This window comes from Silene latifolia, chromosome X (genome assembly GCF_048544455.1).
Source record: "Silene latifolia isolate original U9 population chromosome X, ASM4854445v1, whole genome shotgun sequence".
Lineage (NCBI taxonomy): Eukaryota > Viridiplantae > Streptophyta > Magnoliopsida > Caryophyllales > Caryophyllaceae > Silene > Silene latifolia.
Window position 1 is genome coordinate 137501308 of NC_133537.1, and position 72089 is coordinate 137573396.

General features: G+C 39.6%; 2 protein-coding genes, 1 non-coding gene and 1 pseudogene across 3 annotated transcripts in view; 1 reads left to right on the top strand and 3 right to left on the bottom strand.

Annotated features, from left to right (window-relative positions):
* The window catches only part of LOC141623641 (ATP-dependent DNA helicase Q-like 5), an 8368-nt gene extending 1209 nt beyond the window's left edge, over positions 1-7159 (bottom strand). The window contains exons 1-18 of the mRNA XM_074439760.1: positions 5818-7159; positions 5679-5732; positions 5264-5376; positions 4960-5175; positions 4791-4869; positions 4461-4514; positions 4290-4364; positions 4139-4192; positions 3534-3578; positions 3352-3446; positions 3136-3265; positions 2451-2549; positions 1953-2008; positions 1746-1848; positions 1278-1406; positions 908-1077; positions 282-306; positions 83-198 (exon numbers count right to left, since the gene is read on the bottom strand). Of these exons, the coding sequence (XP_074295861.1) occupies positions 83-198; positions 282-306; positions 908-1077; positions 1278-1406; positions 1746-1848; positions 1953-2008; positions 2451-2549; positions 3136-3265; positions 3352-3446; positions 3534-3578; positions 4139-4192; positions 4290-4364; positions 4461-4514; positions 4791-4869; positions 4960-5175; positions 5264-5376; positions 5679-5732; positions 5818-6945 (2741 nt within the window). The 5' untranslated portion in view covers positions 6946-7159. The remainder of the gene's footprint in view (positions 1-82; positions 199-281; positions 307-907; positions 1078-1277; positions 1407-1745; positions 1849-1952; positions 2009-2450; positions 2550-3135; positions 3266-3351; positions 3447-3533; positions 3579-4138; positions 4193-4289; positions 4365-4460; positions 4515-4790; positions 4870-4959; positions 5176-5263; positions 5377-5678; positions 5733-5817) is intronic.
* Positions 7160-17558: 10399 nt separating this feature from the next.
* On the bottom strand, positions 17559-37872 carry LOC141618442 (uncharacterized). Its single transcript, XM_074435552.1, has 7 exons — positions 37800-37872; positions 20693-20748; positions 20533-20585; positions 20341-20410; positions 20081-20196; positions 19559-19625; positions 17559-19469 (listed from the first exon to the last, which is right to left on the bottom strand). The coding sequence occupies exons 1-7, from the start codon at positions 37870-37872 to the stop codon at positions 17559-17561; spliced, it is 2346 nt and encodes a 781-aa protein (XP_074291653.1).
* LOC141625515 (small nucleolar RNA R71) lies at positions 28359-28458 on the bottom strand (annotated as a pseudogene).
* Positions 37873-65155: 27283 nt separating the features above from the next.
* LOC141625455 (small nucleolar RNA R71) lies at positions 65156-65262 on the top strand. Its single transcript, XR_012535235.1, has one exon. It is a non-coding gene; the product is annotated as a small nucleolar RNA R71 (small nucleolar RNA).
* The last annotated feature ends 6827 nt before the right edge of the window (positions 65263-72089 follow it).

Here is a 72089-nt window from a genome sequence, read left to right on the forward strand (position 1 = left end):
CAACATTCATCATATTTCAAAGCCAAAGAAAAGTGAATCTATGTCTGTTTGAGTAAGATGTTGACGCAGAGCTGCAACTAACCAGAAATGAGTCTTAGACCAGGTTGCAGAAGGATAGGCAGGACTTGGAATCCCATGCATTATTCTCACCACTGCGCGAGGGGTTAATTTGGCGCTTGAGTTCCTCTGCAGAAAGACCTACAGGAGCAGATGGTACTCAGTTACAGACATCAGTTAGCAATCTCGAAAATGAAGTCAGAAAGTATCTCGTTTTCTCTTACCTTTATATCTGCTTGCAGAAATCGGCTGCACAAATATATCAAAAAATTATCAATGTGACAAGAAAAGAAGTTTAAAACAATTTCCATGGTAATAACCTTAGGTGAGAGCGACATTGAGGTTACGATGGGAAGCTATGTTACTCCAATTCGCTGCAAGTGTCCTAACACATGTCAACGACTCAACGTGTCACATCGCATATGGCTATTTTGTGAAAAATATTCATGTTTTGGTATGGTGTCGAATTGTCGTGTAGCGTCGAATTTTGGAAACGGCGATATGTAGCAAAACTGCAGTGTCAACATAACAAAAGATGAAAGTGCCCAACAGAACCAAACTAAGAGGTCGATATTTTTTATGTTGAAAGCAATCTCTAAGCATGGAGCTTTTTGTGGTCAGAGAAGGCTGAAAATGATTAGTCTAGTACGATAAATGAACAATCATTGATGAAAAATGCCTTACACAATAGACTCCTAACCTAGTTCTTTGCTATACTATTCATACTCTCATCATGATTGTTTAATTTCTGCGTCTCGTTGAGACAATTCATATAATCTTGCATTAATAAGGTTCATCTTTCATAAACAATGATGATTGTTATAAATTTACTACACTGAGATGTAGAAACCTGTTTTGGTTCATCATTGTAGAAAGATCAGTATGATCTTCTTCACTGAAATAATTTTGAATCCTTCTCTGCAAACAAGGTGTGTGTTGTGCCCCATCACATCCATCCGTCCTTCCACATTGTTTCACAGCAAAGGTAGCAGCTTTGAACATAACGTCTAATTTCTGAACCTGTTTCAAAAGGATATACAATGATGTAAAACTTGGCCAATTTGAAGATTTTTTTATGTTTCTAAGTGCAGCCAAATTTATGGCATCAGTCTAGAAAATAGATTTTAAAAGGCAAATTTATCATCAAAATACAAGATCAGAATATCTGGCAACGTCAAAAAAAGTGAGAATATGATGGATTGTGGATGAGCTCCAAAAACCTTGCAACATTCAATCTCTGACAACCATTTTGTCATATGGGTTGCTAGAGAGCATAAATCTGAAGGGGCTTTCACAACGGTGTAACAGTAGGCTGGATCCTTCAGTTCAAATCGTATTTCATCACTAAACTGCAATGACAAGAAGACCATGTAGACAATGTCAGAGATACCAAAATATTTTTCTTGGTTTATGCTTTAATATTGTAGGCAAGAACCAACCAACACAATGCATAAGGTAATAAAAATTGGGTAATCGAGAAGATCGCCAGCATCATTGGGAGTTTATTAGTCAGGTCATTTGGTCATAACCACCAACCAAAGCCAAATAGCCAAATAGCCAAATAGGCAAGCATATATCTAATATTGGAGAAATTAATGATATGCGTTCACCACCGAAGCCAAATAGGCAGAATACAAACACGATGGGAATTGGGAAAGTAGTATATACCAAACTAAAAAAAGATAGACCTTTAGGTTCAGCAGATGATTAAGAAGCTCTGTTGTCGTCAGACCAATGGCATTTGCCACAGAGGGGATGTCAAAAACATGTAGCCCATGCTTATTTTCAGACCTAAAATGTGCCATTAATAAGGAATTCAGAACTCCAAGAATGACGTATCACAAGCAATCTACCTCTTCTGGAAGGGGTTAGAAATCATAAATGGAATAACATACTTGTTCAAAATTCCTGCGACCACAGCATTCCCAGCAGCTAGTTCCATTGACGGAGTCTGCACAAACATAGGCATTATTATATAAGTGAATTATTTATAACCACTCCATATGTAACTATTATTTTCTCTTGTATGAATCCCTCGTTACTGTATGGATTGGAATTGGGTAAAAAAGCATAATGCGCTATATTTTTTTGGGAAAATTCTCTACAAATCATTTGGGGAAATATGTTGTTGTTGTTGTTGTTGTTGTATGTAAGCCTTATACTAATATGATCACCAATTCATCAAATATCATAACAAAGCACAGTTTTATACTAGCTGGAGCTGGACAATAAGTTACAGGGCCATAAAAAAAGAAAATCGGATGCTAAGCATAGTCCCTTTGCATAAGACAAATGTCCTTTCTCACCATGGTTTTCCGGAAATAGTTCTGAGCCCTAACTCGTAATAGGATAAGCACCTAAAATCACTTGTGCGAGCAAAGCTCAAAACTTACCTTGTGAAAGTTCAGGCTGCAAGTAACATTAAGTTGTGGAAGAAGTTGCAAATATTGCACTTCGCCTAGCTCCAACTGCGTCAATATAGTTAAAATTACCTGACCAAACCAGCAAAATAACATCAGCCAACTTCTTAGGTGTAAAGGATGAATTTTGATTGTAAACTCCTCCAACAATGACGTCAATGCAAGAAAGTTGTGATATTAAGTTTTAGGTTTTGATGACCTAACAATCAAAAACCATAATTCTTACAAGGACACCAAATGCAGCTAAGCTATGCTAGCATGTTACCGTTACTTGGCTGCAAGTGTCAGATGCATCAACGTCAAAACAGCTATTTTGTGAAAAAGTTTAATGTTTCGAGCTTAAATGAAGTGTCTAAGTGATGTGTTGGGACAGCGACACACAACCAAAGTGAAAATTTGAAGCAAGATAGCAGGCAAGAATACTATTCCAGTTTTTATTAAAGCCTCGTTTGCTTTTTGTTTTGCAGTAAACTAATTGCCCCCTTGCAAAAATTAGAAAGTTATTATAGGTATTTGTCCAGAATACCTCAGCTTAAAATTTGTCAGCAAAACCACCGTCCCAAACTACTCCACATCAGCATTATCTTCAAGTCAAAGGGTATCATGGTTTAAAACACCCAACATATTTTCATACGAAAATAGACGCAATATAAATTACCTCTTCTTTCATGTCAAACTTGCGAGATGCAGATTCAATTATCAATGAATGAGTTTCATCCTTCAATCTCATTTCACTGCTAAAAATTTGGCAAAGAAGTTTGTTCACCATATATTCATCTACGCCGTCACTGCAAAATGAAGGAAAAATCAGCATGCTCTATCTTAGCTTTGGCAAAGCCAATTATTTTGACAACCATTTGCATCAAGAGATCACCTGTACATCAGGCTGCGTAACTTAAAATAAACAATGTCATCAAATAGGAGATGGCAATACGAAACCGTCCCATCTCGTCCAGCTCGTCCGATCTCCTAAACAAGTAACACAAAGGGAAATTCCAACTTTCATGATTGTGACTCCATAGAACACATCAAACTGCTGGAGGAAAGTTGACAAACCTGAACATACTCTTCCAAGCTTTCTGGCAAGCTGAAATGAATAACCTGAAAGAGACGGGTAACATTAGAAAATCCACCTTTCAGAAGTTCAAGACAGTGCTCACGTGTCTATATAGCTCAAAGGCATGACTAAAAGAAGGGATAATCCTTTCTTTCTAAGCTTTCCTGCACTCCAAAAATGCCTCTGGAGATATCCCTTTATACATTTCACAATTGCGTAAAATACACAAGTCTTACCACTTGTTTGGATGGAGAGACATGGAGGGAAAGGGAGCGCAAGGGAGGGAGGGATGCTATTTCCCTTGATTCCATATTAAATTGGGTTGGAGAGAAAAGGCAAATGACAAACTTTCCAGGATTAGGAAAGAAATAGGGAGAAAATCCCTTTCTCCATTCCCCTCCCTTCTCCAGTTCTCCTTCCCTCGAAATATCCTATCCAAATAATGCTTAGTCTAATCTCTGGATTGTGCATGATGAAATGATGGGTCAATTTGTTAAATATACAGACTTGGATGACTATTGAGCTCTTTCATTCTTAGAGACACCAGGGCTAAAGCAGAGAAATACATTATAAAGTAAAGTAAAAAGTGAAGTTGTCTTCTTACAGCTCCAACGTCGCTTTTATCCAGCCCCATTCCAAATGCAACAGTTGCAACAACCTAGCATCCAATGAGATATGGATGACTTAAACACCACATGAACAGAAACTAAGAAACTACGATAAGTTAAAATAACTGTAATCAAGATTATGCCTACCACTTTGATTTTATTGGAACAAAATAAAGCTTGGACACGACTACGATCCTTTGCCAGCATCCCACTGTTGTAACTCTTGAGTACACCAAATAAACAGTGATTTATTGTCAAATAACGCTCATCATACAAAAACTGTTTGGGTTACAAGATTAGACATTTTGTTCGACTCACCATTGCAGAAATATTGTTGTCACATAAATATTTTCCAATCTTATCAGTCTCATACTGCAGAATGAAAGGAATAAGTAAATAAAAAAAGTTAAGAAGAAGAAATGGTTGTATATCTTTAATAGAAGAGGTACACATGTTTCTTCACCCATCAAAAAGTAATATCAATGTAACTATATCTGCAGCAAAACTTAATTATTAAAGTGAAGAAATCAGTATGTGAAACAGAATCACTGTTAGCTGTAGTTGAGTAACTAAATTGTTAGTTTTAATGTGTTTGATAAGTTACCACAAGCTGAGAAATACAGAACAAATTTCCAAAAACAGATGTACCTTAAACTTGCAATAAATAATGATGCTCTTAAGTTCAGAATATGGAGGTGATTTGATAAGCCCAATCAATTCTTTCATCCTGTTGTATTAATAGGATTATTCATGAGTTTGTAACCGCTTGCATAACTATAAAGTAGATCAAATAAATACAATGATAGGAAAACTGTACTTGTTATCTCCACTCAGAGACACCGACATCTGCAAATTGTTTCTTAACTGAGCAGTCTTTACCAGGTTAGTAGATGGAATATCCAAAGCATGCATAACAGCATCCAAAGTTTTCCTAGTTGCAGTTGCCGTCATTGCAAGTATGCACTCAGCATTTAGTTTATCACGAAGTACAGACGCCCTCAGACGCATGTATGAAGGCCGGAAATTGTGTGACCTGAACCATTATGATTTATTTTCGCGTGCCATAAATTCTTAGAAACTCCCAACAGATTTAAATGAATTAAAAGCTAACGGCAACCAACCATTCAGATACACAATGTGCTTCATCAATCACAACAAGCGATATTAATGAACAAGATGAAATGATTGACATGAACTCTTCATTAAGAAACCTCTCTGGTGAAACAAAAAGCACCTGAATCATGCACAGATGCAGTATCAGCTGACAGAATAGACGCACAACTTTCAAACATTTACCCATTAAACATCTGCCGATTGATAAAAACAGTTAAAGGGGAACATGAAAAATATATGAGACGGTCTCACATCTAAGACTAACCCTAGTAACTACATGAGGAATACATAAGTACTTGGGTCGGCCTCACTTGTGATACCATCTCATACAAGTCTCATTATTAAATTAGTTGCATTTCAATCAAAGACTGCACCAAATGAAGATCATTTCTAAACCTAATATGTCCACATTGACAAACCGACCTTAATACTTCCTTCTTTTAGTAAGCTCAAAGTCTCGGACATCTCGTCAAAGGGCTGAAAGGTGCAACATAAACCAATTAGCAACGAAACAAATGCTCTACAGTAGAACACAAAACAGGAGGAAAAAAACATATTATACCTGACTACTACTCAATAGAGCACCATTAACAACAGAAGGCAGCTGTTTCAACTGATCAATCATCAATGCCACCAAGGGACTTATAACAAGTGTAATCCCAGGAAAAACAATAGCAGGCAACTGATAACACAATGACTTTCCAGCACCAGTTGGCAAAACCAACATAGTCGATTTTTGAGCAAGTACCATTTTAACAGCCTCTAACTGCCCTTCCCTAAAAGAATCATACCCATGTGTAAGCTTCAACAACTTGACCAAATTTACATCAGATGCCTCATTTCTTACATCTAAAACAGCATTTTTAACAAGCTCATAATCGGTTCTCGGCTTTTTACCCTCCCTAGCAGCTAAATTGATCCCCTCCTCATCACCAAGATCATTACTTTGACCACCATTATTACCCTTCCAGCTTCTCTTATTCCTTCTATAGGAATTTCTCTTTGACGATGAACTATTACAATTGCTATTTCTATTCTTAAATGTGAACCTTCTACCATGCCCATTAATATTAAGTTTGACAAAGTTACCTTCACTACCACCTAATTTTGCTCTTTTTGCAGGCAATAAACTAGTACCCGACCCGTTTCCCCCTGAGCCACTTGCAATCAAATTCGACGGTTTTTTAACTACTTTTTTGTCAAAACCGGCAGCTCGACCGTCGCAATGGACCTCTGATTCGGGTTTTGAAACCGACCCAGATAGCAAAATTGGATCTTTTTCAGTGCAAGCAAAGTTCAAGTCATTTTTTGTAAATCTAGAAAAAGAAGTTGACTTGGAGAATGAACAGGAGCCAGCTCTAATGGAATTAAAGTTGGGAAGTTCCGGGTTCGGACAATTGGGTCGTCTAATTGGGATAGAAAAGGATGAATTAGAAGAAATAAAAGTGGGTGTTGAAAATGGGTGGTGTTGGAGATTGTGTTTAGAAGGGCTTTGTGGGGAATTAGAGGGTTTAGAAGTGGAATTAGGTTGGATTTTTGAGGGTTTTTCTTGGGATTTTTGAGGAGGATTAAAGGGTTTATGGGTGATTGTTTGGGTGAGTTTATTGGGAAGTTTTGGAGGTGAAGGAAAAGGGTTTCTTGGAGGAGTTGCAGAGATGTGAGAACCGTCGGAGTCAGTATCTGACTCCATTGTTGAAAGTACAAGAAATGTCTGAGAGAGATGGAGAAATACAAGGGAGAAGTGAGTAGCAAATGCAGTGTTTCTGCAGATCTTGGCTTGGCTTGGTTTCTCAGGAACGTGGCTTCTTCCCGCCAATTTCACAACACTCCAATGGCTCGGCTGAAAACCTCGTCTTTACCAGATAAAAAGGATTGTATATGAGAAGTATTATCTCACACTTAATGAGTTTCTGTATTTTTTTTTTTTTAGTTTTATAGGGTTTGTAAATTATATTTTTATTTTAGGATGTCAAAAATCAAATTTTTCTGAACTTACAGCCTTATATGTAATTTTTTTTTGAGTTATAATGTAACTTTTTGACATTAATGTTTAAGTAAATGAACTCGAAAATTTTCGGAATTACTTTTTCACATACGGACTTTACTTTTTCACATACACTTTTTCATTAACTAGTTGTTGCGTCGCGCCCTCCCGGGCACGGAGCCCCAATCTGTGTTACTGTTCTTTCGAAGTTTTTAGGAATATCGCTAACGTTTGCGGTTGTTTGGTGCGAAGTATGATGGGCCAAAGTAGATAACGTATAGGAAGGAAACAACATAGTGTGTCCATAAAAGTTAGTTATTTTTACACATTAGTAAATCCGCATCTAGAAGGCATTAATTTTTAAATAACCGCAACTGCCAGCAGCTAATTATTTATAAGATTGTGCATATTATAAAGTACAACCCTAACATTAGACGACCGTTGTTAAGTCGTAAAGCAGCGGTTACACAAGTGCACCAAAATTTGCCAAGGCAGCTTGTAAACGTCTTGCTTTTTTAGTTTAGAGAAACTTGCTTTAGAACCCACTCTAGTTGCTGTGTTCTGGAAAGAGTTGTTGTAGGGACGACCTGTACATACAGTTTGGTTCTCTGAATTTTGGATTCGATGTACTCGAGGTAGTTTTCCCGTTCCTGCAGACCACAAAACGTGTACATATATTGTAAGTTTATAAGGTTTGGTTTTTTAATAGAGGTATGAGCGTTTCTTATAATGTAAAAAGCTTATTATGGGCCGTTAGTTTTACTTGGCAGTCAGCAAATATACAAGGTACCACGTATAGTAATGTTATTACCTGCACAGGCATTTCATACAAAATGGATGCCTCCATTTCTACAAGCTTTTATGAATTGTTAGTGGATGCTGTTAGAGTGTATTCCTCGGACGCATCTGCTGCTTCAAATGTTATTATCATTCTGTATATGTAAACCAGAGTGTAGATAAGAACCCATAATGGTGTTGTTTGTAGTGTTGTTGGTTATTTGGTGGTGTGGGGGGATTTGCATTGTTGAATTATTACCGTGGAATTGAGGTGACGTTTGCTATAAAACATGAAGCACATATATATATATATATATATATATATATATATATATATATATATATATATATATATATATATATATATATATATATATATATATATATATATATATATATATATATATATATATATATATATATATATATATATACTGAGCCTTTAGGTTGATTCTTTGCTTGTGCGCAAAGCTACAACCAAGGTACAGGTGTATGTCGTATTTGCTAAAGTTGTTCAGCTTAACGTGCAGCCAGTGGGATTCCTCTTGTAAAGTGTTGGTAGCCTGAAATTTGTACCAATTTTTAAACAATGTTTTCTATATACGTACGTTCGTGAGAGAAATGTTCATTATTCTTAAAAAAGAACAGTACTTTCGCAATGCTATTGATATTTTGTGCACACGCATTGGGTTGGTGATGAGTGTTCATGTCATAAGGTATGGTTGTTGCGTTTAATAGTTGTGTTTTGGTGTGATATGTAGGTAACATTTTTATGGAACTTACGTTCTTTTCGAGGAGACTTTCAATGGTTGTTATCCTGCGTGTGAGCGTTGGACGGCGGCACTCGAAGATCTGTTGTCTTTTTGCATTAAGCATGTTTTCGTTTTCCTTAGCCTTGTATTAATGTAAATAGTAGTGTATATATATATATATATATATATATATAGCAAGCAAATATATCATATAGTTATGCAGAACATTCAATGCGTGCTTACCAAGCCTTGAGTGATTATGCCTTTTCTACTTGTGGATTTAAGATTATGAATGATGCATGAGTTGTTATGAGTGAGAAGCCTGCAATATAAGAGTTCATACTTTGTTGTCATTAAGTTTCATTGTTCTTCGTTGCTATATACTTACTTAGCAAGTCTCAGATTGAACCTTTTTGGTATGAGGGCATTAGAGCTGTAAAGCCAACTATTGGAAAGGTTGCTGCAACAGAGTGTAATGTTGCACATTCTTGAATTGCTAAGTCTGTCCAGGCTGTTATCATCATCACCTGCTGATGACTACATTTCGAAAGAGATGTTTTTAAAGTCTGGACTTAGTATAGGTTTTCGCATACATACTTTTGCGGTCAATAATAGAGAGTTTACCTGTGATCAACAATTACAACCTCGCAAGCATATGAGGTCCGACAGTTGTAGCTAGTATCATTGCAGCGCCGGTCCACATATATAACAACTCCTAAGACATCTGAAATTGTAGATATAGTTAAATGGCTAACAAATGTATGTACTTATTATTTGTTTTTTTTTTCACTTGCCATTGTATGTGTATTATTAGTTGAAACTGGAATGTACATTTTATTGCACTGCAACTTACCGTAGCGAATATCAAGTGATACTATTCTAGGGATAGTTCCAATTAACACGTAATTAGGCATCTCAGGAACTTCTAGTTCAGAAACAGGTTGGATAATCGTGTTGATGTTGAAATCAATTTCATAAATTTGATTTCCTGAACTTCCTGAAGATTCAGCACGTATTGGTTCGACCCTGGATTAGCAATGTCACATTCCTTGCCTTCTTGCATAACATCCTCAAATGCTTCTAGGGATTCATTGAAGAGGTAGGTCTTCATTATAGTACCCTGCACGGTTAGGATCATGTCCTGTTACTGTGGTTTGTCGCGGTTAAGTTAAAGTACATATGAGTATGCGTAACATAATAGCTCCGATATTAGGACCTTTGATTCTGTTTAGGTAAATCCGGGGACAATTGGTCATGCACAGGAAAAATGTAACGTACCAACAATTATATACAAAACGGCTCAGTTTACGGCAAGACAGTATAAGCTCTAAGAGGGTGAAGTTCAACAAAACAAAAAAAAAATATAATTCAGGCAATATTGTAATTCGATTTTGCGACTTCTAGCAAACAATGGCATTTCTCTAGACACCGCAAGTAAGCAGGTGTCTGGTATATAATACCGTGATAGTTTAGGAATTAAATAAAGTTTTGTTAATCAGGAAATAGTATACAATTATCTGAAAGGTACCTCGTCATCTTGGAAGGTGATTTCTTGGTACTCTAAGGGGCTTCCAGGTGTTGCTGAACGCACATTTGTTATATCGATGACCCGTGCTTTAATAGTATATGAACCAGTTGTGCTAGAGAATTCCCTAATGTGTTTCCTTAAAGGTCTCATACTGATCTGCATTTTAACAGAAATGCAAGCAATAAAACAGGTATGAATCCTTTGATGTATAGATACAATATATAGCACGAATAATGTAGCTACTATTCAGCTATGTATGGTGAAAAGCTTGAAAAGTTTAGATGGATTTTAAATTCAGTATCTTTGTGGTAAACTACGTCAAAGTTTGTTTGTGACTGAATGCTAGCCTTTTAGATTTGGTTTGCAGAATAACAGGGAAAACATGTGTGTACCTTCGATAAGCTGGAGCAAGATGTCTAAGTTTGTCTCTACAATATGTGCTTAGATCTCTGAATTTTATGATAGTGCTTTGATATATCTCTCTACTTCTCCTTGTATCTTTGTTCTCCTTTATCTATATATATATATATATATATATATATATATATATATATATATATATATATATATATATATATATATATATATATATATATATATATATATATATATATATATATATATATATATATATATATATATATATTGTTTCATTTTTTTTTTGTGTGTGTGTGTGGGGGGGGGTGTGTAGTATGTGGTGAGCCGATTACAATATTTGAGTTGTTGTGTTTAGTAAACGATATCACAATCTATATATTTTTTTTTTTGTTGTTGTATAACACTGTAATATCGCTCTATGTAATATGTTTAATCTTATCCTAATACTGTTCTATGGATTATCTATGTTGTATTTATGCATGTTCTATAAGGTCTAATCATGCACTCTTTAGATCTTGTGGAGACTGTTATCTTTTGAGTGGTACATTTCTTTTGCTTAATTTAGGGGATTGTGTTTTGAAGGCAAAATATGTAGTTAGTTTATAACCGACTGGTTAGATGTAGGTGCAACTGGAAATGCAACCGTATGGTTTGTGCAGTGACAATGTTGCTATTTTTTTTGTTGCCATTGCCACTGTTTTTTTGTTTTTTTTAACCCTGCTAAAATGCTAACTTTCTACTGTTTGTTCCTAAAGTGTATGAATGTATACTAGTGCAATGGCAGGCCAATTTAGAGAGGGACTGTCAAATATTTTCATTGGCAGACGTTTAGGGAGTAAATTACAAGTTGTTAAGTGGAACCATTACCTTCATAGGGCTAATTTCCGAAAGTTAAACTTGTAATTATTAGGCATAGATGATTGTTTAAGTGGAATAAGAAACATGATTAATTCATAAAACAAACTCAACCTGGATCGTTAATTAGTTACTTAAACACAATAGTTCAGTTTTTTTTTTTTTTTTTTTTTTTTGTGGTAGCATAGATCCAAAATAATACATTTAACCCCAAAAGCAAAAGACAGAATGCTTTTGGTCAGAACACGATGCTATGTATGCAAAAGTGTTCCCAAAATGCCAGGGGCGCCCTATAGCCTCTATACAACCATTCCGTTTTCCAGAAATGGATAGGAGGTGCACCTTCAAGGCTTTATAAGTAGTGGAGGCAGTCATAGTTACTATTTACATACATGCTTCAGCCGTACAGCTTGGAAGTTGTCGAATCTGGGACTATTGGGTTGCAGCTGGGCTGCTTGTGGTTTTCTTTTTTTTGGTAGGCGATCCAGAACCCTGCTTGGTAGTATGACGCTTTGGAGTGTTCTGTGCTGGGGTTTCTGGGGTGCATGAAGCAGTTTTTTCAACTTTGGGTGCTTTCAGCAATGGGGTCGTGGGCATGGTAATCGTCTTAGACGTATTAGAAGAGGCAGCAGGTGCATGAGTAACTTCAGTTTCAGCAGTCTGAGTAGGAGCTACAGGCTGCAATTGTATGTTTTCAGGGACTGAAATGACTGACGCAGGAAGCTTTCGTAACGATGGATAGTCGGAAGTCGCTGCAACATCAACCAGGGTCAGTTTGGTAGAGGGTTGTTCTGTTTCTTCAAATTGTAATTGCCTAGCTACCGGGGCAGGCTGTTTTAAACTGACTATGACCGGCACAGCCTCTGAACCGTGAGATTCGTGCTGTTCGTGCGTGTTAGGTTCTGGTTGTTCTGAGGCATCTTTGTGTTGCGATGGAACTGCAACAATTTTGCGAAGAGCCCATTGCAAAATATTGTTCCTTGATAGCGCAATTTTTGGTGAAACTTCAATTACTAAGGGCCCGTTCTTTAAAGGTTCACAAGACTTCCTGAATGTTATACTGTCGTCCTTAAAGAGAGAACAATAGCTTGTGAGTTTGGTTGCCATCGAAGTTTTAAAAGTCTATTTTAAGGGATAGTCAAACTTAGAGATTACAAATAGGACATTTATTTGAATTGAATCTGTAATGTTTTTTTAGCCAGCATTTATATTTTTAAGACGCTTTGATGTAAAATCATTATTCTGGCTGAACCAGCGTATATGTTTATCTGATTTAGTTGGTCTACCACAATGTCATATGTTTATTTTTGACATTCTGAATGTTTGTTAGAGGTTTGTTTGAGAAGACATAGTTAAGGTTTTAATAATTGGGCCCTAAATGGTGGTGGTGTTAATTTGTTTGCTATTCACGTATGGAAGGTCATTTGGTATGACCGCCGGAGAGTGCTCTAGAGTGTTATAAGTGCAAACGCTATTTAAATGTGATAACGTACCGTATGTCTCATATGGAATATATCTGCTGCCGACATCTAGAACATTGCTACCGTGTCTGCTGTGAATGCTGTTATTTCCATCTGTCCAGTGCCGTCAGAGACTTCACAATTAAAAGTAATCCTGCGTTTAAATTTTATAAATTATTAATATAGACGTGTTTTATCATTAGGCAGTTCGATTGTGTCATTTACACGAAATGTGAGTGTAGACTACCTTGGCTCTGACACAACTCTATCTTTAGTGCATGTTTCACACTTGAACGTTTCCCCGGATGCATAGTCAGTACACTTACCACAGTTTGAACACCCTAAGTACGCATTAACTTTCTGCAGGTCTGCTTTTGGCACTGTGACTTTCAGCTTGTACCGCTCATCCTGAAGTGTCTTGTTTGCCTGTTGCGAATTACACATGAGACACCGAAGGTAAAACAGTGGACGTAAGGGCAATTTAATATTAAGTATGAACAGTTGTTAGCAAAATTTGTGCAGTATGCACGTGGTTGTGTATACACTCGCAAGTTCAAGGTAGCGTGGAGGAGGTCTAACATAGTGTTTTCATAAGATGATCACTTGCAGGCTATTTGCTTATACCTTTTTTTTAGTGAGGTCACTCAACGTAATCAGAGGGGTAGGCGTGTCAGGGTCCCTGACCTGGTAAATTCTTGACTGTAAATCTTTCAGGAAGTCTCTGTTTCGGTCCCCCCTACAGAAGATATCTGTGATTAGTAAGGCTGGTGGTGTTTAACTAAGCATTGAAGATGAAGTTGGCAACTAATGTTGTAGGTTTATAGCTGAAGGGACCATACCATTCTATCTGGGCAGTTATTTTAGGACCTGTTGGGTCCATATTGATTACGGATGACATGGTGCATGTTAATGAGAAGCCTGCATGATACTCAGTTTAAAACAGCAGCAATATTGGAACATGATAAGCCTTATGACACTGTTATAGGTTATATCTCTATAGCTGGAAACCCGCAAAGCTGTGAAGCCAACTACAGGTAATTTATCGACGAAGGAAGCCAGCTTATCACATTCGCCTTCTGAAAGATCATTCCAGGCTGAGACTACAATTGATTGTTCAGTACTGGGCCATAGATGGTAGTGTTAGTTTTTCGGGAGGTCAGTATGTCCAGTATGTCCGTAAAAATGTCACAAGTGTTACCTGTGGTCAGTAATAACTATCTCTCTAACAGTGTTTTTACGGCCTTGTTTGGAGGGAACTTCACGCGCAGCTGGTTCGACATACAACAGTGTTCCAGCAACGTCTGATAGGATCATTTTTTTTGTTAATAAACAGAAACATTATGTAAGCAAAGTCATTCTGCACACTCGATATTTACCAAATATGTCGTAAGGTGTTGCTGTTTTTGGTACTTGAGAAACATTCTGGTATTCCGGCAGTAAGGCCTCAGGTGCAGTTGCAAGCGGGCGGATGAGTGCCTGCTTTCCAAAACCCATTGTGTACGGCACCTCAGCAGGATCTCACCTATATTGGTCCTGCACTGGCTTGATTGGGGCATTTGCAATTTCATATACCCCGTTGCACATGAGCGCTTCTATGTGAACTGCAACCTGATCCCCGAATAGAACCCCCCGCATTTTCTTACCCTGTATAGAGGGCTCTCAAACTCAGAAAGCTAATTGTATTAAAAAAAAAAAAAAGCACGACAGGTTTTTGAAATACGGCAAGTAGTGTTCATAGTAGTCGCCTACAAAACGCAAAAACTGATGGCTATTATTTGGGTTCCTGTAATCACAGCAATAGAAACGCAATGACATCTGCATGAAGGAGCCCACCAAACGTAAAAGTAAGCTGGGCTTAAAGGTTCTACATAACCAACTCAATGCAGTCAAAATCCAACAAAGCTATATAGACGACTTTAGTACACAAATAACAAATTAATAACTGATAATTAATAACACACAGTGGCATTCTTATAGATTTGGCATGCAAGATATACACAATATAATTGACACGTTATTTGCCTTATCATCTTGCAGCACCACCGTCTGATAGAGAACATCCCTAGCAGATTTTTGGGCTTTCCCTTTCTGCAGAACCTTAACCTTGACTCTGTAATTTGTGCCGTTGCTGTTCAGTTCATCCAAATATACCCTGCCTTCAAACATGATAGACGGTGCACTGCATAGAAAGCAACATTGCGAGAATGTAAGCAAGTGATCGGGTAAACTAAATGCATAATATTTGGGTATTTTGCAGTACAGTACTGTTAATTTAATAATCTGATCGCAAATTGCAATACAACAACAATGCTTGAGTTCTAGTCATATGAAGGTGCAATTTTAACTTTAAGTGTGATAGTTTCCAATTTCACGTAAAACTATAGGAACAATATAGTATGGACACTGTAAATGTAATGAATTTGTGGAAAGGAGAATTGACCTTTACTTGCGATAAATTTAGTTTTCAACTGCAATAGGCTTATATTTGGATTTGCCCTATGGTATATTGCTCGACGACCCGTTTACCTGTATCTCACTGCTGTTGGTCTAAAGGAGAACCCTATTAAGCAGTTTAACAATTGTACACTGGCAGCTATTAAACAGAGCAACAAGGGTAACCTGATTTGACCTTTAACACCATTAGAACTTATAAGCACTTTAATTTAAACAAGGCTAAATGTTTGTACAGAAATAGCATGAACGCCATTGATGCAGGACTCTTTATAGCATAACCATAAAATATTAGAAAGCTAATAATTGAAAAGGCGCCATTATAATCGTGCACTTAATCACAAAAGCTGAAAGTGTAAACAGAAAAAATAGTAATACACATAATAGCGAGTAAAAGCAATCTAAAGGAAGTTACCCCTTCACAGTTGGTATTTAGAATGGTCTCCTGTCGAAGGAAGATCGTAATATCACAGACGATTCTTCCAGTTAGTCTTGTTTTGAAAGCTTTATTTTACTTGTTTTTATGAGGGTCAGTATTGAGGAGTGGTGTGGTTTATGCTTTTAGTATATTGTTTTACTGATAGAGGGGCACATTGCTGTACTATGCTACAGTCATTAGCCTTGCACCTATGACCTATGGAGTGTTGGAGTGTATTAAGGAAAGGATTTTGTGAGGGTAGTTGTATATATGTGGTATGTAGAGCTATTGTACCTTTTAAATCAATTGTTTATTGTGGAAAGTTTGGTTCATTGGGTGGAATTGTCAATTAGCAGTAATAATTGTCTGTACTGTAAACGGGTATTTACGTATAAAATTGTATATAGACCAAGTAGTTTATTATTTTTCATATATGACTAACAATTAACAAGGCCTATCGTACTAAAGATTATTGATTGAGTGTTTTTTTTTTGTTTTTTTTGTGTTTTTTATTTTTATTTTTTTGTTTTACCTTGTTTTAATATATATATATATAGACACGTAAGTTATTTTAATTTGTTTTGTCCAGTTATCCCTTATTTTTTGCGTGTAGTTTATCTTTGATTTGATTATTATAAGATAATGCAGTTCTATGTCCTACCGTTGTGAGATGATATTAGTAATTTTACGTTTCTACGGCAAATATATAGGTTATAATGGCATTACTACATTAGATATTGTCAGTATGGCTAGTAAGTAGTTGTACACATATACACGTATGATTACGTACAACTTTGTTGAGATACTATCTATTTAGGATTAAAATACCCTTTGAGGAGGATCCATTATAAATATTTGTTTGGAATTGGATCATTAAAAGCTACTTGCTCAAAAACTATAACCACTAATGTTAGATCTAATATTTGGTTTACATAGAGGAGAAGGACTTTTTCACATAAACATTCTATGGAATTTAACATCCATTTAGCGGGTGTCCTAGTTGTCCAATTCTAAGCACGAAAAACATTTAGTAAAGCACAGTGATCTTCAGTAGGTTCTTAGGCATACAAATTTCCAAAAGCTAGCTCATCTTCCATTGGATTATAGATTATAGCAGCTGGCACATCTGGCAACTGAACATCTGAGCTGGGATTTTATCACAAAATAGCGCTGTTCCAATCAAAGCTGAGGCAATGCATTTTTCACATGACAGCGCCACGCATAGTAAGGCGTAGATAATATACAGGAAGTGTGTAGTTCCAGGTGCACAGCGTTAGTGTTGCTTGTTTATTCAAACCCTATTGTAAAATACAAGTAAAAACCGTTAATATTTGCTGTGATTGAACTATGGACAATAATCCGTCAAGAGATTTAATGCCCAGTAGGAAGTCAGCAGCAGTGGTTTACCTTTAAGTGGTAGAAGGAGATACAATTCCGGCAAGGGTTAGAGCTTCGTATGATACGACGTTCCTGACGAAGGTATCAGGAACTGTTTCTGGGCCTGGTGTTGCGACAACTGTAACTTGTTTTGCTTTTCGCGCTCTGGATAGTGCGACATATAGCTGCCCATGAGAGAAACATGGGCGAGGTAGGTACACAACTACCTGACTTAAAGTTTGGCCTTGACACTTGTTGACTGTCATTGCAAAGCCGAGCTTTATTGGAAACTGGTTCCTCTGGAATTGAAAAGGATAGCTAGTTCAAGGAGCTGGGCGGAGTTTGATTCGTGGTATCAGCACGATGTCTCCCCTGTTTTGCCCAGTCATGATGACACATTCAATTGTGTTTGGTAAAAACCTCTTGCATATCAGTCGTGTGCCATTGCATAAGCCAAATGATGGTTGGAGGTTCCGGATCAGAATAACAGGGCAATTTTCTTTAAGTATAAGTTTGTGAGGACTCATTCCCCCGGGATTTAATTTGTTGATGAACTCAGCAGGATAGTCTGCACAGGTGTCATCTAACATTGAATCGTGACTTGTGTACGTTACAGATTGCCCAGGGAACTGGTCAATTAGAGCGTCATTAATGGCATCAACATCGTCGTTTAAGGGCGTTAAAATAACTCGATCTGTAAATAGGTTGGAGTCAAATGTACCAAGTTCTAATTCTGGAAATGCAAGTGCCGCTAAATCAGCAATTGGATTTGGATTTGACCGGTCCAGAACTCTGACAAGACCATCTGGTAGTTCAATGCTCTCGAATTCTTTTGTCTGCAGCTCGCCATTGCCAAGTACAAGTAAAAACTTTGCAAATTCAGGATCATCTTTAGCACGGAGGTTTTCAGTCAGGCTAAACTTAATAAGCTTTGGCCAGAGGTGTGAGCTGAACAAACTCGCTTCTACTACTTCTCGCTGTGACTTTCGGGGTAGAATGGGAAGTGTTTGCCGGAAGTCACCTCCGAATACAACTACCTTTCCCCCAAAAAGCTGGTTTGGGTCACATAAGTCTCGAAGAAGATGGTCTAGAGACTCAATATTCTGGCGCTTTGACATTGAAGCCTCGTCCCAGATTATCAAGCTTGATGCACGTATCAATGCAGCTAGGCTGCTTTGTTTAGGGACGTCACATGCCAGAGATATGACACATTCCAAGGGTATTTTGAACTGCGAATGTGTTGTTTGCCCGCCGGGTATGTTAGCTGCAGCTATTCCTGAGGATGCGGTAGGCAAGATGATTTCTCCCATCATACGCACCTCAGCGTACAACGCTTTGTATAAGAAAGTTTTACCAGTGCCCCCTGGTCCGTCTATAAAGAATGCACCTGGTTTCGAGGTCTGTATGTGTTCCATAATTGTGGTAAATGCTTCCTTCTGAGTTGGATTTAATAGCGACTTACACAATCTGCAGTCTTCAGGTATTGCTGCATCTAGGGCATCAACTATATCTCTAGTGCGTCGTACGTCATCATCAGTGAAGGTATCTAGGTGGTCGAGCTCAAACTCTGCCATTGTCTTTCCCATAGCTTCCAAATACCTCTCGACTGCACGAGCTGTTAGCTGACTAACTTTCAGTGGGTCGTCAGGAAATTGAAATCGGAAATCATCTGACAACGATTCATAGTGTGTACTCCATAACAAAGATGGGTCCTTTGGTTGGGCGAAAATTAGCAATGTTGAGAAAAGGCGACGAAGTGCAATAGGCATCTGCATTGCGCATGCCTCTCCCATACATAATTCGGCGGCATCCTCTTCTTCAAGCAATCTGTGTCGCAAGGCTGCCTCTTGGAACGTTGCACATACGTAACCGTCCACCGTTTTCAGATACTCAAATGAGGTGGGACCTCGGATGTGTAGTAACAAAAGCCTTAGGAAAAACCTTTCACCTTCGGCTGGTGCTACAAAAACCAGTATGCCAATTGCAATAACTTTGTTTCTCCTTTTTTCCCAAGTTCTGGACCCAGTATCCCAACGGTAGTGTTCTGCGAATTCCCCGTACAACAGTTTGGGACATCCTTCAGTTGCACTTGTCCTGAAAAACTCAGTTAGGGGTGTGCAGCTTTTTTTTTCATCAGCAATGACACCAGCCAAGTTATCTGTTGGCCTTAGGCGTATTGTCTGCATGTTGTCAGGCGTACACCACATGTTTAGCTTTCTGGTTAGAGTAACCACCTGGTATTTTAAGGTCGCCAAATTAACACACCTCAGAATAGTTATTTTCAAAGTAATTAAGTACACAAAAAAGCATTACTTAATTAAACCTTATCTTTCGCCGCCTCTGCCGTTAGCCATTCACCAAATGTCCAGGTTTCAGGGTAATGTAAGCACCTAGTATTGTAAGGCCACCAAAATGCACACATCTCAGAATAAATCATTTAAGACTAACTAATAAAATAATACAGCATCATCTAAATAAACGATCAGGCGCTTAAAGTTAAATTGCTTATAACCGTACACGCTAAAAAACGCTTTCGGGTGGCCAACACATAAATAATGCATATTTCTGTTAAAAGTTTTAAAAAATTGTAAATGCAAGGAATTAAACCGAACTGTAAATTTTAAAACTACTATAAAAAGTCGTCGAACCTAAAAAACAGATGAATAGCTCACCCTTGGCAGGAGCCACTACGCAGGACATTTCCTAAATCTGGAAAAGTTCAAGAAATCTGTAAATCCAAGGAATAACATACAGAAAAGGTTAGGAAATGCTCTTAAAACATATTTTTTTTTTCTAGGAAACCAAAAAGCCGAATCCACAAACAGCACAATCTACAAATGCCTACCAGGCACCGTCATTTCTAGATAGGGGAGCCACCTGGGTGTTCAAGATAAGGTTGTACCCGACTCCTATGAATAGCTCACCCCTGGCAGAAGCAACAACGCAGGACAATTCCGACAACTGGTAAAGATAAAAAAACATGTAAATTCACAGGACAACATAAAGCACAAGTTAAGAAGTTCTCTAAAGCATTCTTTTATTTAAAAAAAAAGGAAGACACCCAAAAGAGGTGGCTTTAGACACAGAGGAAAACAAAAAAGAAACAGCCTTATCTTTTGCCGCCTCTGCCGTTAGCCATACACCAAATGTCCAGGATTCAGGGTAATGTAAGCACCTGATATTGTAAGGCCACCAAAATTTACACATTTCAGAATAAATCATTTAAGTCTAACTAATAAAACAATACAACATCATCTAAATAAACAATCAGGCGCTAAAAGTGAAATTGCTTATAACCGTAGACGCCAGAAAACACTTCCGGGTGGCCAGGACATACATAATACATAACTCTGTTAAAAAAAACAAAATACTGTAAATGCAATGACTCCAATCGAACTGTAAATTTTAAAACTGCTATAAAAAGTCGTCGAACATAAAAAAAAGATGAATAGCTCACCCCTGGCAGGAGCCACCATGCAGGACATTTCCTAAATCTGGAAAAGTTCAAGAAACCTGTAAATACAAGGAATAACATACAACAAAGGTTAGGAAATGCTCTTAAAACATATTTTTTTTTTCTAAAAAACCAAAAAACCGAATCCACAGACAACACAATCTACAGACGCCTACCAGGCACCGCTATTTCTGAATAGGGGAGCCACCTAGGTGTTCAAGACAAGGCTGTACCCGACTCCTTAGCCCTATACGGAAAACAACAAACAATTCAGTAATAATAATAACAACAGAAACAACAATCACAACAGAAACAACAACAAAAACAAGAACACCGTCAGTCACAAGGAGTTTTAAGCCTATTATTCGGTTATAAAAGTGTTTAAACAACAATATAATTAGAAACCACACCTCCAAAGACATAAGTGTACCAAGCTCGTAGATCCTACATACAAACCAATGAACAAATCGTTAATAATAATAACAACAGAAATAACAACCACAATCGCATCACCAACGCTAACAACGACGATAATTAAAAGCAAAACTATGCTAAATCCTAACCCCTAAACAAAGTACAATAAGAGATCTAACACGGACCCGACATTTACATAGTAATAATCTAACAAGAATCACACTTAAATCAATTTACGACCAACATAAGGTAAGTGATCAAGAACTATCACAACACCAACAACAATCAATATCCAATAAAGAAACAATTATAACACCTTATCCAGAATAATAACTAAACTAAACCAAACTCAATTAATGTTCAGGGAAATACCTTGAAGAGGATGCACGATTTCTGGATTTGAGCGAGATCTTGTAGGGTTTGATTTGATGAGAGAGTGGTAGGGTTTGATGAGAGAGCAGCATCACAATAACTGGTTGAGGATGTGTAAATGAGGATGTGGATGTGAGGTAAGGAGAATTAGACGGAGGAGATTAAAAAAGAAGATCCAACGGCTGAAAAGGGAACTTGTGAGAGCACTATTCATCGCTACAGTGCACAAGTATAAAATTTTTAAGGGGTTTAGGATTTTCCATCTATTACCCTTTTTACCAAAAACCTAAAAAAAAAAAAAAATTGGAACACCGCCCCTTAATTAATTAAGAAATCAATCAATTAACAAACCGACCAATCAATCGACGACGCAATTACTTGAGCAGTTGAACCAATACGGACTGAAATTTTTCAATCCCACTTTTGAATGCACTTTCTTCCCAGCCTCTTCATTAAAAAAACGTAATGGCAAAGAGATAGTATTTGGTGCAATTAGTTGGGTGTAATAATGTAATTCTGTAAATGCTTTTATGGTGGCCGATTGATGTTTTGACGATGGTAGTCGCTGTTGTTTGCCGGTTCGGAAGGTGGTGGTGGCCGATTGGTGGTGCTGGTGAGGGAAGGTTGGGTAATTAATTGGTTTTGAGAAAATGATATTGAAAAAATAACAAGGGTAAAATCATAAAAATTGTGTGTGAGAGTAAAATTCGTATGTGAAAAAGCATAACCCAAAATTTTATAATAAAACTCAAAATTTATAATTAAAACTCAAATTTTTTATCTTAATACTCAAAAACTATACCATCTGATGTACTACATCAGATGTATAATCCACTTACTGTCTTTATAAAAACTCCATTCTTATTTCTTCCATAACTTCAATAGTATAATCCTGCGCAATGCATTTTTTGGATTTTTCTACGATGTACTCCTGTATTTTTCCGGATTTTACAATATACCCTCACTTTTTCAAAATCACGTAAGGTACCCCTAAACTTAGTAAATAGTTCTATAAATACCCTAAATGCTATTAAAATTTTACAATTTTAAATATTATATTTGGGCGGTTTTAGTTGATTACTCATCTAGAATACGCAGAGCAATCAATATAACCCTTAAACATAAATGTACAATTTTTACAACAATATGTAACCATTAAAAAACTCGAATTTGGATACTTCGGATATTTTAGGAACTAATCCGGGAGTTTAGGGGTATATTAGATGTTTCCTAAAAATCGAGGGTATATTATGGTAGAATTTGGGAAAACACAGGGGTACACCATAGAAAATCTTTTTTTTTAATGTATTATTAATAACTTTTAAATTTACACCTCATCAATATTTAACTAGTTTTGTGCCCGTGCAATGCACGACGTAGTTTTGATATTCTTGGTGCGAGTTAGTCATTATTGCTCACCAAAACAATATTTATATCTTTACAAACTACTCTTAGTAGAGCTATAAGCAAAGGTCGGATCCCAAGGGACGGGTATCGATTTTGGATTTCAATTGCAAGTAGTTATGTCTTAGGGTGTCACAAATTTGGGTTGAGATGAGATGTGGTCTAAACTAATCAATAAGATGAATGTAAATTAACGAAAACAAAGTAAAGCAATTAAAGGGGTTTGTAAACAATTGATTAAAGGCACTAGGGTGTCTTGGGTTCATAATGGAATCATGGAAATAGATCATACAAACATGTTTTCAAATAGATGCAAGCAACTTATTGTTGTGATGGAATTGAGTTAGTGTATATCTTACAATTCCTAGGAAGATTTAGGTCCCGGAGCCAAGTCGATCAACACTTTACAACACCTACAAGTGGACTTAGTCTCTTCCTATTCAACTCTATGCATGGTCTAACAAGGCTTGATTTGGTTTATATCTTACAAGCCTCATTGAAAAGATAAGAGATGGGTAAAAAATGCAAGGTTTCATAGTCTAGCATTTCATCAAACATAACACGTGCATAGGTTGAAATCACAACAAGAAGCAAGTGATTATAAAAGCATATTAGATTAAGCATAGATCAATTCCCATGATTGTTTCCCCTAATTCCCCATTAACCCTAGCTAAGAGACTACTCACTCATGATCAAGTTTAACATGCTAATAAGGATGTCAATCACATTAACAAAGCAAAACATGATGAATAAGTGAAGTAATTAACAATAATTAAGGAAAGGTAAAGGGATTATACCAACTTGAGATGATCCAAATATAAAGCAAAGAATAATATAAGAAAACTTGATGATTGATGGAGAGTTGTCAATCCTCCAATAAACCCTAAATAATCTTCTAATTACCCAACTAAAACTAAGAATAATTGAGAGATTTAAGAAAAGATTAAGATGTGATTAATATTAAGATGTGTATTATAACTTTGATTAAGACTAAATTAAGAGATTTAGAAGGAGATTAGTACTTGATTCTAAGATTGATTATGATAAGATGCTAATCTAGGTAGTACAATAGGGTATTTATACTAAAATTAAGTACAAGGATTAGGGTTACTAAGGGCTTAAATGACGATTAAGACCCTACGAGAAGCTTGATAATTTGCAACTCCCGAGGGACATGCGCGGCTTGAGTAGCAACTCCCAAGGAAATCCGCGCGTCCTAGCCTGAAGCACGCTTGGTCCTGTAAGATGATCCACTCGGGCTGGCATCGGGACGCCCGGATCCTAGGCTGAGATGCTCGTCCTGAGCTCGGGACGCTCGGATCCTGGGACAGGGTTCTTCTCTTATTGTTTGGTACCTAAGAATCCGTGGGGACTGTCTTAGGGATGCATGGATCTTTTATCATTGCCCAATTCAGTTGATTTATTTGCTTAGGCTTCTAGTGTTGGTCTCCTCTTCGATGCTTGGTCTTTAAAAGCGATCCATTTAGCTCCATTTTGCTCCATAAATGCAAGGCTATCAATCCTCTCCTACCAAGGACACAAAACCTCAAAGAATATGCAGAATGGGGAACTAAAGATAATAAATGACCCTAATATATGCTAGAAAGCATGGGAACAAGGTTAATTCGGGGACAAAATGTGCTTAAATATGAGTCACATCAAACATCCCAAACCGAACCTTTGCTCGTCCCGAGTAAAGAGGTGTCTAAAACTATGACCTTTATTTAAACTATCCTACTAATATAGCCGATATGAGACAATTAGCGGGTCTCACTCCGCCTCTTCAACTCACAACAAGACATTCATGAGGTAAGATGCCTCCTTGCAAGGCAAGGTGGGGCTTGCCAAAATGGCGATACATCCAAGCATTAAGCACACAAAACAAGTAATGGATGCATCTACAAAAAGGAATAGCCACTTTCCTCATCTAAGTGGCGGAAATTATCTAAAAGCAAAGCAATCTAAGGGTACACACTACATTATAGATATAGTTTCTTCAAGTTACTAAGCCTAGGAGGATACCAACAAATCACCTCCAAGTTGTGTCAAGCTAGGGTACCTTTGTCCTCAATTGCTAAATGCTTTTGTCAAGAGTAGACTCCCTATGATGTTAGAAACACTGTAGGATCGCGGAATTCCCCTTATTGCCTAGACAAGAAGAAGGGTCGTCCCCTCTCCACCATGCACAAAAGTGGGATCAATGGAAAAAGGGATCAATATGATTTTGAGTTTCATAATGGGAGTTTGCTTTTGATTTTGGTATTCCCCCCAATTTCTTGTGGCATTTGACATTTTTGAGAACATTTTCTTGCCATTTCTTTGATGTTTGGCATTTTGATACTTGGCAATTTTTTATTTTTGCAATTTTTGAACATTTTCAAAGTCACCCTAATTTGTAACGAGGGTGCTTTTATTTGAGTATAGGAGTTCTCATTTTTGTACTCCTCTTTTCTTTGATGTAATTTGTGCAAACTTCTTGATTTTTATTTTGATGCTTGAACTCAAATTGAGAATTTTTGTGCCCATTCCCTTTTTGTGTGAAAGATATGATAGAAGTGGAAGACGGTTGCATGGTTTCAAGGGTCACCTTGGAATAAACGGTAGCCAAGGAGTTATCACATCACAAGGTACTCTTGACTAGGCCTTAGTCCATGGGTCAAAGGATACTAGCATGACACATCCTAGGGTGTTTTGGAGGTATTCTAATGAGAAAAGTCTCAAGAAGAAAAAATATCTACAAGGGCCTTATATACACTTATCAAGCTTCCCAAATAGATGTTTTCACAAAAAATTTCCTAGAATGCAACTATATGCAATGATGCAACTAACATATATACAACCTAATGCAAATGCTTCTATCAACTAGTATGCCATATAAACTAAATGCAACTCCTAACAACACATTGGTTTGTCCGCATCAACCAAAATAAAGCCACATTGTCATTAACATATAAAAGGAGGAAGGAGATTTGGAAAGATCATACCATGCGGTCTTCTATTTCTTTCATGCCTCGAATGTCGCGTAGTCGGTCCAATGTGATAAGAGTGACAAACAAAGACAAATATATACAATATGTACAATTCTACACTACAAAGGAATGAACATGTTTTTGGATTTTTGAAAATTTTTCAATTTTTATCATTTTTTTTGATCTTGAAAGGTTAGAATTCCCCGTCCCCACACTAGTATGGGCATTGTCCTCAATGGCCAATACGATAGGAAATTATGCAATGCAATCTATATGAAAATGCATGATTTCTAAACTAGATGAAAGCTATATGTGAGATATGTACAAGTGATAAATATATACAAGTGATGCAAACTAATCTATACTACATGATGCATGATACGTGTCTAATATATAGTCTTTTTAGCCTATTTCAGCACGTATTTCTATGCAATTTTATACTGTTTTTATGGTATTTTGCCCCGAATTGGCTACTTTGGTTCGGTTTGTCCATTTTGTAGAAATGAACGCGAAAGTAGTGGAATCGTACTCTTTTTCGTCCTTCTTGCATGCATTTAGAGGAGACGAGATCTGTCCAGAGTGAGATACTGCATTGGGAAGCGTCATGGCACGGATTACGAGGCATTTAGGCGCGGACTTGAGCTGAAAAGAAGATGAAGTACTCGATCGAGTAGTTTTACCACTCGATCGAGTGGTTTTTACGTCCCAGATTGGTCGATCGAGTGGTTTTCCACTCGATCCTTAGCTTGCAGAAAGGCCAGTTACTCGATCGAGTAACTTTCTACTCGATCGAGTAGATTTGCCTGAGGTTTTGCTCGATCGAGTGGTTTTATTCCACTCGATCGAGTGGTTTCGCTATTTATGGGCTTTAAACAGCCCGTGTTATGTTTAATTCCGCAAAAACTCATTTACTTTGCTATTTAAGCACGCTTTACTAGGTCATTAGGATCTATCTTTTCATATTATCAGAACTTTACTACGTTGCTTAACATTATTCACTGTAACTTCATTTTGGGATTGCTTTCGCTCGGATATTGTGTTCTTTACGCCGGATTCGCATCGATTGTAATTCTTTCTCTTCCTTTAATAATAATTAATCCTTTGTTGCTTTAATTTCTTATTTACTCCATTTAATTCTTCTGCTCTAATTTCTCTTTTATGCAATTTATTGTTTATTTCATAATGTTTACTGCTGGAAACTTATCTGCTGTTAGTTTAATTAGTGATATGAGTAGCTAAACCCCTTTCATGTTGGGATTAGGGGATCTGCGGTAGGAAAGGGACGATGTAGTAAATGAATTAGACGAATTGATTACAAGGCTCTGTCACCATAGCAATTTAATTGTATTTATTCGACTTAGTTGAGTGCACACTTCTAAGTTAACCTTTAATTTGGCTAAAATTAATCCTAGATCGAAAGATTGGACTAAATAGGCCTGCTATGAACAGTAGACTACCCTGACGAGAATGAAAGTTAAGTTAGCGGTATTTTAGGATAGAAAGTGGATCGAGAGGACCTTTCAACATCCGTGTTACATTAATTCGTCTGAGTCATTTACATCTGAGTCACTGGACTACCGTAGTGAACCGAAGTCCTGGCATGTCCCTCTTTATCTGATAGTTTAAACTCATTTCCTGCCTTTACTGCTCTTGCCCTTTATTTCTCTTTTCTTTAAAACTCGTAGTTTAGATAACAAATCAAACAAACCCCCCCATTTGTGACCAAATAGACGGACTTCTACAAATATCTTGCCTCCCTGTGGAGATCGACCTGACTTCCCTAGCTATATAGTATGTTGAGTTAGTTTATTTTTGACAGGTATACGACAGACGTGTCAAATTTTGGCGCCGTTGCCGGGGAGGCAATTGCCCTATTTGTTTTCCGTTCCGTTTATTTTTCCGTCTCAGGGAATTTTTATTCCTTGAGGCAGTTCTTATTCATTTCCTTTTAGTGTAGTTTATGCCCAGGTCAGACAGGTGTGAATTAGTTTCAGCTGATTCAGAACCGGAGAGATTATTTAGGCATAGACTCCGTCTGATAAGGAAATCACGAAAGGAAGACTTGAGTACTTTCGAGCCAGAGCTTGATCATTTTCTTTTCACGGAAGACAGTCCGATTTCTACAGTAAAGATGCCTAAACTTTCTAGTCATTCAGTGCCTAAAGCATCCTCTATTCCGAAGGGTTTCAATCTTCAGACTGAGGATGGGAACACATTTGATATCCGCCCTTCTTATATTAATCTGGTGGAGCGAAATATCTATAGAGGTGTGGCAGGTGAAGATCCTAGGAAGCATATGGAGACCTTTACCGATTACTGTTCTACTATCCCCGCCACTAAGGGGGTAACTCAAGACAAGATTAAGGAAGTTCTATTTCCTTTCTCTTTAGTGATTCGGGGAGTGGCCGATCGACTTGGACCGCCTTGCAGTGTGCGGGGTTCTGATTGGGAGTCTCTTGCTCTTGCATTCTACAAGAGATATTTCCCTCCACAACGCACCAATTTCTTTGAGGCCAAGATTACTAGTTTCAGACAGGCTCCCGATCAAAGTTTCTATGAAGCATGGTCGCGATTCAAGAAGTTGGTGAGGTCTATTCCTCACCATGGTTTTGACCCATGGTTCCTAGCCAATCAGTTCTACAATGGGTTGTATGATGACCATAGAGCCATACTTGATGCCGCATCTAGTGGGAGATTCCAGGAGAACACCGATGATGATAAGGGGTGGTCTCTTATTGAAGAAATGGCTAATAACAGTGCTGAATATGGTAACCCGAGGGATGAGATTAGGACAGTTCATGCAGTCGATAAGCAGGTTTTAGCTCAGCTGGAGACCATGAATGCTAGGTTCGACAAGTTGGAATTACAAGCTGCTGGGGAGCCTCAGACGGTCCATATTCTTACTAGGGGAGAGACCGTTTCTTGTGAGAGATGTGGAGGTAATGATGGCCACTCTGCTGTTGGCTGTCTTGTAGAGAAGGAACAAGTCCTTGCCTTTCGGCATATATAGGCAAGGAGGGGTTCCTATTACAATAATCAGGGCGATCCATCCCAACGAGGTGGACTAGTCGAATGTGCTCAATCCTACTCCTCCTCCGCACCAGCAGCAGCCGTATGTCCCTCCACACAAGAATCAACAAGGCTATCAGAAGCCCCCTTCTTTTACTCCTCCTAACCATGGTGCATCATCTTCCGGTGGGGTGAGTGAAATTGGTGAGCTTAAGTCTATGTTGCAAGCCTTCACGAAGCAGTGGCAATTGAGTGATCAACAGAAAGATGCGTCCATAAAGGCACTTGAAACTCAAGTTGCCCAATTAGCCACTAATCAGTCCACAAGAAAGCAGGGTCAATTACCGACTCAAAATGAGAAAAATCCACATGAGACGGTAAATTTCATCAATCTGAGAAGCGGTCGTTCATATGAGGGACCGGAAATGCAGAAATCAGACCTAAGGAGAGCAGAATCGATGGTGAACGATTTCAGCGAAGAAAATGAGCTCACGGCAAAGCAAGTGCTCGATCGGACTGGTTTGGTGGTCGATCGAGCAAATCTAGGGAAAACCAGTCGATCAGTGAAAATATCAGTCGATCGAGTGATCAAGGAATTGGCAATGGTCGATCGAGTAGTTTTTCTACTCGATCGAGTGATGAGCAAAGTGGACTTGATCGATCGAGTGGAAATTTTACTCGATCGACTGACATTGATGAGGAAACTGCTCGATCGAATGGATATATTGGTCGATCGAGTAGTTTTGATGACGGGAAGCTTATTCGAGAGCCTGCTAGTGCTCGTTTAAGCGATAAATCACCGGAAAGACCTCGTTCGAGAGGTAAGAAGCGTCAAAGGATCTGAGAACTTGCTCAGGAAGACACATTGGAAGAGAGAAACAAGGGACTTGAGATACCTATTACAGTTCCCTTCCCGAGACGACTGCAGAATACAAAGGCCAATCAACAATTCGGCAAATTTGTCGAACTTCTGAAAAGCTTGGAAGTCACTGTGCCATTCACCGAGTTGCTAACAAAGGTACCCTATTATCTTAAGTTTATGAAAGAAATTTTGAGTCGTAAGAGGACCATTAGTGATAGTGAGACCGTAGCTTTGACTGAGGTGGGGTCAGCCCTATTTCAAAATAAGTTACCTCCTAAGCAGTCGGACCCGAGTAGTTTTTCAATTCCGTGTCATATCGGTAACTATTTGATTGATAATGTGCTATGCGATTTAGGCGCTAGCGTGAGTGTCTTACCGCTGTCTCTGGCTAAGAGACTTGGTTTGACAAAGCTGAGTTGCACTAACATGATAGTCCAGATGGCCGACCGTAGTATATCACGGCCACTAGGTATAGTAGAAGACGTACCTGTGAGGATCGGGAGGTTCTTTATTCCCGTAGATTTCATTATCTTAGACATCCCCGAAGATGCACACACCTCTATTATTTTAGGGAGATCATTTTTGTCTACTGCCCGTGCAGTTATAGACGTCGGGGGGAAGACTTTGACCTTTCAGGTAGGGGACGAGGAGCTGATTTTTCATCAGTCTAAGTCCCGGAGGGCTCCCATGCAAGCTCAGCCTTGCAATGCTCTCTCTTCTATTGATCCTATTATTGACGCTCCAATTGAAAATTTGGAGTATTGTGCTGCAATTGTTACCCCTCCGCCTCAGACTGAGAGCAAAAAGGAGGAAAGTTCGTCTGTTTTCCTTGCTGCAGATACAGATGAAAGCAATGAAGAAGCTGTCAAAGGGTGTTGTGCAACTGCTATCAATCAAATTGAAAGTAAGGATGCTAAAGATGGTGATAGAGGAGCAAGGACGAGGAAAGTTCGCGCTTATGTGGATGTGAACTACTCCCCTCCTACCGTTTCAAATGATAATTCATGCTCATGGAAGTTGAAGAGGACAGTCAATGTTGCTGAAGTGACGTCCTCCAGTCAGGAGCCCTTCGAGGAGCTATTGAATTGCTTTGGGAATTAAACGGGGAAATGCCCCGTGTAACACTTTGTAATAGATAATTTTTGAATTTCCGTTGAATTTCTTTTATTGCGTTTAATTAGGACACTTAGTTTTTAGACTGCTTTTAGCGTAGATTTAAGACTATAGACTGTTATTATGCGTATTTGGTATTTTGGGATACCTTTGCACGTGTTTTTATGCAGGTTTGGGGAAGTTTTACGCATTCCAAGGAAGAAAAGACGAAATTCAAGAGCTTACGCGAGAAAAGAGCTCGATCGAGTACTCTTTGTACTCGATCGAGTGAAAATTTGGTCGATCGAGCACTTTTTCTGGTCGATCGAGTAAAGCAAAAAAGGGGATTACTCGATCGAGTAGATTTCTACTCGATCGAGCAGCTGAAGCATCCAAGTGTTCGATCGAGTGGTTTAAAACCACTCGATCGAGTAAAATGAACAGGACGCAGGGAGTTTTCTACTTTAAACTCTTTCTTTTTGTTTTCTTATTCATTCATCCCCTATTTTCGTCATCTCAACCCCTTATTGCGATCAAACTCACCCCAAATCCCCATATTTTCTTGCCTAATCTCCAATCCGCCACCTACAATCTCTTGTTTGCTAATTAATCTCTCATAGCCCCTTATTTTCCCCTTGATTGGTGTCCATTTACACGGTTTTCAAAGAGGGTTAGGGTTTGCGGTTTTGAGCTCGAAAAATCGCTACTTTTGCTTGTTTATTGAAGATTAATTGCATCTAGTAGGTCTATTATCATCAAGTAAGTGATTCTTTCATCCTCTTTGCATTTCAATTTCGATTATTTGGAATTTTATGAGGTAAAAATTGAATTTAGGGTTTGAATATCCATTGTTGGTCGATTATTCGACTTTAATTGTCTTTGCTGCCCTTTCTTTGTCTTACTTGATGATTAATCCCCATTCCTCGCTGTTGTTGCATGTTTAATTCGAAATTTTACACGATTTTCGCGATTTGGTTGGGATAGTCGAAATTTTATTGTCATTAGGGTTCTTGTTGATGTAATCTGCACTGGTAACTTTTTCATTTGCTTAATTGCTGTTGACATTACTGTTATGGCCGCCTTATCGCCATTTACATGTTATTAGGGGCTCTTACGATCGAATATCTCGGACGACGATTTGGTCTATCTTTCTTGTCTATTGCTTAGTTAACTTCTTCGTGCTTCCTTGCTGTTGTTGTTGACTGCCATCATACCCCTATCATCTTTTGCATGTTTTTAATTCGAATTTTCTGAGGAATATTGGGACTTATGAGCTGTAAAGTCGAATTTTTCGACTGGTAGGGGGGTTCACATGCTGTCACATGCTGGTTTTACGTGCGGTTTAGCCACGGTTAGCAGCTGTTTTCTTATCATACCCCTTGCCTTGTCACATGATGGAGTCTAGTACCTCGCTACCTTCTACCAGCTCCACCTCTAGTCCGTCTCTGCCTGAGACAGTGGCCCCTCGCGCCCTTGTCTCCACACCTGCCCGGCTTGATGTTTCTAGTTTCATTTGCGGGGACGGTTTTGCTCGGCTAGCTCATTTGCTAGCTCGATTCAGCTGCCACTTCTTCTACGGTCACCACCATTGCTAGCGGGCTTTGTTAGTCCCTCTTGGTGGTGACCACAACAGCCACTACCTACCTGCACCGACTTCTACTTTTACGCTTGTGGCAAGCGGACTCCGCGACGATCGTAATCTGCCTTCAAAGCAGCCCTGGTTCCTCACACCGTTGCTTCACGAGCTTCCGCTTTGAGTTCCAGAGGCCGGGGTCGTAGACAGTCCCGAGCTGCACCAGCTCCAGTACCCTCTACTTCCGCTCCTAGCACTTCTACAAGATGGCTGCTTGCTTCTACTGGGCACGATCACGGTCGAGGGGACACTTCCTCGACCCTCACCCAGACTACCCACAGGTACTTTTCGTTAACGCTTTACATCGCAAGAAATTTTTTCATCTAGTACGCTGTGTGCACGTACCTTCCCGTTTTCTAGAGAAAACGGCACTTGTGAGACTCGGCATTTACGAGTCGGTTTGTGACCTACTGCGGGCCACGGGGATGGTCGGGCTCATCACTATGAGCGGCCGCACTTTTCTGGAGCTGAGCCTCGAGTTTCTCAGCTCCTTTACTTTCTCCTCAGGGGCACATGAGGCTGACCCCGACAGTTCCTCAGTGTCCTTCCGGTTGTTTAACCGGACCTTTCCGATGACACTAGGGGAGTTTGGTAGGTTACTTGACCTTTCCTCTACGGGCTTGACTGCTGCCCCTAGGACGGTCTACCGTCAGCTCTGGAGAGCCCTGGACCACACCACTTTTCAGGAGCGAAAGCTCCAACAGGTCCACCTCCCCGTTGTCCGTTGTTTCCTTAGACTGATGGGGAGCACTATTTTCGGCCGAAAGGAGCCGAACAACATCACAAACACCGAGCTCTCCATCCTGGGCGGTTACTTGAACATCGACTGTGAGGGTCCCTTTACCCTCAACATAGCTTACTTGACCGCCCAATACCTTGTGAGCCAGGGGAAGAAGGAGACGGGAACCATTGCTTGCGGTGGCATAGCCACCATTCTTGCCCGTCGCCTTTTCCCCGTTTGGCCTCGTGACCTGCAGTACCTCGAGGGAGAGAGGCTACTGAGTCTGGATGCCATGCTTTCTCAGCATTGGCTTACCCTAGACTACCAGACATGGAAGATAGACGGCTTCCCTGTCTGTAGACTTACCTTGTGAGACTCTCCCCCGTCTAGAGCCCCTTCCTACTGTTGCTAGGGGCGCCCGCCTGCCACCACTGCCTGACCTTCACCTTCCACGTCGACCACCTCCTGCTGCACCCGCCGCCAAGAAGCGGCGTCTTGAGACTGGAGAGGGGTCCACACCTTCAGGGAGTACCCAGCCTTCCACGGCTACTCCCGATCCGACCCCTACTCCCACCACTACTACCACTCCTACTCCCACTGACCAGACACAGACTGAGCCGGTCCTACCGGCTACTTTCGTACCACCCCCTCCTTTTGTGGCGCCCTCGGTCCTGGACCAATGGGGCGCAGTTTACGGTTTGTTGCTTGAGGTTGCAGCGTGTCAGGCTCGTATGAAGAGGGACTTGGCTCTTGCCTTGCACCCTCTGTACGAGTACCACTTGCGGCGACACAGACCGATCCCAGAGGGTTGGCCACACCCTTCCTTCTTCCGGTTCCCGCCTGAGGGGTACCCGGAGTCTGCTGACGAGGAGGAGGAGGAGGACCCAGAGGTGGCAGTGGAGAGAGCTCGAGCTGAGGAGCAGAGGAGGAGAGAGGAGGAGATAGACCCGGAGTACACGGTGGTGGACGACGACGGTGATGACGACGACGAGTAGCTACTGGTCTACTCACTTCCCCAGTTTTCTGGCTGGTTTGGGGAAGTTCGTATTTTGTATGTATTCTCTACTCTTTTATTTCGTCTCCTTTATATTTACTGTTTTTATTTATTGGTTGTATACTCCCGTTCCCCTGTATATATCTGCTGGTGTATGCTGGAGGACAACGAGGGCGTTGTCCGTTTTGGTTTGGGGAGGGTATTGCATCCTCTTGAGTCTGCATTTGCATTTGTTTTGCATTCACGTTTATTTTTTAGCTTGCATTGTTGTTTGTTTTCATTAAAAATCAAAAAAATCAAAAAAAAAATTAGAAATTTCAAAAAAAAATTCAAAAAAATATTCACGTTTATTTTTGCATATAGGTTGAGTCGGAACGGTAGATTTCCGTGATGATAATGCACTGTAACTTGTCATTTTACTTGAGCCTTGCACTTCTTTTGATAGTTATTAGCTTTGTCATACGCATAGTCTACGAGTTTCTGTTCAAATATAGCCGATTGTTTAGACTTGACTGACGATAAATTGGCAAACTACTTGAAAATTCTGAGTTTTAGAGCCATAACTGGTGACATTCATGACCAGTTCATTAGGAATTGAGAGTAGTACTCCTTGCATAGCATGTTCATCATTTTTGCACATTTATGACATTCAATTTCTCGTCAAATGCACATATTCGGGTTTGTGGTTGGTGTCACATGCAGGGAGGTGCTTGCAAATTTCCCTTTCCTTATATTTTTCACCCATTTAGCTCCACATTAGCCAAAACTTGCCCTTTTGACCCATCAGCTACATCCCAAATTGAGCCTGCCTAGTCAAGCTAGTTAGTATGTTCTTTTGTGATATGATTTTCTGTAGCATTTTGGCCCGTATTTCTTGTTTGGAGTTGGTGTAAGAATTGAGGAAGGAGGAATAAGAAAAAAAAGAATTGAAAAGAAAGAAAAAGAAAAAAAAGGAAGACGTGAAGAAAAGAAAAAAAAAATGAATGAAAAAAAATGAGAAAAAGCTGAATTACGTGAAACAGAAGGAAGAAAAAAGGAAAAGTTTGAAAAAAGTTGATTTGTTTCAGCTAGTTCATTCAGACGGTATTAAAGAAGGGAAGTTTGTGACCGTCTGACTCCTCCGCTTTATCCCATTATTTTTGAGGAGATTGTGTTTTGAGTCTAGTGAGTTTTGTGCCAAATGAAGGACACTTGTACTTAGTTTTTCAGTCAGTTGAGATTCTGATGGTTTCTTTATGGTCCTGTTAAGAACTAGCTTGACGCTTTTACCTCCACATTTCCATAACATGTTTTGCCTTTTCTCACCTGAACCTCACTATTCCCATATTATTTGTAAGCCCTCGGCTGTGACGGACATTATCGGTTGGAGTGTGTGCATTAGTACTTGAATTGTCTTTCATTTTTGTTGCATGCATGCTATGTAGGTTGCAGTTAGGTGAGTGACTGTCTTTTCGTACCTCTTTTACATATATCATTCACCTTTGCTTCATGAGAGAAGAGTGACCACGAGAGAGTCCGATTTTGTTGGTCTTGCAAGGTCGATAGGTTGTCTATATTTCTGAACAGCTTATAATTCGTTTGCGTATTGACTGCTTAGCTATAACTGTTAGTTTTTGTTGCATTAAATTGGTTCAAGTAGACAAGTTAAGCTAGCTCTGAGTTATCATTTCCGTTCCATTAGTTTAGTTTTGAGTTTACTCGAGGGCGAGTAAAGGTTCGGTTTGGGGAGATTTGATACGTGCCTAATATATAGTCTTTTTAGCCTATTTCAGCACGTATTTCTATGCATTTTTATACTGTTTTTATGGTATTTTGCCCCGAATTGGCTACTTTGGTTCGGTTTGTCCATTTTGTAGAAATGAACGCGAAAGTAGTGGAATCGTACTCTTTTTCGTCCTTTTTGCATGCATTTAGAGGAGACGAGATCTGTCCAGAGTGAGATACTGCATTGGTAAGCGTCATGGCACGGATTACGAGGCATTTAGGCGCGGACTTGAGCTGAAAAGAAGACGAAGTACTCGATCGAGTAGTTTTACCACTCGATCGAGTGGTTTTTACGTCCCAGATTGGTCGATCGAGTGGTTTTCCACTCGATCCTTAGCTTGCAGAAAGGCCAGTTACTCGATCGAGTAACTTTCTACTCGATCGAGTAGATTTGCCTGAGGTTTTGCTCGATCGAGTGGTTTTATTCCACTCGATCGAGTGGTTTCGCTATTTATGGGCTTTAAACAACCCGTGTTATGTTTAATTCCGCAAAAACTCATTTACTTTGCTATTTAAGCACCCTTTACTAGGTCATTAGGATCTATCTTTTCATATTATCAGAACTTTACTACGTTGCTTAACATTATTCACTGTAACTTCATTTTGGGATTGCTTTCGCTCGGATATTGTGTTCTTTACGCCGGATTCACATCGATTGTAATTCTTTCTCTTCCTTTAATAATAATTAATCCTTTGTTGCTTTAATTTCTTATTTACTCCATTTAATTCTTCTGCCCTAATTTCTCTTTTATGCAATTTATTGTTTATTTCATAATGTTTACTGCTAGAAACTTATCTGCTGTTAGTTTAATTAGTGATATGAGTAGCTAAACTCCTTTCATGTTGGGATTAGGGGATCTGCGGTAGGAAAGTGACGATGTAGTAAATGAATTAGACGAATTGATTACAAGGCTCTGTCACCATAGCAATTTAATTGTATTTATTCGACTTAGTTGAGTGCACACTTCTAAGTTAACCTTTAATCTGGCTAAAATTAATCCTAGATCGAAAGATTGGACTAAATAGGCCTGCTATGAACAGTAGACTACCCTGACGAGAATGAAAGTTAAGTTAGCGGTATTTTAGGATAGAAAGTGGATCGAGAGGACCTTTCAACATCCGTCTTACATTAATTCGTCTGAGTCATTTACATCTGAGTCACTAGACTACCGTAGTGAACCGAAGTCCTGGCATGTCCCTCTTTATCTGATAGTTTAAACTCATTTCCTGCCTTTACTGCTCTTGCCCTTTATTTCTCTTTTCTTTAAAACTCGTAGTTTAGATAACAAATCAAACAAACCCCCCCCCCCCCCCCCCATTTGTGACCAAATAGACGGACTTCTACAAATATCTTGCCTCCATGTGGAGATCGACCTGACTTCCCTAGCTATATAGTTAGTTGAGTTAGTTTATTTTTGACAGGTATACGACAGACGTGTCAATGCATGCTTTCGATTAATTGAAGAGCCAATTTGAATTGACTCGCACTCCTTGTGAGTGAACTTCACCAAACCGAACAAGACACTATTTCTAGTGTTAAAAGAGGGGAAGTTCATGCACAAGGCAAGTATGCAATGCATGAATTCTAATTTGTCATTTTGGATTTTGCAAATGGGAACAAAATATGAAACACCTCAATGGGACCGAGGTGGGAGTCCTTTGAATGGTGCTAGGACTCAAAATTATCAAGAGCCAAAAATGACTCTACCAATGATTAAGATAAAGATTAAAAACATGATATAAAGACAAAGCTAAATGAGGGGTAGAAGACTCACAATGGAGTAGGTTGAAGCTAAGCAATCAACCCCGCACTTGTGGTATCCTCCATTAAGTCTTGTCAACCTTCAATTGTCCCTCATTGCCACATCATCATCACCAGCCTCATCACCGCCATCATCATCATCGAAACTATCATCATCATCATCAATTTCATCATTATCAACCTCCATTGGACCGGAGGATTCACCAACTTCTTCGTCATCGGAACTCGAACTTTGCTCTTCTTCTTGGCATGAACCAATACCTTACTCGTCTTCAACAACAACAACCTCATTTCCATTAGCCACCCGACTATCCTTTTTGGCATCTTGAGAAGTACTACGAAAGAACACTTCCTTATCCGCCCAACTAGGCAAAGGACATGAAGAATCAAGAAGTCCTTGCTTAGCAAGATGTAGTAATGGCGGATATTGGGCTCGATAAGCATTCACCCGGTCATCATAAGCTTCTCTATGCATTTGTTGCATCAATTGGGTCAAGTAATCATTGTCTACCACAACATTAGAGCCACTTGGTTTAAACTCTTAGTAGGCAAAAGGATAGGGTGGAGTCACAATGGTAGAGGAGGAGGGCTTTGCAATCGGATCCCTTTGTTGCTTGATTATCGATTCGGCTTCTTTGTAGACGGGAATGAGGTAGTTTGGTCTATGGGCGGAGATACGGCAAATCTTGGTGGGCAAGACAATGGACTTGGCTTCCTTGATGAGCCATTCAAATTTATGGTCAAGATTGTCATTTTTGTGAAGGAAATGTAGATTCATATACATACTAACATACTCATATATGTCTTAATTAATTTGTCATAAAATTAAAACGGATTTTATGCATGCAAACAATAATATAAATAGAGGAGAAATCATGTCCTTACATAGTGGATTTCGGCTATTAGGGCACAAGAGAGATCACCTTTCTCTCTTGTTCTTGAGCTTTTCCTTTATGGATGAACAAGATCTAAGTACAAGATCTCTCCCCAAGCTTTATACCCAAGGCTTCTCTTAATTTAATTAATATTACAAATACTAGTATAATATTAATCAAGGTAGAAAATTGAACCAAAAACTTTTATAAAACACTTATATGTTTCGGTTTTTAAGAGAGAAGAAGAGAGGATTTTTCTTCTCACTAGAACTTGTATTTTGGATGAGTGAATTGGAATGAATAATAATACACTACATTTAGTATATTATTAGGTAAAATTATAGAGAAAACAATGATCATTTTTCTTCCCCAAAACCGTGTAAGAGGAGCCTTTAGGGTGAGCCAATGCATGCAAGTGTTGTTCTTTACAATACATAATAGGCTTGCATGGCTAGGAAATAAGGTAATCATTGTGTTTACCATTATCTTAATCAAACACAATATTAGCCTATTTCTTCCCCTAATTTCGGCACAATGGATAATATAGAGTCCATATTATTTTTGTCAATTTGTCAATATGTCACATGTCAGATGTGACATAAATTTGTTATGTAATTTTTAACATATTAAAAATCAACGTATTAATAAAATACGTCACATACAAATATCGACTTAGTAATATCATAATTACTTGTACCAAAAATTTTACCAATTTATAAATCACAACTGATTGTATTTATAACAATTCATTCAATTTAATTGTTACTTTAAACAATTATTTCATCCGAGTAATGATACAATTCAATTACTCAGACCGTATCTCATTTAATCACATTTCAATTTGATACGTAAATTATACTTCCAAAATCGTCCGTCAATTTTCAAGTAATTTAATTAACTCGTAACGTTATACGATTAATTAAATAATCAATTAAGAGTATTGCCCTTTAGGTATGACCTAGGGGGTCAACTGATCACCACCGTCTCACGACAGTAATGTCAAACTCTAGTCAGCCAATCATTACCGATATATGTTGACCAGTTGACAGTAACAAAATTACTTCCCAATTGTATTCTATATAATGAGACTTAAACATGTGATCATCATGATCAACAGTCGTGATCGCATTATTGTCGGAGGACACATATTCCAACATTTTGACCCAATGGAACTTGTTGATCAAAGTACTCATGTCAAGAAGGTTGCTTCCCTTAACCGGTTTGTAGGTGTTATCCTTGTTGAACTCCGGGTTAAAGTGTTTAGCTAACCTTGTTACCAAGCCCCTGTTTACAATAAAGGCCGCTCCCTCTTTCCCATTATCAATCTCTAACCACCGCTCAATCAATAATTGAAGAATGTTTTATTTTCGGGTGGACTTTCCATTAATATTCAAGAAGGACTCGAGGTAGACAAAGTCGAGTTCGGTGAAGTGGTTGGTGTCTCTCCTAGCAATTAAAGTATTGGCCACAAACTTGTGCCAAGTTCTTATGCCCGGATGGTGAACATATAAAGCATGGCTCTACCGGAAGGAATCAAATTTATGACCGGTTATAGCCTTCCATAGGGGTGCGACATCATACTTCAAAGGCTTCTTTTCAAAGTGATCATATTTCGCAAACCAAACACTTTACCAAACTCACCCTTAAGCATTCTCCTACTCTTGTTCTCAAGTCGGAACTCAACATAACTTCGAGTCTCTACCTTGTACACCCTCAAGGAGCTTATGAACTCCATGGTCAATGAGGGGTAAGTTAATTCATTCATATCAAAGAGGGTTTTCAACCCCATGGACTCGAAAAATGCTCTAGTTTCCTCAAGTACACCCAATTTTTGTAAAGTAACTTGGCAAATAGACTTGGTAGCTAAAACAGTCTTTTTGGCAAGGGATAGAAATGCAATCCTATGTTTGTCGGATAAGAAAGTTACCTCCGAAAAGTTTGGCAATTGTTATAAAACCGGAGTATAAGGGGTAGCTTCTTCAATGGGATTGACGGTTTCTTGGACTTCCTCCCTAGGTTGAGCTACAACCAAAACTTTTGATGCTAGAAGATCTTGTTGCCTCTTTGACAAATTTGGAGTTTTGGGTGCCTTAGTTCCGCCTTTAGTCCTTGACATTGTATGCTCCTTATCAATTTGGTATCAACAAACCAAGATGTTCCTTTAATGCTTCTTACTTCTTCAAACTTCAATCAATTCCTCAATCAATTGGGGATTTTCAAAATTTTGCCCAAAACCCTAAAAAATTGATTCAATTTGTGAGGAAATTGATGGTTAAATGGTCTTTTGTTGATGAAGGAGTGATTTAATTTTGTTTTGAGCAAGTTTTGTTTTGATTGTGGTGAATTTTGTTAAGAAATTGATGTTTTTGGATGAGGGGATTGAAGGTTGAAGTGAGGGAAAATGTATGTGTTTGTGTTTTGAAAGATGAAAATGAATTGGGAAGAAGGAAGAGTCCCGTGTTTTGTTTATTTATCAGGTCTGGGACGCTCAAATCGGGGTCAGGATGCGCGGATTTTCTTGCAGGAAATTCTGAAAGAGCAAAGTAGGTCTGGGACTCGCGGCTTGATCTCAGCTCGAGCGGATTTTTGCTGAGACGCTCGTCTTGCTCTCTGGGACGTGCAGATTTTTCTCCAGTTAAATTTCATAAGTTTGAAGCTTCCCAGGATCTGCGGCTCGATAGCAGGACGGGCGTCCTGATGCTGGAGGACGAGCGTCCTGAGCTTGGCTTGTGCAGATTTTCTTACAGGACTTTCTCCCACAAGCCTTCCAGCTCTCACGTCCCGACAGTAGGACGCGCGGATCGTTTTCGGAGACGCTCGGCTTGCTCTCAGCACCCACGAGCTCAGGTCTGCTCGTGGGGATTCCTCTTCCCGTGTCATTCCTTTCTTTGTTAAATGTTATGGGTTGCACTACAAAGGCTTGGTTAGCCTAGGCATTTACCATCCCCACACTTGATCAAACACTACACATTAAAACACGTTAAAATACCTCCCTCACTTGCTCTCATGTCAAAAATCTTGTAACAAAGCACAAAGATGCAAATCCAAAAATGACAAAGATGCAATAAAGGAAATGAAATGCTAGTTAAGGGGTTAGAATATTTACAAATGGTGATTTAGGGAGGACTCCACCAAACTCTCCTTCTTGTGAGAGGTATCAAGGGGGCAAAGCCAAGGTGTTGTTGATGTTGCTCAACACCTTGTAGAAGTAGTCGAAGGCTTGCTCATTTTCATGATAAAGATCTTGCATAGACCTTTGTGCATTATTTTCTTCATTGTTGTAGTCCGAGTCAAAGTGATGACAAGGATCAACAAAGCCTTGATCTAAGGTCATAGCATTTCCAATATAAGGATTGACCAATCCTTCAAATTCATCGTCCCATAGACCACAAACTTCGCTTGCTTGTTCCCCAATAATGTCATGAGTTGAGAAGAGCAACTCTCCTTCCTTGTTATCATGGCCAATGAGGCCTTCTTCGTTACTTGTCATGATGGGTGAGATATTAAAGCTCTCATTGTTATTGTTGTTGAAAATTCCATGCTCTCCGAATAGAGCTACTTGGATGTCATCGACTTTCTTCTTCCATATGGGTGATGTTTCGTTACCCTTGGCTTGATCTTTGCATAGAGATTCTAACTTCTTCCTATCACTTTTTCGGCTATAGTGATCGACCATAAAGCATGGCTCATGTAGTCAGGGAGCTCTCATGGTTTTGTTAAGATTGAAAGTAATTGTCTCATCCCGTACTTCATGTGTGAGCTCTCCATGTTTCACATCGATTACCGCTTCGGCGGTATGCAAGAAAGGTGTTCCTAAGATGATAGGAATGTTGGAATCCTCCTCCTTGTCTACAATGACAAAGTCTACCGGGAATTTGCCAATTCTCACGGGCACATCCTCCCATACCCCTAAAGGCATCTTTGTTGATCGATCCGCCATTTGAAGAGTAATGTTGGTGCATTTAAGCTCTCCCAGTCCTAGTCTCTTACATACCGAGTATGGCATGACATTTACACTTGCTCCAAGATCACACAATGCCTTGTTGATTGTAGTGTCGCTAATGGTACATGGAATAGAAAAACTTCCCGAATCTTTGAGCTTTGGAGGGGAACTCTCTTTAAGAATAACACTAATCACTTTGGTAAAGGCAATAGTCTCCAACTTTCGGATGAATTTCTTCTTGGTAAGAATATCCTTCATGTACTTTGCATAAGCCGGAACATGATTGATCAATTCCGTGAATGGGATTGAGACTTCTAAGTTGTTCACAATTTCCATGAACTTCCCAAGTTGCTCATCAAACTTAGGCTTAACTTGGTGACTTGGGAACGGAAGTCTAATCACAATAGGCTCTTTCTCAATTTCCTTAGCCTTCTCTTCGTTTCTCTTTTTTTGAAAGTTCATTGGTAGTAGGCTCTACTTCCTTAGAGTTCTCCACAACTCCTTGCTTGCTACTAGCATCCACAATATCTTCATCAATTGGCCTCTTCGGCCCCTCATATCTTGTACCGCTCCTTAAATGGATGGCACTAACCATTTCATGTCTTGGGGGGTTACCTTGAGGAGGTAATTGCCCCTTTTGTCTTTGGGAGCTAGAAGATGCTAATTGGGTCATTTGAGTCTCTAACATTTTGGTGTGGGCAAGTATGTTGTTGATGGTTATTTCTTTAGCTTGGCTATCTTTTTGCATTTGGGTGAAGAATTCTTGTTGGTTCTTTTGCATTTGGAGGACCGCTTTTTGAACATCAAAGCTTTGGTCATTGGATTGGTTGTAGGAAGGTTGATTTTGATATCCTTGGCTTTGGTTGAAAAAGGGTCTTTGAGTTGAATTTCTCATTAGGGGAGGGGTGTATGTTGGTTGAGGATTTTGAACATTTTGGCTCTTATATGAAAGATTTGGATGGAATTTGGTATTCTCATTATAGTAGTTGGAATAAGGGGTGCCATTTTTGTATGCTTGAAAAGCATTCACTTGTTCATTTGTTCCCCTACATTCGTTTTGTTCATTGATGTGACCATTATTTGAGCGTATTTAGTCCCCGAATTAGCCTTGTTCCCATGATTTTTAGTGCATATTTAGGTCATTTATTATCTTTAGTCCTTTGTTTTGCATATTCTTTGAGGTTTTGATCCCTTGGTAGGAAAGGAGGGCAAACCTTGCATTTTCATGGCAAAATGAAGCTAAATTGATTGAATTCAATGACCAAGCATCAAAGAGAAGACAAGACTAGAAGGCCTTTGTACATATTGTAGTAGATGGGCAATGATGAGAAAAGATCCTTGCATCTCCGACAAAATCCTCAAGGATTGTATGAAGAAGAAGGAAGAAAAGAAGAAAGGAGGAACCTGACTCAGAATCCGAGCGGATTGCCCTCTGGACGCCCGTCCAAGACTAGTAATCCGAGCGTCTTCCTCAGAGTGACGCTCGTCCAAAAGACCCACAATCCGCCCGTCCAGCCATTGAATCCGCTCGTCCAAAAGCCAGACAATCCGCTCGTCCCGTGCCCTGGACGCTCGGATTGTGTTACAGCTATTTCGTTTTCTTCTTGTTCTATGAAGGATGTGCATACCTCGGAAAGACTAGCAAAAAGGAGACTCAGATATTTTTCTGAGAGGAGCGATTCCTCAAGGACTTAATCGTCATTTAAGCCCTTAGTAAACCCTAATTTGTGTACCTAATCCCTACTATAAATACCCCATTAGTCTAATTAGATAATGAGGTTCTTCTTATCAATCTTTAGTGTAGTTTATATCAATCTAATCTCTCTTTAATCTTGTAATCAACTTTTAATCAAGTCTTAATACAAATCTCATTTCCTTAATCTCTCTTTTGTTCATCTTTCATTTTGGGTAATTGAAGATTATTTGGGTTATTATTGGGAGATTGACAACCTTCCAATCAATCATCAAGTACTTCTATAATTCTTTGCTTTATTATTGGAATCATTAGTAGGTATAATTCTCTTAATCCCTTTTTAATTATTGTTAATCATCTTTATTTATTCATCATGTTTTACTTTGTTGGTATGATTGACAATCTTGCTAGCATGTTCAACATGATAATGAGTGAGTAGTTTCCTTAACTAGGGTTAATGGGCAATTAGGGGAAACCAACATGGGGGATGATTCATGCTTAATTTAATATGTTTTCATAGTTTATTTGCTTGCTTGTTGTGATCTCAACTTATGCACATGTTATGTTTGATGAAATGCGAGCCTATGAATCCTTGCATTTTTTACCCATCACTTATCTTTTCAATGAGACTTGTAAGACATAAACCAACTCGAGTCTAATTAGACCATGCATATGTTGGAAATCTATATCTCATTATACAACATATTCATATATGTTCAAATTTAATTTAGTCATAAAATTAAATACAAATCTTATGCATGCAAACTAAAATAGATAAGTGAAGAAATCATTTTCCTTACTATAAATTTCGGATCAAAGAGCACAAGTAAGATCTCCTTCTTACTTGTTCTTGAGCTTTCCTCATATGGATGAACAAAGATTCAAGCTTAGAATCTCTCCCAAAGATGAATACCCAAGATAACCCCTTAAAAGATAAATATTATTTAACTAGAACAATATAAATCTTACTAAAAATTGACCCAAAATATTTATATTGGTCTCTATTATTTCGGTATAGAGAAGGAATTTTGGAAGTTATTATCTCTCTAATTTCTCATAAGATGTAGAGAGTATTTTCTATTTCTTTCACTAGAAATTTTCTCAAGTTGTGAATGAATAATTGATAGAGGAAAAGCCCTCTATGTTGCTCTAGAAAACCGGTGGGGGTGTGGGAAGGGTGCCCTATGCATGGGCTTCATTATCTAACCAAGAATATAGGCATGCAAGGTTAGTCCCTAGAGGTAATGATCATGTTCCTATTTAAAATAAAAAACACAATATTTATCCTCACACTCCCTCCATTTCGGTACCTACACATAAAATGGATGAGTCCATTTTATTTGTGATTTTGTCAATATGTCACATGTGACATATTAGATGACATCTTATATATAAAGTGTATTTTTAACAATTAAAAATCAACATATTGATAAAATATGTCACTAATAAAGTTAACCTAGTAATTCATAATTACTTGTACCGTAATGGGTTCCCGAGTCATAAATTACAACATTCCGTATTTATAATAATCAATTCATTCCGTTTCAATTGTTTCCGTAAACAATAATTTCATCTGAGTAATAAAACAATTCGATTACTTAGACCGTATCTTATTTAATCAAATTACAATGAGACACGTAAATATTACTTCCAAAATCGTCCGTCAATTTTAAGTAATTTAATTAACCCGTATCGTCATACGATCAATTAAATAATCAATTAAGAGTGTTACCCTTTAGGTATGACCTAAGGGGATCAATGATCACCACCGCCGCACGACGGTAATATCAAACTCTAGTTCGCACCAATCATTACCGATATGTGTGGACCAGTTGACTGTAAAATTATTACATCCCACATGTATTCTTAAAATGAGATTTAAACATGTGATCATCATGATCAACAGTTGTGATCGCATTATTGTCGGAGGACACATATTCCAACAATCTCCCACTTGTCCTCGACAAGTGTGCGTCACCAATTCTCTTGTCCTATTATTATCTCCCACTCAATGCAAGGTGTCTTTCAGGTCGTACTTGCAAGTGATCATATCGAGAGTGGTTTCCTCGATCTGGAGAATAACTGATTGACCGGATTTATCTACCATAGATATCTTCCGAGCGTGGCCACGCATTTCTAGTTCATTACTCCTCGAGTGGCCCTGAGATATTGTTTTAACCCTGACAAAGGGGTGGACAATTGCTATCGCACTTATTTCCTTCGACTAGCCACAACCATCATAACCCAAAATATGCCCATTTGACCCCATTTACGAAGGTTGTAGTAACACAAATCAAAGTTAATCTGATACTGTGCCACCTTAGGCGAACAATATTTAGTCAAAAGAATCGAATCATTAGAATACTATAGTAGCTCTCGCCACGACCAGGCTATATAAATTTGCCAGAACTCTATAAGCGGTCATAAGGCCCGACAAAGTGTTCCTAACAGTCTGCCTATGTGATCGACTAGTCATCTCACATGACTCCATGGCACTTGAACTTGCCATCAATCGCATCACACTCTAGTCACTTCGAGACGTCACCTCATATAAGTGACTATGGGCGAATACCATGTTAATCCGGGTTCACTTTAACGGGGTTCAATATTGTCTCTACAACCCGTTTGGATGTAACAAGGTATAAAAGGAGTTTTTTCAGATTTTAAAAATTCGAACGACAAATGTGATTATCACATATGAATAGTCAATACCTGATTATTATTTCATATTCTATAATCTAATTAGATCTTGTATATAGTTATTAATCTCAATCCAATTGAAATGACATGACTCATCATGTTAAGCCTATGAGAAGGCTTTGGTTAGTAGGTTTTATCAACTTCTTGTATCTTACTCAACCTTACTACATACTCGTTATCCTTTCTAATGTATACATTTGCATTACGAAACTTTATGAGTATGTGTCGAGATTCAATCAAGACATAGGTCCTCTAGCCTTAGAATAGCTCCCACAGTTTTCATAGTGTGCGGGACCCATCCCTCTCGCACATCTCATGATTGCAAGTGTACTCAATTTCCGTTGTGAGCATCCTCATTGTTCTTTATTGCTTAGAACGATTCCAACAAATCCATTTCTTAAATAACATGGCCACTATGGTATCTTAACCATCCTAATGTGTTTTGATAATGGTTTTGTCGGAAACCATGCGCAATCTCAATTGTCAATTGTCATTTGTGTAACACCCTTACACAAAATTGCTTCAAAAAACACTTTGCATTACATCCTTAATGCTTCTGCAAGCACTTAAGGGTAATCTTTATGGCTTACTTGGTAATTATTACTTAAATTCGATTTGAAACAATTCATCATACTCAAAGTATATGAAGTGTTATACATCATTTCCTATTTAATTGATTCGCAAATGAAGCAAATGGAATCAATCAAATATGTTCAACTTGATTGTACTAGTCATGAATCTTATCAACATAAGACTTCTTATTTGACGCTAATATCATGTGGATTTATCTCCATAAATCTGGATATTAAAGATGTACTATATTTCTCCAAGTCTTAAATCATTCCCAATGATCAATATGTCATCCACATATAAGACTAATTAAAATTTTCGTAACTCCCACTAAACTCCATGTATAAACACAACTTCTCAACCTATTGAGAAAAGTTTTATAATATGATCAAAACATTGATTCCAACTCATTGATGTCCTACTTAAGACTCTCTCTTAAGTTTCACATTATCTTAGGATTGCAAGAATCTACAAAACTCAAGACATGTATTGAATACATTCCTTCTAATTGAAGAAGTGAGTTTTTGATTCACTCGCTATATGTATATCATCATAATGAAACACAATCCTTAAGAAGATCCAAATAGACTTAAGCATTTCAACTAGTGCAAAACCCTTTGCTACCAATCAAGCTTTGATATCTAATAATTCACTTGGAATTTATTTCGGATTTTCATGGCTCTAAGCCTTGTATTGAGTTGTGACTTAAACACTCTCATGTAAGTCATATGTTCATTACTTTCCAGAAGTAATCAACTTGAATCAAACGATTTCTTTGTAAGTTACAAGCTATTTACTTTCTAAAAGTAACACTAATTCATCATCTTCAACAAGTGATGACTTTAACCTCCTAGGTTTTGAAGAAACAATGTTTTACATAAAACGTCTTATGTAGCCAAGAAAGACCAGTTTCTTGCGACATAACATTCTTTGACACAATACAATTTGTGGCTCTTGAATATTTTCTCCCACTCTGTCTTCTAGAAATAAACTTGTATTTTAGGAAGACAGCTTCACGAGCCACAAACCCGTTGTACTCGTGATAATTGTAAGGGAAAAATGAGCATTTGTTTCTTATGTAAGCTTACAAACATGGTACCCTACCATTTCATATGTCATATGATTCGTTTTAGATTTAGTGGAAAAATAATTTAGACAAAATGATTAAATCCCCAAAAGGATCAAGTAACTCAAAGTAACTTGATTGAAGTCCAAACCATATCGAATAGCGTTTGAATTCTTATCCAATCACACATTATCCCATAAGTGTGTTAAGAGAGATTAACTTGTGATACTATATCACATTTTTTTTGGCTTATATCAAAAGTCTTCACTTTGATAATCCCATCACGACTAAATCGTGATTCCTTGAACTCTTTGAACTTCTTCAAAGATTTCTTTATTTACCTTATTAAGTGAACACATTAGCGTCAACTTAAATCGTTGATAAAAGTAAATCATCAACCTATTCTGTATCAATGATTTACATTCTCGATCTCCTTTTCAACCAAAAGGCACGAGACATCTTGCTTTGAATACAAGATACGCATATACCATAAGATCTAATGGTTTCAAGAGTACTCGATAACTCTTTGCGTTGATCATTGTAGAATTTAAGTTTTAATCCTGGGTTACCAATTTGAGTCTTACATCATCTACATGATGTGTCATTCTAGTTTGGTTTTAGAATATAATCACCTTGATAATGGGCTAGCCATACATCAAATCATGGTGTATAGGGTCACAAAAGTGAAACCTCTTTTGTATCTGATGGGGCATATTCTGCACCCCCTGACTGAGTCAACATATTGAGCAAGGTCAAGGATCAAGAGACAGCAAGTCAACATGTTAGACCGCCTAACCGACGCAGCCTGTCAGCCGGTCACTTGGGTCTCGGCTAGGCAATCAGCCAGCCGGGAGACATATCCGCGTACTCATATCCAAGACCCCTCGGCATGGAGTCAGCCGGCCTGCCATGGGCCCCTCGGCCGAGGGTAGAACAGTCTTTCCACCTGCTAGCCACTTGGCCACTTGGCCACTACGTGACAAAAGGTGAAAGTCTATAAATACTCCACTTCTCTCATTGAGAAGGGGATCCACAATCTAACCTAAAACTCACTATTCATCTGGTATAAACTCCCTTATCTCTCCACAGTATACTTTGTCAAGTAACACACAACTTAATCCCTTTAAGTTCACTGACTTGAGCGTCGGAGTGAGTACGCTCGGTGCAAAGCCGAGCCCTCAGTTTGTTCATCGTTTCGGGAGAGACCGAGAGGAAGAGTCAAAGCAAGGAAAGACATCCATTCACCAAGCTTACGTGGTAAAACAATACTGCTCTGGAATTACACCCGGAACAATTGGCGCCGTCTGTGGGAAAATATACTAGAAGCTAGTCAAATCCCTTACAAAAAAAAACACAAAACCCACCCAACAAGCTAAGAAAATGTCAAAACAACAAGAAATAGTTGTGGATCGACGAAACCGAGTCTGCCGGGATGATACGGTCCACAATTCGGGATTGGGCGGTCCCCCACCGGCCGAGTAATTCGGCCGGCGACGGGATGCCAATAATACCATAAACCCCGCCGCCCACCGACTCAAGTCACCGTCATGGGACATGTGGTTGATGCGACTAAACTAAAAAGCTACTCCTGGACCTAATGAGTAGCACGCCGACTCACACTGTCACGACGACAAGAGCGGCGGCACCCCCTGAGGAGACCGGGGTCCAAAAAGTGACTCGAGAAACTTGAACGGAGCATTGGAGGAAGTCGACCATGTCAAGACGCCGGGGAACCCGGAGCGCCGATGCGGACACTGAGTCCTTCCCACACTCGCGGGAGGACAGCGTCGCCGCGGCACCAACGAGGCCTGCCCCAGAGGAGTGAAAGAAGTCCGACTCACCAGAGTCGGAGAAGAAGTCCGACTCACCAGAGTCGGAGAAGAAGCCCTTCCCACCGCGGGGAGAGGAGCCGGACTAAGGATGCGAGGAGCCGATCGCCGCGTGTCACTCGACACGTGGTCAGACAGCCCCTCAGTGCCTATGTCCTAGAGGTCCCGGTGCCGACTAAGCTAAAGTTGCCACCCATATCATACAAAGGAGAAAGCGACCCAACCGACCATGCCGAGGCTTTCGAGTCTTACATGTCGGTATGGGAGCAACCTGATGAGGTTTGGTGCCGAGTCTTCCCAAAGACCCTGCATGGGATGGCACAAAGTTGGTACAAGGGGCTACCCGATGGGTCGATATACTGTTATGCCGACCTAAGGGACACATTTTTGGCCCAGTATTCTTGCAATAAGAGGAGGGTCGTCGAGACATCGGATCTCCTGACTATCAGACAGGAGGGGGGCGAGTCTCTCCGAAGTTATGTAAAGAGGTTCGATGCCAAGGTTCAGCAGATTCGTGAGTGAGCAATGAACGCGGCGGCCTTCGCACTGATGAAAGGCCTCCCAAGAGGGGACTTAAAAAACGAGCTCATCAAGTGCGGAGGCCTAAGCCTAGACTCCGCCAGGAAGATGGCCGACCAAGCCATAAAGGTGGAGGACTATCACAAGACCTGGGTAGGCCACAGCGAGGCCGGGCACCCAGAGAGGAAGAGCCGCCGGGAGGACAACCCGGATGAAGGACGCCGTGATAATAGGTCACGGTCGACAAGTCCTTGGGAAATGAGAACTCGGCGGGCGCCGGAGGGAGTTCGGGGCCGTATTACCAAAAGCGGTACAATGGTCACACCCCCCTGGTCGTATCTGCTGCCAAGGTCTTCTCCCTAAGCAAGAATGAGGGTCAGAAGTGGGAAAGGCCTCCCAAGGCGAGGGGGGACGGTGACACGAGCCAGTACTGTGAGTACCACGGCCACACCGGTCACTTAATCGACAACCGCCTAGGCATACGAAGAATGCCATTGAAGAGCCGATCCGGAAGGGGAGCCTCAAAGCAAATATGTTCGGAGGTCAAAAGACTAATACCGGCGGCTCAAATAAAAATCCGTCTTTGAACGGATAGGAGTAATCCATGTTGTCATCGGGGACAACGAGAACGGTGGGTCCGCTCATGGGCACAAACGGCACCGAACGAGCTATATCGGGCCATCAACTTTGTGCCCAAAACAGCGATCCCCGCTTCCAACATCCCCGATATGACTATTAGGAAGAAGGACTACGAGGAGTCATCGCCCGCACGGCGACCCACTTGTAGTCCACTTGGACATAGCCAACCACCTGGTCAAGAGGTGCACGATTGACACGGGCGCCTACACGAACATCATGTTCGGGGAGTGCTTTCAAAATCTCGGTCTCGAAGATTGAGGACTTGAGCCCCGCACCAATCCGTTGTATAGTTTTTCCGGCACTGGTACCCCAGGGTCAATCGGGACTGCCGGTGATGTTCGAGGGGAATGCGGCTAAGAATGTCCTATCTCGAGTTCGTGGTCATTGACGGCTCGTCCGCCTACAACGTTCTCTTAGGCCGAGTCACTCTGAGCGAGGCCGATGCGATAATGTCCATCCGGCCCGACACGATGTATGTCTCGGACCGGGGGAAGCGCATAAGCTCGTCTCAAAGGACGAAAAAGATGAAGTAGTCAACGTCCGGATATCGCGCGAGGGTGCAACATGCAATCCCTCAAAGTGGCGAAGAAGTCGAAGAAGGGGAAAAGCCCATCCTTACAACAGGAGGGCGACCTCATGGATGCCACTTTCGGCATGGTCGAAGGAGCCGAGACCGAAGAAGTGGAAATTGACCGGGGTGCACCGTGAATCTGTCGGTATCAACCTGGAGCCAAAATTCGGGGCCGCTCTCCTAGACTGCTGAGGAAGAACAAAGACGTCTTCGCTTACTCGGCAGCCGAGATGCCAGGCGTGAGCCGGGAGGTAATTGTTCACAAGCTGAACGTACTCTCCACCGCTCGCCTGTCAAGCGAGAAGATGAGGAACTCCTCGGAGAAGGATGAGGCCATCAAAGCCGAGGTAGATAAATTACTAGCGGCGGGCTTTATCATGCCTTGTACTTATCCCGAGTGGTTAGCTAATGTTGTAATGGTGAAGAAATCATCGGGGCGTGGAGGATGTGTGTAGATTTTACCAATCTTAATAAAGCGTGCCCCAAAGATTGCTATCCCTTGCCTCGAATAGATAGTTTAATCGACGCCACGGCAGGCTACACTATCTTGCCGAGCCTGCTTGGACGCCTTCTCGGGTATCATCGGTATTCATGGCCGAAGAAGACATGCCTAAATGCGCATTCATCACCGTTAACGGCACATACATGTATAAAATGATGCCGTTCGGTTTGAAGAACGCCGACGCAACTTACACAAGACTGGTGGACAAAGTGTTCCAAAATAAAAAAGGGCGAAACATTGAGGCTTACGTCGACGATGCTATTGTAAAAAGCAAGTCGACAAATGAGCACTTAGCCGATTTACACGAGACATTTTGTTCACTAAGGAAATACAAGATGAAACTTAACCCAATGAAATGCAACTTCGGTGTCCGGTCGGGTAAGTTCCTCGGCGTGCTTGTCAGCGCCAGGGGAATTGATGCCAATCCGAGAAAAAGTCCAAGCAACACCGGACTGCGGAGCCGAGGAATCGAAAAGAGGTTATGATGTTGGCCGGGAGGATGGCGGCTCTCGCCCGTTTCATCTCTCGGTCAGCCGACAAGAGCACCCCATTCTTCAAAGTGTTGAAGGGAAATAAAGACTTCAGCTGGGGGAGGAACATAGCACGGCCTTTCGTGCAATCGAAAGCTCATCTTCAAACTCTCCCAACCCCGTCCGGGCCGATGGGGAGACGCTATATCTATACATAGCGATTACCTCGGCCACGGTCGATCGTGATCATCGAGAAGAAGACAAACAAAGAACACCCAATCTACTTTGTCACCATACATTGTTGCCCGCCGAAAGAAATTACCCGCCGATTGAAAAAGCGCCTTTCTTTATCGTCGTTCGCAAGGAAATCGAAACCTTACTTCGACGCACATCCCGTGACGGTCTTAACCGACCAACCATTGGAGAAAGCATTGGAAAAATTTGAGCAATCCGGCAGGCTCATCAAATGGATAGTAGAGCTATCCGGCTTCGACATTCAATACAAGCCGAGGCCCTCGATAAAGGGACAGGCACTTGCAGACTTCCTGGCCGAGTGCACATATCAAGAAGAACCAAACCCCGGAGTTTGGGAAGTATACACCGACGGGTCCTCCACGGCGAACAGCTCAGGAGCCGGCATCCTTATCATCAGCCCAAACGGGGACGAGTTTGAGTACGCCTTAAAATTTACCTTCTCGGCCTCAAACAACGAATCCGAATACGAGGCGGTGATAACTGGAGTCGAGCTAGCTAGAGCTGCCGGGGCGGAACACATCATTTTGAAAACAGATTCACTTTTAGTGGCTAATCAAATCAGAGGAGAGTACGAGACTCGAGACGACGGGATGGTAAGATACCCGGAAAGGGTAAAAAGGCGACACTTCAAAATTGAAATCTTTCCGGATACAATGTATTCCCCTGTCCGAGAACAACCGAGCCGACTCTCTCTCAAAGCTTGCCGGTTCAACCATCAAGAATGTCGTCGAACCGTCTTTGGTGGACATCGGGAATGCCAAAAGCATTACCGAGACCGTCGGCATGGTGGGAGACATAGAGGCCGAGACAACGTGGATGACTCCGATAATGAAGTACAAAGCGATGAATGAGTTACGGAGGACCGCAGTCTCTCACGAGAAGATAAAAAGGATCGACAAGGTACTTGGTGTTTGAAGGAGAATTATACAGAGGTCCGTGATAAGGCCGCTCTTGAAATGTGTTGGCCCAGCCGACGCGGAGCTAATATTGACGAGAAATTCACGAAGGCATCTGTGGACATCACATGGGGGCAAGAACACTAGCCCACAAAGCTCTCCGAGCCGGCTACTACTGGCCCACCATGCTTGAAGATTCCGAGCCAAAACCAAAAAGTGCAACAAGCGTCGGATGCATGCTCGGTGATACATGCACCTTCCAGAGACTGCGGCAGTGCAGGTACTTAGTCCCCTTCCTTTTGCACAGTGGGGATGGATCTACTAGGGCCATTTCCAACGGCATCCGGAGGAAGAAAGTACTTGATTGTCGCCGTTGACTACTTCACCAAGTGGGTTGAAGGCGTCGCGATGCACGCCAAGACGACGCGCCGTAAGAAAGGTAATATGGGAAAATGTCATAACTCGTTTTGGGTTACCCCAAGTCATGGTATTTGACCACGGCCGAGAGTTTTGGAGTGACACAATAATGAACTGGTTGGAAGAACTTGGTATCAAATTTGCATACTCCTCGTCGCCACCCACGGAGCAACGGACAAAGCGGAGGCGACCAATAAAACAATCCTCACGGTTTGAAGAAGAAAGTTGAAGACCTAAAGGGAAGATGGGCCGATGAACTACCCGCGCGTCTGTGGTCCCTTCGAACCACGGAGAAAGAAGCAACGGGGCACAGTCCATTCCACTTAGTCTACGGGTCCGAAGCGATCCCGCCAATTGAAGCGGCGGTGCCGAGCATTTGAACGGCCACCTTTAACCCGGTTGAAAATGAGGAAGGTCCGAGAACCTCCCTAGACCTGGTCAAAGAAAGCCGAAATACAAGACGCCTCAACTTGGCAAGTATACCAAAACCGAATGAGAAGAGCCTACAACCGAAGAGTCCACAAAAGGGACTTAAAAGTAGGGGATCTAGTCCTAAGAAAGTCGGCCGCCACCAACAAAGGAAACATTCATGGTAAATTGACGGCCAAGGCGGGAGGGTCCCTACAAAGTGGTTGAAGAAATGAGGCGGGTACATACCGGGGGCCGACAGGACATGGAGGGTGTGCCTTTGATGAGCCATTGGAACACTAACAACCTCAGGAAATACTTTGTATAGCGGCGGAGGTGTCCAAAACTGTTGTTGGCACCCCAACGCGTGTTTATATCTAATGAAGAATCATCCAAGTTTTCCATCAAAGTGTTTATTCCCCCCCGTAGTCATATCGAGGTAGACGCCACGGTGCAAGCCGGGCAGTCACCCCAAGAAGTAGACGCCACAGCGATCACTACCGTATAGATTGATACTCGCGAAAGTGACCAACATGCCTTAGGAACGTATAAGTACAGTTGAGACGCAATTCTAGCCGCCTCGGCCAACCGAAGGCCTGGCAGAGGAAGCGATCAATATGTCTACAGATATCTGACAGTTTGCCGAGCCGTAACCTCTAGCCGCCTCGGCCAACCGAAGGCCTGGCAGGGGACACAACGGTCGATACGCTAACATGTTCACATGTTTAAAAAAAAACGTTAAGCACAGTTGAGATACGCATTCTAACTGCCTCGGCCAGGCCGAAGGTAAAAACGAAAAAAGCGCTCAATTAATAACGTAAGAAGACAAGTGAAGAATTGTGATCAAAGCCCCGGCCAAGCCGAGGGCCAATAAACAAGCTTTATTGAAAATGATTACAGGTAAGGAGAATGCGGGCGACGGCAGTAGTCCCCATTGGGATAGCCTAAACACTACCTACCAAAGTTTACAAAAAGAAGTAACAAAAAAAGGACAGGACATAAAACTTTGAAGTGCCAAAAGATGGCAGGGAGGAAAGGCTCAATAGTTGGCCCCCGAACAGCTAAAGCTATCCGAGATGCCGGGTGAGTCTGGCAATGGCCGCCCGTCTCCCTATGCCAGTTGCTGCTCACCACTGGTAGCCGCAGCAACATCATCTTTGATAGGCGACCCAGAAGGAGATCCGGCAGCTTCACGTGCCCTTAACCTCTCGGCCTCTTCTTTGGCCTCCTTCGCCTTGGCATCCCGGGCCGCCCTCTCCGCAGCCTCCTCCTCCTCCTTCTTCACCTTTGCCTCCTCAGCGGCCTTCGCCTGCGCGGCCTTCTCCTTAGCATCAAGCTTGTCATCAAGCAGCTCGTCAAATCTCTCCCACGGGAAGGAGCCTTCAGGAAAGAACTCCCCGATCACTTCCCTGGCGGCTTCTTCGGCCAGGTCCCGGTATTGGGCGCACATGTTAGGAAGAATCTTGCTTTAGAGCGTCTCAATGTCCAACTCCCTCTGGGCGATGATAGCCCTCGTATTCCGAACCACCTTCCCCTAGGCCTTAAACATAGACTTCCATTCGTCCCTCTTCTTAGCAGTGAAGTCGACGACGGCCTGAAGATTGTCACGCTCCTCCAGCAGCTTAGCAGCTTCAGCCCCCGCAGCCTCAACCTTAGCTCTCTCAGCAAGGACCGCCTTTTCAGTGTCCTCCCTAAGTTTTCGCTCAGCATGGACCGCCTTTCTGACCTCGGCCTTGGCCCTCTCGGCTTCCTTCTTCGCTGAGCGGCGAGCTCAAGCCCGAGCCGATCAAGGCGTGGGGCAACTTCACCATGACCTTTTCTTGCTCCATAATATGAGCACCGGCCACATCACCCACTTTGCCAAGCATCCTGGACAAACTTAGGCCCTCCGACCTAATCGGGCGGGGTAGGCTTCGGGAAGGAGGAGACGACGGTGGCATCTTTACCACCCGTCTGCGCGCAGTCGCTTCTCGGGACGCCGTTCAACAGTGTGTCTGGTAGACGGCGGCGGTTGATCTACAAAAAATTCAATCAAAGCATCCATGTCAACATTCATGGACATACCAGAGAGCCTGTCATCAGGAACGCCTAATGAACCGGCTAAGTCTGAGCCATAGGATAGATCTATACCAGGCTTGGCCTTCTTGGCCGGAGGACCCATTTCTTTGCCGGCCTCGCGCGTGATGAGCCGATAGTAACAACGGCGGCGGCATGCGGGCAGCAGATCTCTTTTCTCTTGCGTAAGAGAGGAGATTCCTCTGCCAAGGTGACCTCCTCCTCGGTAATATTAACGATCTCCACCTTCTCCTTTTGGACTGAAGGGATTGGAGGTGGAACTAATGTTGACGCCGCCGCCGCCGAAGACTTTGTTTTTCGGGTTCGGCGCGGTATGTTACCGGCAACCTTCGCCTGGGCCGCCGTCGTATCTAGGCCCTTCAACTACTGGTCCATAAGGTCGTTTGGCGCCGGTCTGCGATCACGTGCATCGGCCTTCGGATGCATCTCAACAACGTTCTTGTCTTTGTCAAGTCCCATCTTCAAGAGGATTTCCTCAGACAGATCCGGGCCAAAACGGTCTGTAAAAGAAACGAAGCGGGAGTTAAACAAAAGAAATAAATCAAAGTTCAAAAAACAGAAACATTAAAAGCAGAGATGGGCCTCACACCGACCCCACTCACCCTGCGCTAGGGCCGGTATGAGGCCGACGTGGCAGAGCGGCTCATCTTGAAGAATGATCTGCGTCGGGGGCATCCATCCCTTCGGCGACCCATCCTTCTCCGTCTCAAACAACTTCATTGCCCGCCGTTCGTCCGGATTAAGAGGGACCTTCAAGGCGTCCATCTTAAGCTTGCCTCAGGAGACATATTTCTCACGCTCCCCTTTGCTCTCGCACCGCAAATTGACTTGGTGCTGGAAGGACCGAGGCAGTGGATAATCCCCTGGAACCTCAACATATACCCACCGTTTCTTCCAGCCCTTGCAGGAAGTGAGCTTCGGGACGGTGAGATAACCTGGTTCGGTCTGTATGCTATACCACCCCCTGCCACCTTGGATGTTCAGTCGAAGGTGATGAAGCCGGCGGAATAGGTTCACCGTTGGGGCCTCCCCCTTAAACTGACATAGCCACACAAAGCCAACAAGCGTCCTGATGGCCAACGGATGCGGTGCGCCACGGCGACGTTCATTGCCTTAATTATGGCGACAACGTATGCATTGAGAGGAAACCGGAGCCCATACTCCGGTGTCTCATGTATACACCGATGCAACCGGGGAGGGCAACAAACGGCCGACCCTCTCTAGGAATAACAATCTTATACTCCCTGCCGAAGGAGAAATGATGTTCGAAAAGTCCAGGACCGAACAATCGGCGAACTTATGGGTCCAAGCACGATCGGGGCCGATCTTACAAAGCGTCGCCGTGGTCCAGATTTACGGCCTCTCCTCATCAGGATGAGTCCTTTCCTCATCATCACCGTCATTATCACCGTCATCATCACCATCGTCATCATCCGAGAAACCACCCAAATACCGATCATCAACCTCAGGAGAAGGAGACCTAGGGCCCCCAGACCTTATCGGGTTGGCGGCCAGTGCCTCCTCCTCATCAAGGCGCGACGGGGAACCCCCCGACGCAGGATTACTAGGTCCGGCATCGCGAGAAGACATGTTCACAACAAAAACTTAAACAATTAAAAGTTGAAAAATTTGTTTGTTTACCTTGGGAAGAGTGTTACGCCGAGTAACGCTTCGAAGACTAGAGAGAAGTTTCGTCAAAGAAAACTAAGCGAGAAGAAGAAAATTTTTGAGAGAATGAATTTGGAAGGCCAAATTCAGGGGCTAACTCTCCTATTTATAGGGCAAAGCCCACTCAATCCGACCAATCAGGGCAAAGCCCATGAAGCGTCAACCAATCAACAACGAGACACATGTCAAGCATGCGACCACGGAATATCAATCGTCACAATGATTTACCAATCTTCTTTGACACGCTACTTGGCAGAATGCCAATCGACGTATCTTCTTCAACACGCTCCTTGTTATCTACTTGCCAAACGGCCAGCTGATCAACCAAGCTTGGCATCATCGGCCGGGGGCAATCAACGCATCCGGCACTCTTAACCTTGGACCCGCCGGCCAGCGACATCTTCTTTTCCACATTTGATGTCCATTACACATCCATGTGAAGGGGGATATGGTACGGCTGAACGAAGCAAGCCGAGGAAGAGGAAGCGGGAAGAATTTTCAACTTGCGCAGAATACGCTCAACACTCATCGAAGGTCCATACCACGACATAGACTACGCTGGGGGCAAATTTATGGGGCATATTCTGCACCCCCTGACCGAGTCAACATATTGAGCAAGGTCAAGGATCAAGAGACAGCAAGTCAACATGTTAGACCGCCCTAACCGACGCACTGTCGGCCGGTCACTGGGTCTCGGTGGGCAATCACCCGGTAGGGAGACATATCCGCGTACTCATATCCAAGACCCCTCGGCATGGAGTCAGCCGGCCTGCCATGGGCCCATCGGCCGAGGGTAGAACAGTCTTTCCACCTGCTAGCCACTTGGCCACTTGGCCACTACGTGACAAAAGGTGAAAGTCTATAAATACTCCACTTCTCTCATTGAGAAGGGGATCCACAATCTAACCTAAAACTCACTATTCATCTGGTATAAACTCCCTTATCTCTCTACAGTATACTTTGTCAAGTAACACACAACTTAATCCCTTTAAGTTCACTGACTTGAGCGTCGGAGTGAGTACGCTCGGTGCAAAGCCGAGCCCTCAGTTTGTTCATCGTTTCAGGAGAGACCGAGAGGAAGAGTCAAAGCAAGGAAAGACATCCATTCACCAAGCTTACGTGGTAAAACAATACTGCTCTGGAATTACACCCGGAACAGTATCTTAACAAATTTATATTCTTATTTGGAGTTTATGTACTTAATAGTCACAATTAAGTACAACTTTAAACTCAAAAGCTAGATTGAGTACACAATGACTCTATCTCTCAACATCATTTGATGCTAGTCGTCATATTATAATCATCTTATGTATCAAGTACAATGATGAAAACCACCACTGATTTCTAATGTTGATAAAGTAGTACTAGCAAAATTTATGTTAATCAAATAAACATTTAAAGAAGAAGGTCTCATTAGATGTCCCACAACTAACTTGTTGATTCTTCAATAATTTGGGGTAATTTCCTTTCTAGCGTCCAACAATTAAGACAATGGAAACTTTATCGGTCGGGATTGATAGGTTTAGTATCGTTATTCTCAATAACGTTACTTTTAACATTATCTTATATCAATTCCATTCTAATTTTACTTCTTAGAATCTTATCCTTTTCTTAACGGTTTAAGAGAATGCTCCCACTCATTTCAATGAGTCTTTGCTTAGTGAAGCAAAATTTAATTTCATGAAGACTACTCTTCATTCGTTCGTTTAGTCTTAAAACTTTCATTGAAGTGGTTGCGGTATTTTGGTCATTTTTGATTTCCAACAAATCTAGTTACCAAAATGATTTAACGTTTCAAAGTACTTAACTCAATTAAGCATATGAGAAACAATTGTAGGTAGATATGTTTAGTCAAGAATCAAAAACCCTTTTGATCACAAATAACTTCCATCTATACTCTTCACAAGAGATCCTTACAATGGATAATTCGAGGTTCTTAGAAGAAAAATTCATATTTGTCTTTTGTTACGATGTTTTAATGAAGATTTGAATTAAAAACGAAATAATATCGTATATGAATTGTGGTAAAGAAATAGAACAATATGATAACGGAATAGTGGATGACTTAACATTTATCGTTTTATTAATACTTGTAAATAACAAGTAAAGCATTTACGCATTTACATAGTGACCTCTACCCAACTATGATAAATGATTCCGAGATCCAAATTCATATGAACTTGGGCACGGAGTAGCCGATGAAACCCTTATCAATATAACTCGGTGGATTAACTCTTTAATCGATTCTACTTTTAGAACTCTCAGTCGATAAAATTACATTAACATTTATCTTTAGCCCAAAACACATCCGACAAGGGCACGGGGTAGCCGATGAAACCCTTATCAATTACTTTTGTTGAGTTCAACCCAAATTTCGAATAAATGTGTCCATGATCCAAATTCACATTAACTTGGGCACGGGGTAGCCGATGAAACCCTCATCAACATGAATTCGGTGGATAGACATTTATCACCCACTTCACCTACGTAACAAGGTTTGTACCCCGGGGTGGCCGAGTGCACTCCCTCGCGAAATAGGTTTTCATGGTTTCTACTTTTTGGTAAGGCTAAGTCTCAATTGTTTATTTTTAGCGAGAGGTCATGTCAATTTATTATCTATCACATTTTAAGTTAACTAAAGCGGTGAAATACGATAATTATAATTGACACGGTCGAAAAACTCGATTTAAAATGATAATGCATGTTTTAGTTATGGTGATTTAGCGATGCATGCAACATATAAATAAAATGCAAAACATAAATTAAATCCTAGTATGGCCTTCCTAAAATAGTAAATCTAATAAACTATTACATATTCGGAAACCAACTCCATTGGTCCCTTGAACTTCGGGTTTGGCACGCATCTCGAGGTAACACCGTCTTTAATGGATCGCCTTCTTAAACGGCACCGTCTTCAAGGAACTCCGAAATAAATAAATTACATAATAAATTACATAATTTCCTATTATACATTTGTAATTAAAATAAAATAAATCTATTAAATTACAAAACGGTGATACGAGATCACAATAAATTACAACCGAATCGATATTCCCATACATTTCGGGTAATATCAATTAAAACTAAGGCCATACTAAGTAAAATTACATAATTCAAAATTACATAAAAAATAAAATTATGACAATCATAAATAAAATGCAGCATTATAATATGTATGAACATGCTAAATTTTATGCTAAATCGCCTTTAAGGAGCCAATATCGTATATTTATCGGTTTTTATGGATTTGCGTGATTTAACTTTTTTAAAAAAATCACAATAATTACATAAAATCATATTTATGTACTAGTTAATTACCCTAACCATCTTAGGACTCAAAATTAGTCTCCACTAACATTTGACAATAATTAACTTATATTACTTAATATTGTTCATAAAAGGACTTAAAATTACAATATAATGCCATAAACTTCAAATAAATCATAAAAATTTCAAATAAATTCAAAATTTGAAATTTTAAACTCATGAACATTTTGGAAAAATACCATGACACTCATAATGTTCAAAAAACAATGTTGCGGTTTATCGGATTTATCAATAAAAACCATAAAATATGAGAAAAATTATATTTATCAACTTTTCAATTTTAGATCTGAAATAGGCAATAAAATGCAACATGTGACGTTTTTCCTTAGTCATGAAGTATGTTTTAGCAATTATTCACTAATTAAGTCACTATTTATGTTATTTTTCATCAAAAATTCATAAATCATGCATAAAGACTTCATTATAGCCAATTATTTTACACACATCTTGTTAAATTGCATTTGACAACATACTAAATTTCTATGACCAGATTCGAAATTTATCTCATATTAACCCATTTTTATTTAAAATCGATTTTTATCATGAAAAATCCATATTTTGAGCATAAGAACTCCAAAAATTATGAAAATTTACAGGTCATCTAAAAATAATATATGTGAAAACATATCCAAAAACCACTGGAAAAATCGAAGTTTTGCTAATTTTAGTCCGAAAATGACATTTTTATCATAAAATCACATTTTAATGCCATTATTAAATAAAATGAACAATAAAAATCCATAAATTAACCAAAATATCCTAAATACATTTTAGGATCAGAAACTTTAACATGCAAAAATTATTTCGTGATATATCATAATAAACACAAATTTATAAGTTTTATATGTTAATCGTATAACTCGGAAAAACTATAACCGATTTGCATGCAAACAACCTAATGCTCATGATACCGCTTGTTGGAAATCTATATCTCATTATACAATATATTCATATATGTTCAAATTTAATTTAGTCATAAAATTAAATACAAATCTTATGCATGCAAACTAAAATAGATAAGTGAAGAAATCATTTTCCTTACTATAAATTTCGGATCAAAGGGCACAAGTAAATCTCCTTCTTACTTGTTCTTGAGCTTTCCTCATATGGATGAACAAAGATTCAAGCTTAGAATCTCTCCCAAAGATGAATACCCAAGATAACCCCTTAAAAGATAAATATTATTTAACTAGAACAATATAAATCTTACTAAAAATTGACCCAAAATATTTATATTGGTCTCTATTATTTCGGTATAGAGAAGGAATTTTGGAAGTTATTATCTCTCTAATTTCTCTTAAGATGTAGAGAGTATTTTCTATTTCTTTCACTAGAAATTTTCTCAAGTTGTGAATGAATAATTGATAGAGGAAAAGCCCTCTATGGTGCTCTAGAAAACCGGTGGGGGTGTGGGAAGGGTGCCCTATGCATGGGCTTCATTCTCTAACCAAGAATATAGGCATGCAAGGCTAGTCCCTAGAGGTAATGATCATGTTCCTATTTAAAATAAAAAACACAATATTTATCCTCACACTCCCTCCATTTCGGTACCTACACATAAAATGGAGAGTCCATTTTATTTGTGATTTTGTCAATATGTCACATGTGACATATTACATGACATCTTATATATAAAGTGTATTTTTAACAATTAAAAATCAACATATTGATAAAATATGTCACTAATAAAGTTAACCTAGTAATTCATAATTACTTGTACCGTAATGGGTTCCCGAGTCATAAATTACAACATTCCGTATTTATAATAATCAATTCATTCCGTTTCAATTGTTTTCGTAAACAATAATTTCATCTAAGTAATAAAACAATTCGATTACTTAGACCGTATCTTATTTAATCAAATTACAATGAGACACGTAAATATTACTTCCAAAATCGTCCGTCAATTTTAAGTAATTTAATTAACCCGTATCGTCATACGATCAATTAAATAATCAATTAAGAGGGTTACCCTTTAGGTATGACCTAAGGGGATCAACTGATCACCACCGTCGCACGACAGTAATGTCAAACTCTAGTCAGCCAATCATTACCGATATGTGTGGACCAGTTGACTGTAAAATTATTACATCCCACATGTATTCTTAAAATGAGATTTAAACATGTGATCATCATGATCAACAGTTGTGATCGCATTATTGTCGGAGGACACATATTCCAACAGCATATAGTTGAGTAGGGAAGATTAAGTCGACTTGTAGGCGTTGTACAATCTAATCGATTTGGCTTCGGGACCCAAACTTTCCTAGGATTGTAAGATATAAACCAACTCAATCCATCACAACAATAATTGCTTGCTTATAATTTGAGAATATGTTTGTATGATCAATTCCCATGAATCCCCTATGACCCCATGACACTCTAGTGCCTTTTATCAATTGTTTACATCTCTTTTTAATCATCTTGCTTGTTTACTTTCATTGCTATTTAGTTTAGTGATCTTCTATTCCAACCCCAAATTGTGACACCGCTAGACACCGCTACTTGCAATTGAAAATCTCACTTCAATACCCGTCCCTTGGGATCCGACCTTTACTTGCCTCTTTACTAATAGTAGAGTTGTTTGTGGAGTTATAAATTTTGTTTGGTCCAGGTGCTCCTAACGACAAGTACCGAAAACTAAACCTCTAAAGAGGGATCGACCATTCATGTCCCAAGGTTCCACAACTTTCACACTCCATTTGGGATTGAGGATAATGCCACCATAGCATTAACATGTTGTTTGGGTGATTTGGAAGCTTCATCAAGCTTAGCCATGGCCTTCTTAAACTTCAAGTTGATGGTGTCAATATAAGCACTTAGTTGAGCACCCAATTGTGTGATGGAATCTACCTCATGCTTTCCTCCTCTAGTGGCCTTTTGAGGCCTACTATATTGGGAATTATGAACCGCCATCTCTTCGAGTTTGGCCCATGTTTGGTTGTCATCAACTTCGGTAAACCTCCCATTGGATCCCATATTAAGCACATTGCGTGAGTCTTCATATAAGCCGTTCCAAAATTGTTGAACAAGGAACCACTCACTAAGTCCATGGTGTGGATAAGAACGACAAGTATCCTTAAATCTCTCTCATGCTTCATATAACAATTCCTCATCCATTTGCTTGAACCCGGTGATTTGGGCTCTCAACATATTTGTTTTATCCGGGGGATAGAATTTCTTATAGAAGGCAAGTGCTAACTTCTTCCATGAATCAATACCAAGGGTAGCCTTGTCTAGGCTCTTCAACCATTGCTTTGCGGTACCGATCAAGGAAAGGAAATAATACCCATCGGATTTGGTCTTGAGTAACTCCGGTTTGAGAAATTGCATCACAATAATCACAAAAAGTCTCCATATGTAAATGAGGATCTTCACTAGGCATCCCTCCAAATTGACTTCTCTCAACTAATTGTATGAATGCGGATTTGGCAATGAAATTACCGGTTAAATGTGGTGGTGTAGGAGTACCGTTTGGTAGGTTCTCCTCGGTTGGTACAGAATGAGATGAAATTTAGGCATTGTAGGTTGATTTTGTGGTTGGTTTGGAATTGGGTTATCCTCTCCTTCTCTTGCAAAAGGGTTGACAAACTCAATGTTATTTGGTTGAATGTCCACGATCTTTCCAATACCTACGACTCTTGAATTACCTCTAGCAACTCTTCTATTGTTGGTTAAGGTCCTTTTAATCTCGAAATCAATAGGTAATAAATTACCTTGTGATCTCCTAGTCATGCAAAATACCAAACAACTAGAAAACAATTAGAACAACCTTGAGGAGATTGAATTCCCCAAGGTAAAGAAGGACACAACAAAAAACAATTAACGAAAATTAAATCAAATGAACACCGTCCCCGGCAATGGCGCCATTTTTGGTGCCAGGTAGTCGTTATTGCTCACCAAAACAATATTTATATCTTTACAAACTACTCTTAGTAGAGCGATAAGCAAAGGTCGGATCCCAAGGGACGGGTATCGATTTAGGATTTCAATTGCAAGTAGTTATGTCTTAGGGTGTCACAAATTTGGGTTGAGATGAGATGTGGTCTAAACTAATCAACAAGATGAATGTAAATTAACGAAAACAAATTAAAGAAATTAAAGGGGTTTGTAAACAATTAATTAAAGGCACTAGGGTGTCATGGGTTCATAAGGGAATCATGAAAATAGATCATACAAACATGTTCTCAAATAGATGCAAGCAACTTATTGTTGTGATGGAATCGAGTTATTGTATATCTTACAATTCCTAGGAAGATTTAGGTCCCGGAGCCGAGTCGATTAAGATTTTACAACACCTACAAGTCGACTTAGTCTCTTCATATTCAACTCTATGCATGGTCTAACAAGGCTTGAGTTGGTTTATATCTTACAAGCCTCATTGAAAAGATAAGAGATGGGTAAAAAATGCAAGGTTTCATAGTCTAGCATTTCATCAAACATAACACGTGCATAGGTTGAAATCACAACAAGCAAGCAAGTGATTATGAAAGTATATTAGATTAAGCATAGATCAATTCCCATGATTGTTTCCCCTAATTTCCCATTAATCCTAGCTAAGAGACTACTCACTCATGATCAAGTTTAACATGCTAATAAGGATGTCAATCACATTAACAAAGCAAAACATGATGAATAAGTGAAGTAATTAACAATAATTAAGGAAAGGTAAAGGGATTATACCAACTTGAGATGATCCAAATATAAAGCAAAGAATAGTAGAAGGAAACTTGATGATTGATGGTGAGTTGTCAATCCTCCAATAAACCCCAAATAATCTTCTAATTACCCAACTAAAACTAAGAACAATTGAGAGATTTAAGGAAAGATTAAGATGTGATTAATATTGAAATGTGTATTACAACTCTGATTAAGACTAAATTAAGAGATTTAGAAGGAGATTAGTACTTAATTTTAAGATTGATTATGATAAGATGCTAATCTTGGTAGTACAATAGGGTATTTATACTAAAAGTAAGTACAAGGATTAGGGTTACTAAGGGCTTAAATGACGATTAAGACCCTAAGAGAAGCTTGATAATTTGCAACTCCCGAGGGACATGCGTGGCTTGAGTAGCAACTCCCTAGGAAATTCGCGCGTCCTGGCCTGAAGCACGCTTGGTCCTGTAAGGTGATCTGCTCGGGCTGGCATCGGGACGCCCGTATCCTAGGCTGAGACGCTCGTCCTGAGCTCGGGATGCTCGGATCCTGGGACAGGGTTCTTCTCTTATTCTTGGCTACCTAACAATCCGTGGGGACTGTCTTAGGGATACACGGATCTTTCATCATTGTCCAATTCACTTCATTTATTTGCTTAGGCTTCTAGTGTTGGTCTCCTCTTCGATGCTTGGTCATTAGATGCGATCCATTTAGCTCTATTTTGTTCCATAAATCCAAGGCTAGCAATCCTCTCCTACCAAGGACACAAAACCTCAAAGAATACGCAAAATGGGGAACTAAAGGTAAGAAATGACCCTAATATATGCTAGAAAGCATGGGAACGAGGTTAATTCGGGGAATAAATGTGCTCAAATATGAGTCACATCAATTCTAGTACTTGATATATTGTTTTTAATGTTTTTTGGTGCGTTCTGAAAACCTTGGTCCTATTTTTATCCAGCAAGAAAAACAAAAGGTTGGACATCTAATTCTATTCTTTATTACATAACGTAGTGATATTTTTACTGAATTTTACATATTGTCTTTAGTCAATCCCCTATTTACTAAATGAATAGGCGAAACTCCAACTTTTCCCGCCTAAAACATATTTCCTAGAATAGTGCTTGGTATTTTTAGCATATAATATAGGTGTGACATGATAAGTTATAAATGGATATAATATTTTGTATTTAAATATTTATAACATTTAATATTTCACATTCTGCATAAATTTATCTCCAATCTTTTCAAGATAAGGAAATTAAAAATATGGTATTAGTAAATATTTGTTAAAATTCATTGACTTTTTATGATAAAAAGTAGCAGCTAAAAAATATGTTATTAGTAAATATTTGTAAATTAACATCATTAATTTCTCGGTTAAAAAAACAAAAAAAAATTCAAAAAAAATACTCATTTCATTACTTCTTACGATTTAAATTTTTATTTATTTCTCTAAGCAAAATACATTAAGGAGAAACCTGAAAAATAAGTGAATTGTCAATTTAAATTCTATAAATAATACACTAAAAAGTAAAACATTATAAATACCGTGCATATATTGCATGGGTCTATATTAGCAACTCCTCAAATATGGTATTCTAATAAAGAGAAGCACAGTCTCCAAAATTCCCAACACGTTCAATCTAAACTCCACAATAACATTCAATCCATTTTCATTACTCTACTCTCGGTCAATAAATAATTCGCATAACTTTTCCCTTAACACCAGACAAAAATCCAATAAATCTATCCATTACGAGCATAAGTCACGATATTCCCAAATAATATCATAAGATAAATCCACTCATTATGTCTCTCACTTCTCGTAAAACTATGAAACCACGATCATACATCTTATGCCATATATCATCACCCTCTATCATCAATAAGGATTTCCTCAAATATATAAAAGAACATAACACCTATAATCCCAAGAGAAACATCGTCATAACAACCTATATTCCCAAAGTAAACCTCATAATTGACAACTTCTAATCCCAAAGTAAACTTCTTCGTTACCAAACTCAAGATAATAAACGTTCTTTTCTTTCATACTTCAACATCCCAACCTGCCAACAATCCTTACTTGATGCCTCAATAAACCACAAGGGGACCAACCTCAAAATCACCTCAAACAAGGACAACTCCACCAAATGATCCAAAAGGATGAAAGTACGATAAGAGTAAAGCTCGGGTTACCAAGGATTAAAAGTTTTGACAAACACATATATAACCAAACGCATGATACGTAACATGCAAGGGAACATTTTCAAAACTGACCAACTTTAAAATCAACAAAGCATGCTCGACAAAGTCATACATGAACAACACATTTTATACAGCTAATGACAAAACAAAACATCAAGTCATAAATAACACAATACATAAACTATACATTTTATACAATTAATAGCGATAAACATTAAGACATAAACAAACAAATACATGAACAAAACATTTAATATAATTAATAACAATATGAACTATTAAGATAAAAACAAGTACATGAACAATACATGTAATACAACTAATAAAGATATGAAACATTAAGGCATAAACAACCAAGTCCTTAATTGTTTCTACCCCATTTACTCTCACTCATTTAATAGGTCATTTTATTTTAGTCATCAACTAAGCGAGAGTTGGGAGCGTGTTCGCTCTGATACCAACTGTAACAACCCGGATTATAAAACAAAGGAAAAACGTAATATAAAGTAAATATCAGAGTACGATACTGATAAAAGGGTCAAGGTGGCGGAAACACCTGACCAATCCGGTTCGCTACTAAATCAAAACCAAACTAATACATTATTCAAAGGTTCTTGAAACATAAAAACAAACTCCTAATTTATTATTCGGCTCGCCCCTCGATGCATCCCCAAACAACATCATCCAAACAGCGACGAGCATTCAACCTGAGAATAGGGGTCGACAATCAGTCGGGAGTAACTAGATGCTCTCCCAGTCATGTTTACAACAATTGAACATAACCAATAATCATTAACAATTGAAATGCAAAACTAGTAAACATGTGAGACCATCTATACTCATGAAAACTTGACAACAACTCACTACCAAAACAATGGCATAAAAAAAAGGTAAGTATTCGAAATGTTTACTCCAAACCAGATAACATGTGACGACGCATAACACAAACCACATTATGACATCATGCACATCATAGAACCACTGTGACCACGTAACATATGACAAACCAACAACCTACTAGAGCGTATAACAACTGCCCCTAGTTACAAGCACGGTGTATAAAATGAACGCCGTTAGAGCGTATAAAAACTGCCTCTGAACTGACGGAGCGTATAACAACTGCCTTCATCGGTGTGGACCGTATAACAACTGCATCCAAGGTACTATGTATAGCGTATAACCACTGCCTATATGTCTAAGACCTGGCCAGACTCTCGGTGCAATAACTGTACACCGAACGACACTCGGGGAATAGAGCGTATAACAACTGCCTCCATTACCCCCCCGACCGTAGACCATACACTAGACCCCGAAGGGTTGCATTAGTTCATTCCGTTAGGTATATAACTGATACCTCACGTCATCTATACAACCAGCCCACAAACAATGCACAGTATAACTGACCATACATACATGTGAATAACATCACTATCAAATCATATGATAATATAACTGACTATCCTACAATCATATGAACAAGAGTAATAAACGATATATGCAAACATAATGTTATATAATGAAACTGAATACCACATAACATGTGAAACAAGTATCAACCATTCAATGTTATAGTACTCTAGCTATAACTTTTAACATTAACCATTCAATGTTATAGTAACCCTGACCATAACATGAACTCTGGATGCGAGGTTATAGTAACCTCGACTATAACTTCAACATACACGACTTGAAGTTATACTTACCTCAACTATAACCTTGACACGAAACTCAAAGTTATACTAGTTCCAACCATAACATTGAGCCATAAATCTCAGGGTATGTTAGTTCTAGCTATAACCTATCTCGTACTTCAATGTTATAGTAGCTTCAGCCATAACTAGAGTAACTACCCAAAGTTGAATTAACTTTAGCTATAACCCTTGAATCATCATCAAGGTTATACTAGCTTTAGCTATAACTTCGGAGAGAACTCTTGGCCGTCTATCATGCCGCCACTAGGGTTCACTTGTAAACCCTAATTACGCTCATGACACCCATAATAAACACATAAACAACATACGATATATAATTAATACATTAAAACATATACAAACATGCGAAAACATAATTTAACATGATCATAAACAATCCAACACGTACCAATCATACAAGACAATCATTAAATCATATTAATTACATCAATTGGCATAAACACAATTAAAAGAAAACACCTAGTTACCTTTTTAGCAATAAATGATGCGAAATAAGAATGAAAACTCCATGAAAGACACGACCAAGAAAACCTTGTCTCCAACACGTGTCCACGTCCCAAAAAGCGACACAAAAATAAAAGCACAGACCGAAACCCTTGAAAACGCCATGAAAGGCTATTCTTGTTCTTCACCCATTAAAATAAGAGACCTTAAAGATAGGTCTAAAGGTCCATACAAATAATTCTCATAAAATTATTTGGAGATAAATATGTTGTAAGGATAAGAGCAAAGATTATGAAAATATAATTTGTGTATGAGTTTGGAAGAAGGAAAGATATTCATCGATGGAGTCAAAAGGAGAAAAGAAGAACAAAAGAGAGAAAAGGAGGAGGGAGGCGTGTAGCGTGCTGCGGCACTTTCACGTGAGAAAAATAGGTTGAGCAACCTACTTGTGAGCTTAGGGTTTTCTTTTATAAAGGGATTAATTAGTGGGCTTTGGGTCCATTAGTTCATATAATGGATTATCTGATTAGTAATCTGGTTGGGCCATATTAAAACGCTTGGAGGACTTATATAAGAAAAGTAGTTGTTAAATTAAAATAGTAAAATCGTGCCCAGACATTTTAACCCTTCCAAAAGTAGATTAAAACGAGAAATAATAAAATAGAAAACGAAGACGATAAATATAAATATTTCCAAAATACATTAATAAATTCCGAAATAATTAATTTAATAAAATAATTTAATAAAAAAATATTATTATAAAATACGGGTGTTACAAAAGAAATGGGGTGATAATATGGACAAAAAAACATAAGTGGAGTGATTATTAAAAAATAGAGAAAGTACTTCGTAACAACTATTAGTTTTCCTAATTCTTGAGAAAAGAAAAATATATACAAATAATTAGAAAAAAAATCATTCTTGAAGAAGTATTGTGAGTGTTAGAAGACAATA

What these genes read in the sequence shown, in the direction of transcription:
- LOC141618442 (XM_074435552.1), bottom strand. Translation starts at nt 37,872, where the DNA reads ATGGAGGTTGATAATGATGAAATTGATGATGATGATGATAGTTTCGAT. An exon ending in AGGCGGCAAAAGATAAGGCT is followed by an intron (nt 20,197 to 20,340) that starts GTTTCTTTTTTG and finishes TATCTTTACCAG; the next exon opens with TTGTCGGAATTGTCCTGCGT. An exon ending in TCTAGAAATGACGGTGCCTG is followed by an intron (nt 19,626 to 20,080) that starts GTAGGCATTTGT and finishes TTACAATACTAG; the next exon opens with GTGCTTACATTACCCTGAAA.